Source organism: Rhinichthys klamathensis, unplaced genomic scaffold, assembly GCF_029890125.1.
Source record: "Rhinichthys klamathensis goyatoka isolate OS25496 unplaced genomic scaffold, OSU_Roscu_1.1 h1tg000021l_1, whole genome shotgun sequence".
NCBI classification, from domain to species: Eukaryota; Metazoa; Chordata; class Actinopteri; order Cypriniformes; family Leuciscidae; genus Rhinichthys; species Rhinichthys klamathensis.
This window is the reverse complement of record NW_026606572.1, coordinates 4,210,135-4,282,223: the sequence shown is the minus strand read 5'-3', so window position 1 is coordinate 4,282,223 and position 72,089 is coordinate 4,210,135. Positions and strand designations below refer to the sequence as shown.

The window sequence follows — 72,089 nt, the reverse complement described above, 5'->3', positions numbered from 1 at the left end:
TAAACGCACAACCATTTCTAGGGTTTACAAAGAATGGTGTGAAAGGGAAAAACATCCAGTATGCGGCAGTCCTGTGGGCGAAAATGCCTTGTTGATGCTAGAGGTCAGAGGAGAATGGGCCGACTGATTCAAGCTGATAGAAGAGCAACTTTGACTGAAATAACCACTCCTTACAACCGAGGTATGCAGCAAAGCATTTGTGAAGCCACAACACGCACAACCTTGAGGCGGATGGGCTACAACAGCAGAAGACCCCACCGGGTACCACTCATCTCCACTACAAATAGGAAAAAGAGGCTACAATTTGCAAGAGCTCACCAAAATTGGACAGTTGAAAACTGGAAAAATGTTCCCTGGTCTGATGAGTCTCGATTTCTGTTGAGACATTCAGATGGTAGAGTCAGAATTTGGCGTAAACAGAATGAGAACATGGAACCATTATGCCTTGTTACCACTGTGCAGGCTGGTGGTGGTAGTGTAATGGTGTGGGGGATGTTTTCTTGGCACACTTTAGGCCCCTTAGTGCCAATTGGGCATCGTTTTAAATGCCACGGCCTACCTGAGCATTGTTTCTGACCATGTCCATCCCTTTATGGGCACCATGTGCCCATCCTCTGATGGCTACTTCCAGCAGGATAATGTACCATGTCACAAAGCTCGAATCATTTCAAATTGGTTTCTTGAACATGACAATGAGTTCACTGTACTAAAATGGACCCCACAGTCACCAGATCTTAACCCAATAGAGCATCTTTGGGATGTGGTGGAACGGGAGCTTTGTGCCCTGGATGTGCATCCCACAAATCTCCATCAACTGCAAGATGCTATCCTATCAATATGGGCCAACATTTCTAAAGAATGCTTTCAGCACCTTGTTGAATCAATGCCACGTAGAATTAAGGCAGTTCTGAAGGCGAAAGGGGGTCAAACACAGTATTAGTTTGGTATGTGTATGGTGTGCACAGTATGGTGTTCCTAATAATCCTTTAGGTGAGTGTATGATTAAGCATCTTTTAGTTCTTATCAGAAAATGATTTGGTGTACTTGTACATTGTTTCTATCAAATAAACCCAAACTAAAAATAATAATTATAAAAATAAAATATAAACTAAACCAGTTGCATAATATTACATTGAAATTATACCAGTTTATACTTCTTACGATATTTAACTTAACTACAGAGCCTTATTGTGCCATTGTGGACAAAACTAGCTTAGCAATTCAGGCTAATATTTAGCTAAATGATTTGCATGATTTTATACATTGCTAAATCACCAATATGGATCATCAATATTTTTTAGACCTGGACAAATTTGCTTTGATGTAACAGCCAAATGGATGCCTTCCACTCTTCCCATGTGTTTCTCCTTTTCACTGTCTGGCAGAAATTATGGGTGGTTCCAAAATATATGGTCACATGACAATAAAAGTGTACGGTTGTCAAGATAAAGGGGGTGGGTCAGCTTACCCACTGGCTCATCTTACCCCACTCTCCCCTACACAGTATGCAGATTATTTGTGTGCATAGAACAGTTGGATGACCATTTGGTAAAATACTGTATTCCATGCAATGCACTTGATTGGTCCTTCCATTTCCATTGAGAGGAATTAACAAGAAGCTATATCAATCTATTTTTAATAATGTTTTACTGTCTCATTATTTGGTTAAATTTCCAGAAGTTAAGAGAGACATTTCCTCAAAAGAGGAATACAAATGTGAAGTTCATTACTCAACACCATTTACTGAATTGAACATGCAACATAGTAAAGTCATGCAACAACTACGCATCAAACTTTACTACTGTTCAAAATGTTTAACTTTGCAACTACATATGGTCCTCTAAAACACCAAGCAGTATGCTAGAAATTCTGAACATGGCTGTTGACATCAACCAGGGCAGTAGAGAGCACCATACAGCTTGCACACATATCAACTTGTGTTGAGGAAGATGGAAGGTAGAAACTGGCACAATACCAGCAATTGTGTGACAAAGACACTTGACGCCACAATAGCTGTCATTCTTTATGCCATCCTGCCTGAATCACTCCCTCGTCAGAGAAGATCCTCGGTGCTGTGAAGTGTCATTTACAGATTTCTTGCATGCTGGGAGGGTGTGTGCTTTGTACAGCCACTGCTGAGTATTTTTAGTATCCACCTTTGTAGTTGCCGTGGAAGCTGTGCTAATAAACTGCTCGTCTCTGAGGCCCGTCAACTTTTCTGCTCAGAAGTGAGGCGAGAGCGGCTTCGTTGATGCTAGATTAGCACCCATAGGAATATCAGACTCTGATATCAAGTCAGGCAGAGACGACTGTGTCCAGATCAATAATTTTCTAAAGGGTAAAGTGATTACTGTGCAGTTATTGAATTTCAGCTGCAACTGCAACACAGAAGTCCATTTACGCACCGACTGTAAAACTGGGTTAGAAATGACAATATTCCGATATGACTTCACCTCAGATGTGGACCCATCCATTTAACTAATTAGTTTGGCTCTGTGCTTTTCGCTTTAGCCACCATCGTAGTTATTTCCATAAATCGTAATACGGCAACCGACATATGTGGCATCAAAGCGGTTTCCCTTTGAACTCTGTTTCTCAGGGTTTCATCAAAGGTTCAGCTGACCTTCCGTAAGCGGCTCTATTAGGACTCTATCAGAGTTGTTTCACAGGCTGTCACGACCCATTATGTCAGACTTGCATGATAGCATTAGGGTGACATCATGACAGACATGTTCAAATAAATTTGAATACGACAGACTGTGACACGAGTTAAACAATTTTCAAATGTTCCCTTGTGCTACAAATTAACGACTTAATTAATCTGGGAGCAGGCTACGGTTCAGAACGCCACAGCCTGATGTCCATATGGCACACCGAGAGGAAAGCTTCAGTTCTTGTCTGCCGCATAGTATAAAACAAATTCTGGAATCCGAATGTGGTAGAAAATGAGTTATAGTTTTGCTCTTGGAAGCTATTATTGGATAATGCTGTTCGACTAATATATAGAACACCTCTGTATAAAGTAGCTACAGGGTTTCTTTAGTTGCTCTTACACTAAGATCTTTATAGCCCAACACCTCGAGAGACTTTCTGCAAATATGTCTGAGATTAAGCGGGGTAGAATCTTCCAGCTGGTCAGATTCTCTGACATTGTCTGTTCTCCTGTCAGCTGGGTGAAGTTTGAGTAGTTTTCCCCGAGCAGCGGTCGGCTCATTGCTCCATATGTACTCTTGAGCTCAAAGCTTTAAATCTGTTGGAGCTGTGTGGTTGTTGCCAAAAAGTTCCCTTGTTTAACAAAGCTCTCTGTGTGTTATCCTTGTAGATTCACTTCTCTCTCTTTGCCAACATGAGCTACTGTAGAGAAACAACATGGCATAGCCACTGTTCAATTCGAAAGGGAGAAAATACCCCATGGTTATTCATTTTTAGCTCCGAGTCTATATATTTAGATGTTAGCATGGTTGGACACACTCAAATATTACAGCAGTATATGCATGTTACTAGGGTTGTACTTGAAGCCTGCACACAGTAGTGGTGTTTCATTCATGAATGAATAAGTGTTTTAGAAACAAATAAAGATAAGTTATCAAATTGTGAATACAAATCAAAGGAAAAAAAATATTAGATCTGCTTTGTTTTAATTTGCAGGATGCTTAAACACTCTTCCTGGTGTCTTTTGAAATGTGTACACATACATTTTTATAAATATTAAAGTCAGCAAGAAATGGAAATCTGTTGTCTAAATGCATGATATAGATCTCACTGTGAATGATTTGCCCATATAGTTTAATTTTCTTTTTCCCAAAATTTGATCTTCCAGACTTCTCTCTGCTGATGTATGCTGGACTTCTCCAATAATTTAGTCCTAACTCTGTCTCGGTCATGTAACATGTAAGGGTGGCGCTGCCAATAAAGCACCTAAAAGCTGTCACAAAGAACTGGCAAAAGTGATGATTATGAATATGTCAAATATAGCAAGGAGATATTTTAATTGTTTATTAATAAACAAGTGTTTTCTGTGTCAGTGTCGGCTGCAAAGATGAAGTTGACGATGCTGACTCGTGAGTAGTGAACGCGCCAGAGAGAAATGCACATTTTATACGAATTAGGCTACATAAGCAGAGAGCAGTCTGTTTTCTTTCATTTTGAATTGTTCTGTTTAAAAATAGACATGTCTGTGAGGCAAGTAGGCTACCTACCTTATACGCTAATGTTCGGTTCATTTATGAGACAGCTCCAGTTCACGCGCCGGCGCCTCCGTGTCGTGATTATCTATTGTCTGCTATAGCCTATTTACTTCTTATTTATTAAATCCAGGCAATTGGTTAATGAAACATTGATTACAATTAAGATACAATTAATACGAAACGAAATTCACTTTAAAGAAAGGCTTTGTGCTTTCTGTTTGAGGTCTCTGTGAAGGTTTTAAAGCAGTCTTTTAGTGCCGCTTTCAGAGCGGTCACAATCCGTAACGGAGAAACGTCATGTCCGTAACATTGTTTTTTCCTCATAAATGCAAACACGAAAAATAAAATAAAATGAATATTTTATGTTCTGTGGAAAGCCAACCCTTCTTCATCCGGTGGGTAGTATTACTTTTGGTTTGGGCAGTGTAATTCAAAGAAGTACTAAAAAATCATTTTTGTGTCACGCATGTTTATTACCCTCATATTAAATATAAAACGCATGTGTAGACAGATATTTTTCTAATATATCATAGATATATAAACAGACGTTTCAATATATTGGTATTAAATGCATTTTCTGAGAATTTATATTTTAAGTTTTGACTGCAAATGTCACGTCCATAATGCTGGAATTGCCCAATTTTAAAGGGATAGTTCACCCAAAATGAAAATTCTGTCAGTAATTACTTACCCTCATGTTGTTCCAACCCCGTAAGACTTTCGTTCATCTTCGGAACACAAATTAAGATATTTTTGATTAAATCCGAGAGCTGGATCACTCCTCAATAGGCTTCTAAGGGATTGAAACTTGCCGGCCCAGAAAAGTTATTAACGACATCGTTAAAATAGTCCAAGTGACTACAGTGGCTCAACCTTAAGTTTATCAAGCGACGAGAATACCTTTTGTGCGCAAAAAAACAAACAAAAATAACGACTTTATTCAACAATTCATTTCCTTCTCTGTGGGCCTTGAGCTAGTTCACGTAGTGTAACTGCGCAGCACTTCTGGGTTGTACGTCACACACGCATCACACACATGACCAGCGTCGGCCAATAGTGAGCCTACGTGTGACGAACAACACAGAAGCGGTGCGCAGTTACACTACGTGAACTAACTCAAGGCCCTTTAAATAATTTATCCTCAACTAGTTTTGTGGTGTAGGTCTACGTATTTTATAATGTTAACTTCAAATAATAGTACTAATAGTAATTTAAAGATGTGGTAGCATTGGATCTAGACGGGAAGGATAACTCTGAGTGAGAGTTGGAAGGGGTGTGTCCCGATTCTGCCTTCTCACACCGCGACACAGGTTTGTGGATCTGAGTGTCGCGATTTCGGTTACAGATCGCATATCGTTACAGCCCTGGTAGCTACCTGATACAACTATGAAATAGCAAGGTGACCAGTAAAACTACAACAGATGACTAGCCCTGGCTAATTAAAAAATATATAATTTAGCCTACTTTAAGATGCTTCTTCAGGTTGGAGGTGGAGTCTTTTGGACGCTGAAAGGAGGTTGGTTGCTGGCAAGCAGAGGTTGCACTGCACAGTTATATTTCGTTCTCCCTTCTCTTTCTTTAATGTGAAATGCTGTTTGAATTTCCAAGATAGAAACGCATTTTTGCCCTGGCTCTGTTGTTCCGGCTCCATCTCTACCTCCGCTGCTCCTCTTCCGACTCCATTGTGACTGATCAGGCAACCCGCACATTTTTTTGTTTTCATATTGGGGCTTCTGGGAAATGCATGGAGAAGTATCGTCATGTAATCCATTGATTTCAACAATGTAACTGTATTCTAAATACCAACTATTTAAATTGTAACTGTAACGGAATACAGTTACTCATCATTTGTATTTCTGAATACATAACGCCGGTACATGTGTTCCTTTACTCCCCAAGACTGACTATAAATGTAGTAGAGTTACACTTCTGGTTTAAAGTCACCAGGTAATCACAATTGACAATTATTTTTTTTTAATGAAATATTGCAGTATATAAATCATTTATCCATGTGCATCATAATTAAAAACAAAAATGTATGTGCCCTCGTAATCTTTACTCAAAGTCGCTTCCCTCCCTACTTGAAGTGACATCTCTTCTTTTCTCTGATGACATGTTTACTGGCGAGAGGGCGGGATCAACCTGTCACTCACATGACATCACAGCAATAGCAAACCACAACCATCCAATCATTTCCCGTTAGACAAAATCAAGTCCCCTCCTACTGCTTTTTTTCCAGAAGCCGTTTCACTTGGATATACGTCACAATAGGGAAGAAAAGCCTTTTGCATTTTTCGCTTCAAGACGACTTTAAGCCCCGTCCACAATCAGTTCTAATGGAATACAGAATACGATCCTCTCAGCAGAAATCCTGCTCTTCTAACAACATCACTTCTGTTGAAAGTTTGCTGTCATGCCGGGAAAAACTTTTCTACTACCTCTGAACCACGCAGGGGAAGATGACAGCAGATCTGTTTAATTGCCATGTTCACAATTCCTGGAACTGCTGTGCTAACACATAAGAGAAATTAAAGTTGTTGCATGCTTGGCTGCATATTTAGAAGAATAATGGGGTTTTGTAATTTTCTGGTTTATGAAATGTCATGCATGTTGGGTGGGAGGCAGCGCCGAGGCGATCGCACAGGTAACAATCAGTCAAAGCTAATTTTGTGTTTGTGCACTCGGCTCATTGTTCAGATCTGAATCCCATTATTATAAAGAACAAAGCCTGTCCTTTCCAACAACTGCGCTTTATCATCAGACCATGAAACAGCGCTGTAGTTACAAGATTTGGCTGTGTAGCTATGTCTTTGTTGAGGAGTAACTGAGAGAAATTACTTTGGATTGTGTCTTTATGTATAGTGGATGTTAAGAAATAAGACTGCACCTTTTACTGCTGGTTCTTGATAATCCTGCTTTCCAAGATATAGTCATCATAAGTCTGCTGATTGCAGAATATATTAACATTGTTTTCTGAGAAGAATCGAACCACCCACACGCAAGTTATTTCTAAAGCCTGTACTGGTTGCACAATGTCTTGAACTGCAGAGGTTGGTAGGCAGCTCAACGAGTATTGACAGAAAGACAGATGGAAACAGGGGCCCAATCTGCCTTATGTGCATGGCCTGAACTGAATACCACTGTATGCTGCATGACCACACCAATAGCACCAGCGAAGTGCAGCTTTTCACTTGGAACAAATCTCCCTGACAGCTGACAGGTCAAACTAAGAGACTTCCGAGGAAAACTTTCTTCCTCCTCTTCCTTATGGTTGCGGTTATTATTCAGTGATATTTCTCTCCACAGAAACGGCTGTTACTGCAAGGAAAGCAGGTCATTCTATGTTGTTTCCATTAGTTTACTAATAATCGTCTCCTTGTGGTTGCAGTTATGGGCTGGTTAAGGGGAATAGATGCTTCTTTATCGGAAATGCATTTGATGTTTTCTCTCAGCGAAATGGTCCACACCACACTCATTACAAACCTAATGATTCAGTGGTCAATAAATGCATTTAGATAAATAATGAATGATGATTTGTTTAAGCAGTTTATAGGCCATCTCAAAATCATCCATCTTTTGTAAAAATGAAAAGTTTTCTGTTTTGTTTAGGTGTTGCTGAATTTAATCAAAGCTGAATGATTTTCTTTCACTGTTCTTTTATAGCATTAGTATGTTTAAATAAGTATGTATAAAAAACATTTCAATAAAAGCATAGGGCTGGGCTTTGTGTGATAGCAGAAATGTTAACCAGTAGGCTATATTTTCTGCTATAGTGTTTACACAGCAGAATATACATAGTAAGATTTAAAAAAAAATCAGCTACTCAGCATAAAGCAGCAACTCTCAGTTTATCGTCTTTTTTACAGTGCCTTCAAGCTTGGCCCATTCAGACATATCCATACTATATAGGATAAGATATTATAAGAAATGTCCATTGTGCATGTAGTTATTACATGTAGTAAAATCTACTTATTATTTTGTATACTCACACAAAATAATAAATAGATTTTGATATACTATATACTATATACAGTATATACATATATAGATATATACACTCACCTAAAGGATTATTAGGAACACCTGTTCAATTTCTCATTAATGCAATTATCTAATTAACCAATCACATGGCAGTTGCTTCAATGCATTTAGGGGTGTGGTCCTGGTCAAGACAATCTCCTGAACTCCAAACTGAATGTCAGAATGGGAAAGAAAGGTGATTTAAGCAATTTTGAGCGTGGCATGGTTGTTGGTGCCAGACGGGCCGGTCTGAGTATTTCACAATCTGCTCAGTTACTGGGATTTTCACGCACAACCATTTCTAGGGCTTACAAAGAATGGTGTGAAAAGGGAAAAACATCCAGTATGCGGCAGTCCTGTGGGCGAAAATGCCTTGTTGATGCTAGAGGTCAGAGGAGAATGGGCCGACTGATTCAAGCTGATAGAAGAGCAACTTTGACTGAAATAACCACTCCTTACAACCGAGGTATGCAGCAAAGCATTTGTGAAGCCACAACACGCACAACCTTGAGGCGGATGGGCTACAACAGCAGAAGACCCCACCGGGTACCACTCATCTCCACTACAAATAGGAAAAAGAGGCTACAATTTGCAAGAGCTCACCAAAATTGGACAGTTGAAGACTGGAAAAATGTTGCCTGGTCTGATGTTGCCTGGTCGATTTCTGTTGAGACATTCAGATGGTAGAGTCAGAATTTGCGTAAACAGAATGAGAACATGGAACCATCATGCCTTGTTACCACTGTGCAGGCTGGTGGTGGTGGTGTAATGGTGTGGGGGATGTTTTCTTGGCACACTTTAGGCCCCTTAGTGCCAATTGGGCATCGTTTAAATGCCACGGCCTACCTGAGCATTGTTTCTGACCATGTCCATCCCTTTATGGCCACCATGTACCCATCCTCTGATGCAGTGGCGATTTCTTTAAGACTGCAAGGGAAGCTCAGCTTCCCCTATAATATCAAAAAATTAATGGTCAAATGTGTACTATTGTGTTAATATTTTATTGACTAAAAATGGGTTAGAACACATTCATCTCGAAGACGAATTCGTTCAGAATCAGCTACATATAGCAGGTCGGCTGACTCGATGTCCTTCTCATACATTCCCGTATAGCGTCACAGTGCATTTCCCCGTTGAAGCCGAGCGTCCATTGACTTCAATGGGGCTGCTTTGAATTTTTTTTTTCAGTGCTTCGAAACTAGACGGTCATTGGATAAATGCTGCGATTATCTCCCGCCCACGGACGCTCGGCGTCTCTGGGGTGAATAGAGAAGTGGGCTTGCCTGGAGTCCGGGCGTCTGCATGATTGGAGGACTGCATCTTCTTTTGATTGACAGCGATTGTGTGCAATAAAAATTCGCTGACGCGGAAGCTATTCGAGCTCAGTCGCATCGTGGATTTTGCAACTTAGTACGTTACTCGAAAGACAAACTGCTATAACCTATTTCTTGGTATTTGCTTGGTGAAATTGCTAGCCAATTTTCATCATACATTTCACAGTTTAACCTAATTCCCACATTTCCTCCGTCGATGTCAGGTGCCTTGTTATATGTGCGGCCGTGGTGTTTGAATCACGGCACATCTGTCTAGTTTGGTTTCGGTTTTGTGTCGGGATTCGGACATTCATGCTCCGCGTGTTTGTTTTCTGTTGTGAGCGCACGGGATGAGATTATGCTCGTTCTCGTGAATAACGTTCTGTCTTGTCGTGTTCGCTCTGTTCACATGTGTTGTGTTTTGTGTAGCACGCGGTTCGTGTTTACATTGGTCACATGCTTTCATGTCATGTTTTGTCTTGTGCTGTGGAGCACACAGCTTGTTTTTTACACTGTGTGCTTTCATGTTGTCATGTTCTGTGTGAACATGTGGCTTATGTAATGAGTGTTCTCATTGTTCTTCATGTCTCATTTTGTGTGAGCACATTGCTTTTGATTGGTTTTACTGGCCATGTGCTTGTGTTTTTGTCATGTTTGGTGTGAGCACATGGCTGTCATGTGTTTCCTTGTGCCATGTGCTCTCCTGTCGATTGTGTCGACTCCCATCTTGTTTCCTGATTATTGGTTAATTTGCCCCACCTGTCCTCCCTCGTTACCTGCCTTGTTTGGCTGCGTTTACACTTGGCATTAACATGCGACCTGTATCTGGATGTTGTCCACATACACATTGAAAAGACAAGTGTAAACGCACATCTGATCGGAATGTTATCCGATCAGTGGTGGCGCCAGGGGGGGTCTTGGGGGGTCTCAAGACCCTCCCAAAAAACGCTTTGACCCCCCATTTGACCCCCCACTCCCTTCCTGATTAAAAATATATATAAAGATTTAAAAATGTTTCTCTTCAAACTACGCAGAACAATAGTAATTAATAATTTATTCGACATATAAAAAAATATAAACATAGAATCACTGCAACGCCCCATGAACGTCGCTGCGGCCTGCGTCATTGCGTTCAAGGTGCTCCCGCGAGCCCGCAAGAGCTGCTACGCTACAGCGGGCACGGATGGTGGGAATCCTGGCAGCTGAGTGGATTTAACGGGGGATTTAAGCCATGGCCCAGCCGAGAAACCAAGACAGCCTCAACTAAAATCATACCCGCGCCGTTCTTTTGGATCGCAGGGGGAGCTAGCATCCAGGGGTTTTAGTTGCTCGTGATTCAAACAGCGGCTTTTTGTTTTGCCTGTCGTAATTTTTTTCACAGTGTGCATGGATCTGGTGGTCACTCATTATATCCAGTCTCCTCAAAAAGTGTCAATTTTAACATGCTATATAAAATTATCTGTGGGGTACCGGCTACGTAGCCTATTTTGAGCTAAAACTTCATATACACACTCTGGGGACACCAAAGACTTATTTTACATCGTATGAAAAGGGCATTATACCAACCCCTTTAAACTTGAGTAGGCTATCAATAAGTAGCCTATTTCAATCCTGATTCAAGTCAATTCTGTAATTACAGCTACAACTTCAGCAGGCACAAGACACAATTTACGAAATGGCTGAGACATCAATTAGACAGAGAGACGCTTGAAAAAAGGAATGAGAGATGATCTGTTTTATGACACAGATTAAACACTGTTAGGTAGTAGGTACATTACCGTTCAAAAGTTTGGGGTATGTAATATCTTTTTATGTTTTTGAAAGTCTCTCATGGATCACCAAGGATGCATTTATTTGATAAAAAACTGTAATATTATAAAATATTATAACGGAATTTAAAATAATTATATTTTAATATATTTAAAAAATGTAATTTATTCCTGTGATGGCAAATGGCAGAGAAGAAGACAGGAGGAGACTGGACAGAAGTAGGGCAATCAAAAGGTAGTGAGAGCATAACAATAATAGATACTAGTATTTTGTAAATATGTTTTCTGTCATGGGTGTGGCTATGGCAATTAAAATTCAAGCATATTGTTTGCAAAATGCAATTGATTAATTAATTAAAAACAAAGTAGTTGATAGGCTGTGTTGTTTTTGTTGTTAAGTAGCAGTAATATGAAGTTAGCCGTGTCCACTGTATTTTTTGTTGGTTTTCATGAGACCCCCCTTGAAACGACCAGGACCCCCCATTGCCCCCCCAATCAAACTTGTCTGGAGCCGCCACTGTATCCGATCAGCTTGTCCTGGTTTGGAGGTAGTCGAGGACGCATTGTGATCGGATCTCAGTGTAATGTAAACGCAATCCAGCCATCGTGTCTGCATTCACAGGTGAACGTAATTTAAATCCCCGCCCAGTCTCCCCGCGTGACTGTCAGAAAGTAATGGCCAGACGCAACACGAAATTAAACTTATTTGAACAATAAACGTCAATCTTTTAAACAGTTTATTTATGTGTCATTTTTCATTTTAATTGTGCAACATTATATGAACGAGGCGATCGCCTGTACACTCACAGTCAGTCATGAGATCTTAATGAAGAGCTGCACTTGCCAGAGGAATAATCGGACTTTTTTAATGTTTTAAATTTTGAATGTTTTTATTGTTTTAGCATGTTTATCAATCTCCCATTTCTGTCAATATAGTAATTGCACGCAACCTTAAACCCAGATGATCGATGATGTGACTTGTTTAACATGATCAACCCAGTTATTTTTGTAAGATCAATTCTGGAAGTATTCCTTCTTTCAAAAAATATAATTTGATCTAATTAATGGAGATTGCATGTGAAAGTAAAGTGAGTGAGTGAAAGCAATTGGGATGTTGTTTAATTTGTATCATCTTTACTATTAATCTGGTGTCGTGCCACAGACCTGATTTAAATATTATGCGGGAAACAGAAATCCGATCGGTTATCCAGATACAGAGGCTGCTTAATGTGAACAAATGTAAACGCCCCATGTCCTGATTGGCTAATGATCCGATCTGCTTGATCGGATCACGGTGATCGCATGTTAATGCCAAGTGTAAACACAGCCTTTGCTACCTATTTATTCTCCTTGTGTTTACAGTCCTATGCTGGTTTGTAGTTTTTGTTTGTATTTTGTTTTATTTTTTAATTAAAATAAAGCCCATCAACTCTGCACCCGAGTCCTCGCTCCTTTTACCATCCCCACACCTGACAGTTGAGTTTAAAAAAAATGAGCTTCCCTTCTTTAAAAGACCAGCAGCCGCCACTGCTCTGATGGCTACTTCCAGCAGGATAATGCACCATGTCACAAAGCTCGAATCATTTCAAATTGGTTTCTTGAAGATGACAATGAGTTCACTGTACTAAAATGGCCCCCACAGTCACCAGATCTCAACCCAATAGAGCATCTTTGGGATGTGGTGGAACGGGAGCTTCGTGCCCTGGATGTGCATCCCACAAATCTCCATCAACTGCAAGATGCTATCCTATCATTATAGGCCAACATTTCTAAAGAATGCTTTCAGCACCTAGTTGAATCAATGCCATGTAGAATTAAGGCAGTTCTGAAGGCGAAAGGGGGCCAAACACAGTATTAGTATGGTGTTCCTAATAATCCTTTAGGTGAGTGTATATATACTGTATTTATACAACAGTTCTTTCTGGTTCTCGAATCTGACTGGCTGAGAGCCTTTTCCAGCAGTGCTATATTCACCCAGTTACAGCACTCTAACCGTTTCACCGTTTGTATCACTCCGCTTGTGGCGACTGTCATGGCGGTCGAAGCAAATCCACCATATTTTTAAGTTTCGAAATGTAGTTTTAAGAGTTTTTTGGTGAGAATGTAGTTATGTAGACCTCAAATATGTGACTAATATATAATCATAGTGTCTATTTTTTTTTTTTTTACAATTCTTTCACAGATGCGAGCTCCAGGCCGTCAGCGGCCGTTCAGCGCTCATGTACCCGCAGAGAACAGCATCATCTCGACCAGTCGGTAAATTCTGTCTTTGCAAGTGAGTCAGAACAAGGAAGTTGTTTTAGCACTGTTATGGGAAAGACAGAGACGGACATATCGCTTTCCTCAGAGGACATTCAAACTGATTTTTTGGATATAATATTATGGACATCGATCTGAAGAATGAGCCCTATATCAGATGCAGGTAATACAGTCGTTTATTCGACCCTTCTCTCATAATATCATAATACTCTACTCTACATAATACAACAAGCTTCAATGAAGCGACTCAATGTTCCTTCGTTAGTTCTAAAGTGACGTTTTAGAGTTAGTAACGGAGGCTTGGACTCAACTGTTAAACTGTTAACTTGAGGTTTGAATCCATGGCAGAAGGAAGTAGTTCTGCACAAAAGATGTATTATTATTATTATTGTTTTTTTTTTTTTTGTGTGTGGTTGCATTTCTAGCACAATTTCTAAATTACTGTTTCAAAGTTATCTAGGCTGCTCTAGGACATCTAGACTCCCTCTGTATTTAAGAATTATTTTCAAGAGCAGGTTCAAACACTTATGAAATGAATAACAGCATTTGTTCTCTCATTTGAAATCAGCCCCTGATGGTTCATTTTAATTGGCAGTTGGTCACAGTGCTTTCCAAGATATCTGTCTTCCACTCCATTCAATTATGCTGCAGTCTCAAACATGCCAAGACGTCTTCCTGTCGCTGGAGTTTTCATTAATATAATCCACAAATGACATATTTCCCATCGTTTTTTTAAATTATTATTATTGTAAAGTTACCAGTTACAATGTCTCTTACCATATTGAAAGACACATTTGTACATGTGTGCACCCACTCGTCTTGCCCCTTACATCTGCCTCTCCTACTGTATGCAATTTAGAATTGATTCAGAAACTGCGTTGCTTAGTTACAACGCTTTATTGCTCTTCTAAAATTGGGGGGTGGGAAGGAAACTCTCTCTCTCTCTCTCTCTCTCTCTCTCTCTCTCTCTCTCTCCTCTCTCTCTCTCTCTCTCTCTCTCTCTCTCTCTCTCTCTCTCTCTCTCTCTCTCTCTCTCTCTCTCTCTCTCTCTCTCTGGCATGTTTTCTCGCCGCCACATGCTCTGTAGGAGCTTGTATGGTTCTTTTTCTTTCTTTTTCTGTTTAGTGCTGCAGTCAGTGTAGTTCTTAAATAGGCATGCAATACATCCAGAGAACTCTGACACCGGATTCCCAATACTCAAACGGCACACTGTTTTGAAGCTTGTTTTTTCCACTCTTCATTAAAATAAAATGAGTTAAAAATTGCTGTTTGATCTTTTTTCAGTTAGCATCTATAATGTAATTTTCTTCATAAAGAAGTCATGAGTCTTCAGTTACATCATATCAGCATGCAAATTATGATTATAGCAATGGCATTATGGATTTCCACAGTTCCTCATTGGGAAATACCCAACTTGTGTAAACTTCACCACCTGGACCTTTTGATTTCCAGGTATCTGTATTCTTAGAACATATAAATCTTTTTATAGCAGCTCTCACACACATTAACCTGGTAAAAGATGGATGATAGTGGATGTAACACATACCGAAGCGTCTCTCTCAGCGCCTCAGCCTTCCTTTACCTGCTCCTGACTGCTGCCTCAGCTCCTTCCTGAGAAAGAACACACTCGCGAGAGAGAGAGAGAGAGAGAGAGAGAGAGAGAGAGAGAGAGAGAGAGAGAGAGAGAGGACTAATGAGGGAGAGAGAGGGGGTGTGTGAGAGGAAAAAGATGCTGAATCCTGGTTGGCTGGAGAGTAGAGGCTGACTCAGTGGATCTGGAAAAGCAGCATGTGACAGATGCAATTCTCATCCCAGTCCTCACCATCAGACCAGAGGCTTGTTCGCCATTGGCCCCGCTCATTGGACCGGCAACGCACGGTGCGCTATAACACCATGCTTTCCTTTGCCAGACCCAGCGGAGCTCTCTCACTAGCGCGTATCACTTGCGCATCGAGCAGGAGACTCAACCCAGACACACTTCAGCCCAGTGCAGAGAGCCGAGACTGAGGAAGAGGAAAGAACGAGTTAGCAGCTCTCCTTTACTCTCGTTGCCGCTGTACAGAAGAGGAGAGAGCGGGATAACGCATTTGCTGGAGGCTACTATAAGAAGCAGAGGCACACCAGGTAAATCCCCCAAAGTGACTGTAACAGACCGAGCTGAAATGACTGATGTTTGAGGATCCGAGAGGATGAGGGAATCTGCTCGCTCCGTTCCTGACTGAGGGAAAGTGAGCTTGTGCCTATCATCTGAAACAGAGAAACAAAAGAAAAGGCTTGTTGGGTGGACTTATTTCTCTCTCTCTTTGGCTGGACTCTGTGCATGGCAGCTTCGGGTCCCCCATGGCGTGTTACTACATTGTCATCAGCTCCACACACCTCAGCAATGGACACTTTCGAAACATCAAGGGAGTTTTCCGAGGTCCCCTCAGCAAGAATGGCAACAAAAACTTGGTAACTACTACGTCTCCCGTACGAATGTGTGTTTGATCATGTGCTTAGGAATTGTTTGCATCTCTTTTGAAGCCAGTAATCTTGCCTCTAGAAACTTTTCTGTACTGTGGTAACACTTTACATATTATACATTTGACTCTAATTAATTAGTATTGTAATAATACTGTTATTATTATAGTAAAAATCTGTACAAGTACACTATAAAAAGGGGAAGCCTGCAAGTGTTACCTTAACAAGCTATTTCTACCTGATTTAACCCATAAACATTTGCTTTGTTGGTATGAATTAATTAATTTAGGTTGATTCAGTGATGTTAAATAAGGTTTTTGACTTGAGATGTTACCATTTTTTCAGAGGGATCAAATTGAAATTATAATGATAGATTATAAGCATTCCAAAAGTAATTAAACTGTAACAGGACCGTAAAATGAAGTTGCTCAAGGAATGAACCTTCTGGAAAAGTGTTGCGAAATGACTTTATTTTCAGTACTTCCTGTTTTACGAGGAAAGTTGCAGATGGAGAAAGGAAATGCTGCTCTAGCCTGTGCCCATAACTAAATTCCTGACAGATGGATAGGGATCAAATTAATCTCTACTCACAGTCATGGCCTGGGATTTAGTCTAACCGTACTTTTCTGGCCTTGCCCTCGAAATAATCCTCCTGTTTGTGCTCCCACAAAACTGCCTCTATTTCCGCACAAACTCTCTGCTATAAACCCGCCGTATCTAGGACAGCACAAAGGGGAATTTTAAAATAAAATCAGTGTTAGTAAAATATTATTTTTCATAATTACTCTAAGAGCAGTCTGAATATTGTTTTTCAGTTTGCTGAAAAACAACAAGCGGGATTATAAACACAAAGTAATACGATGCATGATGCAGCCGTAGAGTGTTATTTAATTAATGCGCTTGGCTCCTGAAAGGAAGTATATTTCAAAGCTTTTAAATGTGGAAATGAAATTTCATACTCTCTTTCACTGCTTCCATCTCAAGCCTTCCCGTGTCATCTCTGTCAGTTGGGGGGAACAGAGATTTCTTGACAGCAGCCTCCTCCTTTCAAAAGAATCAAAAATGATTGGAGATGAAATATTGAAGCTCTTGGCTCTGGATCAAGCGCCAATCCTGCTCATCTGCCTCCCGCCTCCAGCTGAAAGGCTAATGCTGAGGGAACGTTTGGGTGGCGTAACTGTGAATGCAGCAACAGATTGTTTCTCAAGCACGGACGAGAATGTTTCGGTGGCCGTTGTCGGCTTGATCTCAATGCAATTATCAGATTTGACACATCTCCCATTCTGTTGCGGAGAGAACCTGGTCTCAGTGAATTCAAAATTACGGCGGAGCATTGTGTACATCACTGACACCGCTCTGTAACACAGTAAATTCCGTTCATTACTCCCTCTGCTGCATAGAGCAGCTGTAAATCTCATATACTTGTGCACACACACTCTCAGATGTATGGGTATGAAAGGCAGACTAAGAAAGCTGTGCTTATCCCAGCGCTGGTGCAGTGCCATCTGGCTCTCTTTCCTGGTGCAGTGATATTTTAGTCCAGAAGAAAAGCTTTGTGCTGTAGAACATTTGTTCAGCATGGCTCAGACGCAGAGGAAAGGAGAGGAGGAAGGATAAGAACGATATAACTGCGAGTGTAAGTGTTCCCATAGTCACTCTTATGGTACTGTGGACTTTTGCGTTATGAAATCCATCTCTGTAATTAGTTGTATTGCTCTCCCGGATTTCTCAGCGCATCGCAGGGCTGGGTTCAAACAATAATTTTGAGAGAAAAAACAAAACAAAACAAGTTGTGCGTATCTCTATTGAATGACTTTGACTCTTACAATGTTCTACTTTAGTGGAAAAGAGATTAGAAAATGGCATGAAACCCAACATTTTTGAAACTTAAAATTATAAATTATGTTTATTTTTGGAAGAGAAGCAAAGTACTTTCTATTATATGTCTATAATTTCTTAAATTACTATATTTTATTTTGCTTTGTTTTGCTTTGCTTTTTGTTTTGTTTAGTCCAGATGCGACAAGGCAGTAAAAACATCTTCCTGATGTATTAAACTGAATGAGTACCTGTTTGGAGCTGTGCCATGTCAGTGGACTCTTATAAAGTCAGACACAAGCGCCTGAGTGGAATTTTGCCCCTTGCTTTAGCTTCCATGAATATGCATATCAACGGGGTTATTTCAACGCTCGTATTGATTTCCTCACAGTCGCTGCTAAGTCAGCCCATCTCCCCGCTGAGCTATGATGTGAGCATCCATTTCCACTCAGTGATGCTGCTTTTAGACACCACTGTGCTCTGGGAAAGGATCCTTATGCTGAATATCTATACGGTATGTATTGTCACAGTGCCTCTATTGGCAGATGCATGGCAGAATGAACAGGTGTTATAATCAGCTCTTGTGCTGATTGCGCTGGGGATCTGGGCGATTGTGTAGATTGGATGTTGCTAACGTGATATGCATGGAATTTAAATTCCTTTGTCTCTCTCATATTCCTTTTTGTCACATGTATTATGCTTTTTGTAGTGTACCATGATCCTGTGGCTTGTTATCTTCATGCCACCATCCAAAGCACAAAAGTATGTGAAGCCCTAATCACCACTGCATGTGTCCAAGAGCTGAGGCAGCAGCAGACTAGCTTAATCGCAGAGAGCGCCAGAGAAAGAGACTAAAACCGAGGGAGGAGAGGAAATGAAAAAGGGCAAAATGTTATTATGTTCCTCTTACCCTTTGTCTTTCCCTGCTGGGAAAGCTGGCCCGACAATTTGCATTGTGGGAGGACAATGTGTATGTGTGTGCGGACGCACTCTGAGTTCCTTCCTAATTGAGAATTACAGCAGAAACCCAGCTCTAGCCATGACCAGGCCCCGCGCACGAGCTCTGCTGCGGGGTAATTAATGTAGTAGCGCGGGCGATTAGCCTCTGCAACCTTTCGCCACGTTTTACCGCTCGGCCCCATCCAGGTGTGAGGGAGAAACGAGCGTTTAGATATCGCACCATGCAGCATGCATTATTTACAGACGGGGAGAACCCAAGGCTTGTCATCACTGCCGAATGCAGACAGATGCAGTTAACTTTACGCACGCCCGAGACAAATGTGTGGCACGCTCGCACTCGGCTGATTAAAATTCACTCCATTCATGGCCTTCTGTTACTCATAAACGCCAGGTTCATTTAAATACCCTGAACGTGGCGTTTTGCCTTCTAGTGCTGCATCAATTTCATTTCACAGTGCTGTTAACTTTATAACAATGAAATCATTCTCTCTGAACCCCGCAGACACAGTGTTTGTTTCTTTGTGTGTGTTTTGGAGGTATTCACTGTGACAAATCAAATCTCTTGCCCTGGTTGTGTTGTTCTCCTCCTCTCTGCACAAAAGAGGCACGGTGCAGATTCCAGGGGCCCTTATAAAAGTGCTAATCCCATGTTTTTTACTGGCGGTGAACCCATTTTCACACTGATTCACAGAAAATACCCCATTGAATAAACTGTGTACTTAGAAGGCACAAAGGCACAGCGGGGTTTGACTGTAGGCTTGCTGCTGAGGTATAATAGCACAATTACACAGTAGCGTGGCAGCTTTACCCTTTCTCCTTTCTGTGTTCGGCTCACCTGATGTTCGGAGATGAAACGTTTGTGGCGATTCAACGCCGTCATTGTTGTCATCTTACCCTCATAAATATTTAAGTTGCTGGCCACAAGGTCTATAATTTGCCCGCTGTTTCAATGCAGAATAAGCGGCTAACTCTGTGAGACCGATCTCCTTCTCCGAAGCGCTCGTCTCAATATAATCGCTTGAACTTTGCCAGGCAGTTTTCTACGTGTCGGAAGGGTTTTGCACTCGTAAGCAGTGGAGTAAAAATACCCTGCCAGCCCTGAGCTCTGGCCTTGTACAACTGAAGGGCACCATATAGTGAGGCTTCCTTACAGAGTTTCTGCCTCCTGAGGGATGTTTTCTGCCATATCATTGTCTGTTACACATCCACTCTGACCCTGAAAGCATACGAGTCTTAAAGGAATTGTTCACCCAGAAATTAAAACTTTGCCATTATTTACTCGTATGTTCATCCAAACCTGCATGCTGTTATTTATTTTTCCCTGTGGAATGCAAAAGAAAAAAATTGAGAAATATTTATGCAGCTGTTTTCCATTCAAAGACATTTCATAGTTACCGCAAGCTTCAGAAAGTAGAAGAAAAAAAAAACTTAACTTTTTCTTTTCTTTTTTGTATGCATTTGGGATACAGTATCAACATTGACAGTAAATACATTTATGATGTTATAAAGGTGTAAGAATGATTTCTGTTTCAAATACATTCAGTTCAAATACATCTCTATTCATCAAATAACTTTTTTTTGTGCAAACTATCCTTTTATCACTCTTTATGCTTTTGTGTTCATGCTAAATAATACAGATGCAGAGTGAAATAATAATAAATAAACGCAGTAGGTATGGGAAGGTACAGGTGCAGCTCTGGAAAGGAGCCCTGTGGTTGTGCCAGTAATTGAACGAGTCCCCATCATTGCTCATAGCCACTCACCGCAATATGAGTGCTGAGAGCCTTTTAATGTTCCCCATTCCTTTGAGTGATATTATAATGCAGAGCATCCCAGCTGCCTCGTCTCACTTGATTTGATGCTTGATAGAAGTGAAGCGCTCCTTTTCCTCCTTTAAAAAAAAAAAAAAGTGCTGCACACCGAGCAAGCTTACTGAGTAACACAGCGGCAGACCCTGATCTTATTGAGCTTCACCGCTGCCCACCTTAAACTTTACCGGAGCTGATCGCGGAGAAACGACTGCCATTGGGCCGTGTTTGAGATTGAGCACAGATGGGGATACAGAGAAAGAGGTGCAGAGAGGGACCGTGAGGAGTCCTCCAGGTGACCACAGTATTTCTGATGAGCTCTGAGTTAAGTGTGTATGTGTTCACTGAATCTCCTACCTCTCTCTATCTCTCCTTTTATCTGTCTCGTATTCACATACTTCAGCAAGCAATGATATTATTAGAGTTCTGAATACTAGGCCCTTTGTCTTTGACTCAAGTCAATTAACTTCTGCTCTGCTCTCATCCTGCTCTTTCATTCTCTCTCTTTCTCACTCTGCCTTGTAACATTCTCTTTTTTCACTTTCTTTCTAAATCCAACCTGATCTCATTACTATTCATTACTATTCGTGTGGTTCTGCCACACATACATTTTTTTACATTTGGAGAGAAGACAAAACGTATGCTATTCATTTATGGACAGCATCTATAATTCATGGAATTTATAGCTTGATTTTATTGTATTTATAACAAATTAGATATTTACACGGACAATACTAAATACAAGTAATATACTAAAATCCTATTTAACACTTAATTTTACACTTATTTTCATACTTACCTAATTTGACATTATATTTAATTCAGTGAGATTTCTGATCTGTGTAAAGTCTGAGATACTGTGCACACAAATCAATGGATGTTAGACTGTAACATGAATGCTGTTTCAATATTTTCTGGAAACCATGATACATTTTATTTTATTTTATTCAAAAATGATTTTATTTTTTTCAAAAGAGCAGCATTTATTTGAATTTTTTTTTTTACTCTCACATCAGGAGAACGTCTAAAGTGAACTATCGAAATGGTGTATTACCCACTTTGAATGGCAGTGTCACAGTGTGTGTAAACATTATGCATAAATGGAAGACAACACAATAATAAATAAGCACATACCAGACATTAGACTCTACAGCAGATAATGCTGCAGATGATTGAGAAAACTCAATGATTTAGTGCCATAAACTGCACAAAATGTGGCAAATCCAGTGACTAGTTGGTATCGAGTATGGGGCATCTGAGATGGACACAAAATCTGAGTTAGTCCGGTCCATGCTGCTGAATCATAAATGTCCCGGAGATGCCAGAGCGATGGTAGTTAATTTACTGTAAAATGTAGCAGTGGCACATTTATAGCACATTTCATTGTCAGCAAGTATGGTGTGCTTTTGTTGTATATTTGAGTGAGTAAAACTTTTACCTTAAACTTGGGTTGAATTTTTTTATAGTGCGGTTTCTGTTAAAGTGTAGTATGCATCATTGCAAAAGGGTGCTATATTAGGAGTATAACAAAATTAGCATCCTAATAAAAAAAATACTGAGACTGAAAACTGAATACATAATGAAATTTGAATAAACTAAAAGTATAACACTGATCTTCGTGCCTTGAAAGTACGCCGGTGTTTCTAAGAGTGGCTTTCCTGTCTCACAATGTTCTATTTTCTTCTACTCCAGAGAGAGAGAGAGAGAGAGAGAGAGAGAGAGGCTTAAAGTCTCTATTTGTGGTTGTTAATTATTCAAGTGTCGTCACCTTCGTCTCTGGGCAAAATGGAGTCAGACTGGGGCGGCAGAGCCTGTGCTGTCTCCTGCCAGCCACTTCTTAATCTGCAATCATTTAGATCCAGGAGGCGGAGTCAGGGTCAGACACTAGCACTTGAGCTTGATAGCAGACTGATTTATGTTTAAGTGTACAAAATAACTGTAGGAAATAGATCCATCATAACCTTATCACCATGAACATTCACTACAAAATGCTGATTTTATTTTTCTGGCTACAATTTCAAAACGCGTGTGTGTGTGTGTGTGTGTGTTTCTCGGCCTTGTTTTCAAGTGTACATGTATGTGCACGTCAATGTGTTTGTGTTCCAAACGCATTTAAAACCTCTCACCAGGGTTTGCTAGACTGAGCTCTGCACGTGATCAGTTTCTAATGATCAGAACGTGAGCTAATTGATGGAGGTCTGCGTGTGTTTAAAGATCATGAAACGGTAGAGAAAAGAAAAAAAGAAAAACTCACGTTACCAAACATTTCAGCCTTGGCCTGTCCGATTTGGCCAGTGTTGTTTTGAATAGAATGCAGATAGTGTTAGTGTTCAAAGAGGTATTGAAATCACTTTTGAAATGACATCATAATTTTTCAGTATTCAGTGTCACATGATCCTTCATTCTAATATGCTGATTTGCTGCTCAAGAAACATTTATTTCATCAATGTTGAAAACATTTGTGAATATTTTATGGAAACTGTGATTTCAGAAAGTTCAAAAGTAAAAAAAATAATATTTAAAAAAAGGTAGGTAAAAATGTTGTTTTGAGTTTAATGCATCCTATACGGAATAAAAGTATTAATGAAACAAATAAAAAGATCTAACTGACCCCAAGCTTTTGGACGAATACGTGCCTTATTAAGTTATAATATTCAATAAAATTTGAAGTCCGCTGGTTAGATCATTTCTGATCTCTTCCCCATAATTACGTCTTCTCAGTCAGTGAGGGCTATGATCTGGACTTCATAGAAGAGAAAACCACCAGCCTTTCATGTGGTAGCCATGGCGATTATTGACATTTAAACCCCTGTTTCAAAGCTTTAATAAACACCTAAGCAGATAACAAAGCGATCCTCGTTGAGGTTCGGTTCAGAAAACCGGTTGACTTGTGACCCTGGGATTCAAACGTCGTCAGTGCTTGTCATGCGTTTATAGCCTGTGTTTTTTTCACTTCATATATTGCACGTGCCCACGATCACAGCAATTTCACGCCTTCTGCCCCTGAGCTCTGGTGTGAGACTGCTTGTCTTGCTGTGTGCTTGGTGAAATGAAAGTTTTACAAACAAATGTGCTGTGCTGCTACAAGGTTTCAGCCATAAACTCCATAGCATTTGAAATCTGGTTGAAAAGTTCAGCTGGTATGTACAGGCCCTTTTTTATCATATCACACAGGTTGAGAGACAGTTTGAAAGATAAAGTTTTAATATGTGCATATTTCACACCGCAGAGGCACACGTTGCATCAGACACAGTTGAAAGGTCTCTGATTTGGGACACTTAAATTCTGCAGGATCTCTCTCAGCCTCTGAGGCTGACCAAAGGATGGTGTGTGTGTGTGCACGCTATCCCATAATCCCCCTCTCCCTCTTGATGGCATTCTATTCCCAAAGCAACCTTTGAATGACCCATGTAATCTCTCCTTTCTAATGACATCACCAATCTCAATCTAAACTTTCTTTTCAAGCATTTTTTTTGTAGACAATGCTGCCAGCACCGGTCCAATAATCAATATCACACATACAAGCGGGGCTTTAAATCTAAAGATAGATGTATCTAAGAGCCAAAAAATAAGATAGAAGAGCTGTATTTGTGAGTGTGATGATCACTGTGCCAGAAGAGACCGATGACAAAAACAAACCCTTGCATGTTTCAGCTCTGACCATTAATTCAGCATCTTGAGTTGACATACGTTATTCACCTAATGCAAGAAGCGCATCTGACTGACAAACAGATGCCTTAAAAGTGCCCCTTTTGACACATTAGAGCGAGAGGCTTCTTTATTTTGCATAACACCCTCAATTAGTTCTTTCTTTAGCTTTACACAAAGGGTTCTGAAGATCACATAGAGCTTCAAATGCTCTAAACCTGCCGGTGATTTGTAAGGCTAGTTCCTCTGTACCTTCATTAGAATTCTCCCATAGAAAAGGCATTGATTTTTTTGGTCTGGCAGCCTAGCAGATCCTCAGAATTTATCTTCCTCTGGCCTCTCATTTAATCTCTGCTTGAAACAACAGCAGCGGTAATGGCAGTGGAAGGATCCCGGGGAATGTGCATGGTCAGCGTGAAGAGAGATAGAGTTGGTGCGGGCTGTGTAAATTAAAGCAGCAGAGCTCAAAGAGACAGTTTTATGGAGCCTGTCCCTGTGCATGTGTGTGTGTGTGTGTGTGTGTGTATGTGTATCTATGTTTCGATTTCTGCTTGCTGGGTTTCTGGTTGTGTGGTGTTGCGGTTGAGAGCATAAATGTCATTTCAAACACTTATGCTCTTTATTAGAATGTTTCCACCTGTGTGAAAACATTATCTCCTTTATAACTTCCCATTTCCTCTTCTATTCTGGATGAATGGCGAATTTGACCCTGTTTCTATACCTAGCCTCTTTCACCTTAATACATATTCAGTACTGATTTAAAATGCATTTTTAGGTCCTGCAACTCTCAATATCCAGCTCATGAATTGACTGCTTCATCACGGTGCTGGGTTTGCAATAGCAGACCACCTTCAGATTGCTTTTCATTCATCAGAGAATCCTGATAAAAAAAAATGCATCGCGATTTCCACAAAAACATTAAGAAGCACAACTGTTTTCAACATCGATTATAATAATAATGATGTTATAGCTCATCATTTACTCAACCTTGTTTTGTTCCAAAATCAAATGACTTTAAATATATATATATATATATATATATATATATATTGAAGATTGTTTCAGCTGCTTTTTTACCGTATTATGAAAGTCAAAGAGGTCCAAAAATGTCAAGCTCAAAAAAAGGACATGAAGGTAACGTAAGATTAGGTCTGATAGAACAAAATGTGCAAAAATTATACCTTTAGGGGTACAGCAGCTTGTCACTGCAAAGGACAAATTGTACCATATCTGTCTTTAAATTGTGTATTTTAGTACCTTAGATTAGTAATGTGAACCCTTAAAGGGATAGGTTTTTTTGGACACCCAAATTTGTTTAATTATGTCATTGATTTCCCACCCTATATACATATCGTTCCAAACCCATAAAACTTTCGTTCATTTTCAGAACACAAATGAAGATCTGTTTGATGAAATCTGAGAGATTTCTGTCCCTCCATTGACAGCCTACGCAACTACCACTTTGACGCTTCAAAAAGTTAATAAAGAGATCGTAAAATTAATCTGTGTCAATTGAGCGGTTTAGTCTAAAATTTCTGAAGAGAAACAATCTCTTTATATGATGAACAGATTGAATTTAGGATTTTATTCACAAGTTGTAGTTGCGTAGCTGTCAACCGAGGGACAGAAAGCTCTCAGATGTCATCAAAAATATCTTCATTTGTGTTTAGAAGGTGAATGAAAGTCTTACGGGTTTGGAGCAACATGTGGGTGAGTAATTAATGACAGAATTGTCATTTTTGGGTGAACTATCATCCCTTTAGGGCTATTAGCCTTTTAGGGGTAAAAGTGTCCCACTACCTCAGTGACAAGCTGTTGTGCCACTAAATTTACCATTTTTGTCTTAAGGTGTATGATAAATAGATTGAATTTCGGTCTTTATTCACTCTCAAATTAAATGAAAACATTGATCAATGCATGAATACACAGACTACATTACATTAGACATAATCAATGTTTTGATTTGATTTGAGAGGCTTACATTTCAAACTGTTCATGAAACAAAAGGAGCATACTGCTGTGAGCATTCAGAAGGCTTGGAATATAAGTCATATGGATAAAATTCACTGTGCCCTTTTTGGGTCTTGAAATGGTCAAATCCCACTAACTTTCATTGTGTGTACAATAACAGTTGTTCAAAATATCTTCTTTTGTTGTTTCACAGAAGACAAAGTCATGCAGGTTTGGAACAACATGAGAGTAAGAAAATGATGACATAATTTTTATTTTTAGGTGAACTATCCCTTTAATACATATTCAAAACTGATTTAAAATGCATTCTTGATTTTTGCAACGCTCAGTATCCCGCTCATGAATTGAGTGTTTTACCGCAGTGCTGGGTTTGAAAGTGCAGTCCACCTTGAGATATTATGGGATACATTTAATACATTGTTTTAGTTTCCTTGCTGCAGTGTTTATCTGTGTAGTGGCTCTGCTCAAAAGCTCTGTTTGCTTGTAGAGTGGTGGACTAAAATTACATGGAGGGGAGGGGGTAGGCTAGGACCCAGGGGAGGGGTCGGGTTCGGCTCAGGGCCTGGGCAGGTGCCAGGAGTTGGCTTATGTTCTCGCAGTATCAGCAGAGAGCTCAGACTCGCAGAAGGTAAAAGCATTTCTGCGACCCCTAAGACTTTCTTCCAGTTATCCCACACCCGCTTCATTAAAAGAAGACTGTTGGGATGCAGGAGAACGTACGTTCCCAGCAGTATGATGGCTGTCATTGTCTACATAATGAGTTGCTTTGCAGGGCATCTTTGTGTGTTTTATAAAGTCTTTGCTGGAGGCTGTATCTTTGTTGGACTACCCACGCAGCTAGCCTCCCTCTCCACCCACTCCCCTCCTCTCATCTGTCAGAGTAGTGCCCACATATCAGGCCACTTTCTTCTTTAATGAAATTCATTAGCCAGAACATCTTAAAAGCTGGAAGACTAATTAAGCTTCTTTTTGAAATGCGTGACAGAGGGAACATGTATTGGGATTCTACATCGCTGCCAGAGGCATGATTCCCTGCACTATGGTAGTCAACAACGGACCCTAGCGAGACGAAAGGGTCGTTTTTGCAAACAAAAGGCAACAAAACGTTGCTTTATCTATATTATTAGGCAAACAATTATTGACTTGGGAGCTTTGAAGGGATTTTCACCTCTTCATTGCGGTCCAGAGGCATTGTGTCGGCCATTGTGCTTGCACAATGCTTTTGTAAATATTGGCGCGTTCGCCTGAACACTCTGCTCCCGTGGTCTTGCTTTAAATGGCACAATGACTTCAGCTGTCACCACAAAGTGGGGCGATGTTCGCCCTCATATTGCTTGCTCATATCCAGCCTCGATTGTTTGCCTTAAAATAACCTGAGCACAAGTTGCTGCAGTTTAATGGAGACGTGCAATCTTTCAGTATCTTGCTGTGTGGTGTGTACAAGCTCTTCGATTGCACAAATTTATCTCAGGTTCAGGGGCACTTAAGGGCCCTATTTGTGAGGTTCAGATAGCATCCCCTTGCCGCCGTAGAGATGTATCTGCAGTGTACATTTATAAGCCTGATATCTCTGTGTTTAATAATTAATGTGTGGTCAGTGTTTTTTCTAGCACTTACAGCCGTCCCCTGTAAAAGCAGATTTGATTTGCCATTCTGGATTGCCCCAATCAGGGGCTCGGAGAGCCGATCACGCACCGACTCTGACATATGCTATGTGGAGCTAATGTTAGAACTGTTCTGGCGCCTGTCCAGGTAGTGCTTGGTTATTGTATTGGGCTGAGTGCGCTCGTCGCTAATGCAATTCATCTTTGAAGAGCAGTAGTAATAAACAGAGGCATTGAGGCTATGAACTGACTTAAAACCCACGCACATAAAAATAGAGCTGGGGTAATAAAGGGGACTGTTGAACAGGTTGTGGTATTATGACAATGCGTGCACCTGAATTGAAATGTGAAGTGAAATTTTAGTTTGAATTGAATTAAATCTTTAATGCTTCACCATAATCCTGGCAACTATAATTTCTTTATTCATTTTTTTTTTTTTTGTATCTGATACTCCAGGAATTGTTGTGTTAATGTGCTTTTGATTAAATTAATTAATTGTTTTTACATTTAGTCTGCTTTTTTTTTTCTTTTTTTTCTTTTACATTAAAGGACATTTTTTTGTTAAAGGAATATTCTGGGTTTGAATCAAGATATAATTTACTGCACTTGTAGCATAATGCTGATTACCACAAAAATTCATTTCAACTTGTACCTTCTTTTTTTAATAAAACAAACATTTGGTTTACAGTGAGGCACTTACTCTTTTACTGTTACATGTTGCTCACTCTTTGATTAGTATAGCCACAAGTAATGTAAACAAATATACCTGTTAACACATTTCTCAGTCATTAACAAATAGTTTCTGTGTGGTTATATTTAAATCTTCAACTTGTTGCCATGACAACATAACATCTAAAACCCTGTAACGACCATTTTAATGATTTAACAGAAGAATTAATGTAAGTGCTTCATTAAATTATAAGCTTCTGCATTTAAATCCATTCACTTCCCTTGTGCCTTTAAAAGAAAGAAAAAACACAAGGCATGAGTTAAATTAATTATATTTTCTGCACATCAACCTTATGCCACAAATCTTGTTGAGCTGAGCTCAACTTGTTTTATACCTGAAATATTCCTTTAAGACCACTTGTTTATATGTATAATTTTCCATCTACGTCTATATCTGTGACTACATATACCGTAGGTAATGTGTCATTTCAAGATTTATATTTAGTTAGAAATTAAATGCAAACTGTCATTCAGTAGATACTTTTATCATAGCAATGTACTTTATAACAGCGACACTCCTCCTGGCGCAACCTGGGGTTAGGTAGACACACACACACACACACACACTCACATGCACGCTTGCACACACACATTCTTTTTCTATCATGTTCGGTACTTCATAGAAACCTGCCTGCATTTTTAGATTTTCATTAAGACATTATTTAGTACGTTTTTTGAGCCATTTTCCTCATGGGGACCGTTGGCTGCCCCATAATATTAGTGATTTCAGGTTTTACTATTCTTGTGGGGACATTTTGTCCCCACAGTGTAGACAAAACCTGATCTAGAAGAATCTAAATTACCATCAAAATTCATGTTCATTGACAAAACAGGTTACAATTAATATGCATCTAATCATCAATCCGTGGGTTGTATAGTTTAGGGAGAGGAAGGTAGCTACATTATAGGGTTAAGGTGTTGAATACAGGATCACGTTTCATATTATTGACTTATCTGTCCTATACCTGTGGTAAATCATCTGTTTGCCATCAAATGGCTTCTCTGTCAATCTTTCTACTGTTTTTTCATGATATGATCACATCTGCGCACATCAGCAGTTCAGAGGCAATTCTCTCACGCTGCTGATCCCAGATAGATATCCGCTGGAGCAGAGGCCTCAAACGTGATGTCTTTCTCCTCTCAGATGTCATAGGCTAATCAAAGCCCTCATTTCCATTTGGCCTATCAGATCTGTTTCCGAGGCCAGGGATGCAGCACGTGAACCCGAGTCAGCCTCCGCCACGCCCGCTGCTAATTAATGCAGAACGTGTTTGTACCTGACAGCGTGATCTATTATTGATCAAAGAGCTTATTACTGTTGATTTTGGGTCTTGTGACATTTGCAACCGCAGTTATTTTTCTCTGCAGAAATTGGTGGCATTTGTGCTCTCATTTAAAAGGGAAAGACACTTGGCTGATGACTGATTAAGAGGGCTACTCAATAACAACCGCCTGATTCTCTGAAGGTAGAGTCTTGAATCCTAAGTGGAGAACAGTGCAAAACCATTAAACCAATGGAGTCTTCTGGCTAGTTCACCAATTTATGATTATTCTGTCATTATTTGCTCACCCTTATGTCGTTGAAAAAGTGTATGAAGAATATATTGGCCATGTGGTCCCTTAAAGATTCAATGTAACAGAAGTAGTGACAGATTCTTTTCTTCCATATTGTGACGTACATTGATAATGAAAATAATGTGGGGAAGGGCTTGGATCAATATATTGGTTGTTGATTGGATGGAGGCAGCTCAAACCCAATCTCACGGGAAAAGGTAACTATTTTACAAGTGGTGATTTTGTATGAATTCCTACAAAGTGATATGTACAAAAACATACAATTTATGAAATGATAATGACAAAACATGAGGGTCCATCCCTCAATATAACATAAATGGGTCATAATTTTCAACAGTTCTCCAAAATGTAAAAAACATACTGATTACCATGAGATTGTGTTGGAAGATTTGAATGCAAGCTTGTAGTCGATTGTAAGAAAGGGGCAGGTTTAAGTAAACTAAGAGATTGAAGTCAAGGAGTCACTATTCATAGAGAATCTTGACATACCTGAGTTCACCTTGAAAAATGTATTTCATGAAAAAAGTATTTTGAGTCAGATCTTTTCAATGAATTGACTGATCCAATTCACAAAACTGGTCTGAATGGTTTGTTAACTCAATGATCAATTTGCCGACTCAATGATCCGGTCATAGCAGTGAACAACAACTGAAGTGGAAGATTGTCTCAAAATAATGACTTTAATTTCAGCCTTCGCATTGCACACATATGGACATCCTTCATGCTACTTTTATGGTGCTTTACTGTCTTTTTTTTTTTTTACAGTCCTCATTCATTGCTACTGTATAGTCCCCAGAATCCCCATTCATTGTTACTGCATGAAAAAGAGCAACCAGTATGTTATACAGAATTTTTTCTTTTGCGTTCCACTGTAGAAAGAAAACCATATGGTTTGGAACAATATGAGAGTGAGTAAATGATGACAATTTTTTTTTCTCTGAACTAATTCTTTAACTATTCGGTTGCCCGATTCAATATTTGTATACAGGTGTCTCCTATCACTCTTTTTGAGGTTATGTTCAGGCAGACACCCACAGGGAGACAGAAATGCCCTTTCTTGGCGGGCGTCTTGTTTGCTGCCAACCCCTCGATCAGACATGTAGTGAAATAAAATTGCAGAGTGCAATATCTGCAGCTGTTGTTCAGCTAGTGTCAGCGAAAGGTCTGATATGGAAGAGAAATGGGTTTCCCAAGATCCAGCGTGGAGTCTGCAACCTATCAATTCACTCCTTTCATTTCACATCCACTGTCCTGTATCTAAATAATGTGTATTATATACTTCCTCATACGTGAAGGGGAAAAGCAATCCTCCTCCAGTTGATAGATTCTCCTGGGCACAATACTAGTACCTTTTCTTCTGTCTGGTGGTACAGAGCGAAAAACTCACAATTTACTGATTAAACTGGACTCGTAGGAGCTAGATGCCTGTTCAGGCACCTTGGGAATTTAAGATCCACAGAATAAGTGTGAATAATTTGCTGACAGAAAGAAAAAGTGACAGGGTTCTGTTCAAAAGACAAATGGCTGTGAAAGAGGAAGAAGGCTAAAATGAGTATTGATTTCTTTTGTGATGGGAATTCATTTTGCCACAACTAGCACCAGATTGGCATATTGTCTCCTTGCAGACTGGCTTTCCATTAAAAATCACCTTGTTTGACCTTTGCTCCATTGTTCACCCACACTGGTGGTTGCCTTTCTGTCAGGTCTTACAAATCCAATGGAGGTCAAGATTGACTTTCTTGCTACATCAAGGTACATTCATTAATTTACTTATTCATTTCGCATTACTTTATAAATGAGGAATGTTGTACATGTTGTACATGTTGAAATGTGACCCTCTGTCGGCTCAACAGAGGGATGACAGATTTCTATAGGCTCAACCGCACTGGGTGGTACGGAGCAGCTCCAGAAGGCAGGAGACACCCTTAGCGTGTGGCCCAGTCGTGGTGCTTTATCATCTCATTTCAGCTGTGTCCCAGTATGCCTCACTGTGTGCATGAAGCAGGCTGTAGGCATATGAGCAGTTTGCAAAGCTCAATGTTCACAAATTAATTGGACTAAAAGAATCTACAAACAGTATATGATACGCCCAATGTGATCTGACTAATTTTGCGGAATGAATGAATTATGAAATTCAATTTTTTTTTATGCATTACGTACATAGGAAGACGGAATGTTTGCATACATCAACACAATTTTAATTATGTGGAGGGCATACATACACAGTTTGTTTACAAAAGTTTTGTAAATTCTGAAATAATTCCCAAGGATTTTTTTTGTACATTGCATTTCATTATTCAGCATGTCACAAAATGCGTTGTCCATGAAATGTTCATTCTGTGAATGAAATATGTTTTTTGATTATGTATTTTGTGATTCAGACAACCTCTTTTTTAACAAAATGCATATGCCCTCCACAGAACTAGCATTTCATACATGCTGATTCACACAATGGATTGTTAAAAAAGAATTGTGGACGAATTGCATATCTCATTCAAAGATTGAGCATTTGATGGACGAAATGCATTTTGTGACATGCTTGGTGCATTTCGTGCAGTTTTGAGTTTAGTGCTGACTTTACAACTCCAGTGATGAAATCAAACTGGCTTTTGTCTTTCTGTGTACAAAATGCATAACAACTGAGTAACATGAAATACTGGGAAATTTGCGAAATTATCCCACTTACCGATATTATGCGGCCAATGGCTATTAGTCACAGAACTAAAGAATTGAACCCAAAATATTAATTTGACATATTTTATTACCTCAAGATGACTCGGAGTACCCACTTCCAAGTTAGTTGTAGTGGTTGATCTTGTGCAATAACAGACCGCTGAAGGCAGTGATTTAAAGATCAGAATTGAGTTTTGCAGGGAGCTGTATAAAACATGTATTAATGATGCTTGCTTCTGCACTAAGCATGGACAAGTTTGTGAAAGGACTGCTAGTGCCAGGTAAACATAAAGTAGGCAATGATTCTACTTCAAACGTCACAACTACCAAAACAATAGCCTTTTCTCAATATGAGTTCTTGTCTGTGTTCTTGTGGACTTGTGAAACGTCATCAGTCGCTGCCCAAGTACTGTTCCAATTGAAAAGTTCACATCTAGCCAAGTACAGTTCAAAATCCCTGGATGTGTTTTTGCTCCATCTGTTTTTATCAACAGCTATCGCAATTCGATTTCCCCAAAACCATACAGCATTACTTGTACGTCTGTATATGTAAAAAAATAAATAAAAATGAACCAGAATCTGCCAGGTTCAAAATTTTAGCTAAATGCATTTTTCCTTGAATGTTTCTTAGAATGAAGTTATTTAAAATAAAATAAAAAATACATTTAAACGCATTTTATGATGCAATCTGAACAGTGCCATTGCTGTACAGAGTAAAACTGCCAATTAATAGAGTGCTGGCCCCTTAACTCTTTTTTTTTTTTTTTTTTACTTCTTCTTGTCAGATTCTCACTCTCTCTTCAAATGTCGCACATTCTTGTCGAGCAAGCTGTGGCGAGTTCACAGTACAGTGAATTAGAGTGCCTCTATCTCACAGAAAGGGCTTTAGGGAACATCCCACGCCACCGCACACACTGGCAGTCCTGGACAGATTAGATACGGTAACCCTAGCAAAACTCGCTTTTATCCAATTATCTCTGTTGTTTTGCTGCTATCTGGGCCAACAACAGCCACACTCTCCTCTCCCTTTCAATCAGCTATCTCTTTATCTGCGGCTCAGATTCTGTTACACCCATACATTGCTGGATCTTTGTAGTGTGTCTCTGTAGAGGCAGGGCAGAGTGACTATGACCATATTAAATATGCTAGAGCTGAAGTATTCACTCTGATCCTCTGTGCCACATCACAAGACAGAAATACACTCCCTCTCTCTGCTATGGCAACCTCGCATTCAGAGTTCTTTTGATTGCTATCCTTTTTAGAATGACGGCGCTTGTAATGCGGTCCCTGCTGACTTGCAACGGAGCAGAGTAGGTTAGTTACAGAGGCATTAGTATATTTTTAGTGCTCAGTCCTCCAGCATTTAATCTTCCCTCACTCTTGTGAATGTGCTTCATGCTGTTCGAGGCTCATAATGGAGTATTTTCCCTTTTTTTGCTGCATTGGAATATCTGTTGCATGACCGTGTGTGGGTTGCTTCACGGGCCGTTTGCATATGTGTGTGCATTTCTCTGTGTTCGGGTGTGGCTAGTCATTGTTTATGCCTCCACGTCTCGTACTCTAGAGGGTCTGTTACAGAGACCCTTAATTGGGGGGTGTGGATGGGAGAGAATGTGGTTACAGATGAGCAGAGTTTGAGTGCAGAGGGATTGAGAGAGAGGAATGTAGACGCTCAGGGATGGAGGGAAGAAGTCATTATCAGTCAGTGTGGAAACAAGCTAAGAGGAACAACTAAATTACGCTAACCCACCCGCACAAGCTAAGGATAATCTTATAAGAATATTACACAAGTAATCAGGGAGATTCGTAAACAATTATTTTTTAAATGCATTGAAAAAGAATTCACAAAAGTAAAGGTGTGCTTAGTGATTATTTTTGTTTATGTTGTGTTGGATTTTCTAGTTAGCCTGTTTGCCTCTAACTGCACAATCTGAAAGCAAAAAACATCTTTCTCTATTGAAAATCATTCAAAGTAGCCATGTGTTCTGACTATACATATAGTCATTGATGAAGGCAATCAATTACATTATTCATATCACAAGCATCTTTTTAAAAATAAAAAAGCACTATTCAATTCATTGTCTGTTAACCTGTTTAATGAGAAAATAATCTTTGTGCACCTTGAAATAGCCTATTTAAATTGGATCAATTTTAATTGTAATGTAGCAGATATGAACACCTGTGATCACACATCAGTTTCTATTAATTATCAAGTTATTCTCTCTTTTATTAAGTTGCTTGGAAACCATAAATGGCCCACAGTAGACTAATAAATTACAGAGGTACTTGCAGAAGAATTTAGATTGTTGTCGTTGTTGTTATAAACACATTTATTTACTGAACAATTATTTATCATATTGCTGTTGCGATCCTTCACATTGTGCCTAAGCAACTCTTAACATTTGTACTGCAAATTACTATAATGCAATGCCTCTTGAGACTTATTGCTTTTATTTACATTAATATAGAAGATCCTCATTACAGCAGTGATACAGGAGCACAATCACAGCCCTGGGATGAACACATTGCTCCACCATCTATTGAAGTCACCTGACATCATTATACCTTGACGAGATGTTTGCTCACCTTCAATCTTTAACCCTTAAATGCAAACCTCGGAAATTGAGACATCATTCACTACCCTCCTCCTCATTCATTTTTTTAAAGTTAGACATCAACCTTCTCAGTATTCCTCAATCAATTCATTATAAACAATATAACAAGAAAAGCTAATAAAATTATAAAAGAACCTGTTTTCCCTTTCATTTTTTTTTAAAAAAAAATTGTAAAGGATCGCTAATGACCCGAGGTGTGCAATAGTGTAAGTATATTTTTTTTCTGCAGAACGACAATTGAATATTTGATGACTGATCCCTGAATAAGTGCAATTCACCTTTATTCCACAAGTTAACAATGTCTGATACACAATGATGACAATAGAATAGGAAGTATCATCAGCAAAACTTGAAATGGCTCAGCGATATACTGCAGAGCAATTACTGAACACAATCAAATATTAGTGTCACTAGCCGCGTTTCCAGTACCCTTCAAATTGCACAAATTGAAATTGCGAATTGAAAATACGCACAATGGAAACACGTCAATTTCGCGAAAACTCCTGTTTATCGCAAAAAAGTTTTTTACGCTCGCATGAGGTGGTTTTTCAGGCAATTCAAAAAAGGAATATTTCGCAAAACTGCAATGGAAACCGTTTTTGCACATTTACTGTCACCTGACTTAGAAGGCGCGGTGTGTTTGGACAGAATATGAGACAGAGTTCTTTATTAAATTCATAAAAGAAAAAAGAATTACAGGAATACTGGATTCTAAACCTCAAAGAAATGCCACAATCAAGACATGAGGGAGAAACACAGAGAGACACCTCATATGTGCCGTTCACAGTATAAGGGTCTTTCCTTGCCATTAATGCTTGGATAACTCCACGTCTCCCTCCATTAATAATAATAATGTCTAGTGCGGTGGCTCTGATATATACACTCACCGGCCACTTTATTAGGTACACCTGTCCAACTGCTCGTTAACACTTAATTTCTAAGCAGCCAATCACATGGCGGCAACTCAGTGCATTTAGGCATGTAGACATGGTCAAGACAATCTCCTGCAGTTCAAACCGAGCATCAGTATGGGGAAGAAAGTTGATTTGAGTGACTTTGAACGTGGCATGATTGTTGGTGCCAGAAGGGCTGGTCTGAGTATTTCAGAAACTGCTAATCTACTGGGATTTTCACGTACAACCATCTCTAGGGTTTACAGAGAATGGTCCGAAAAAGAAAAAACATCCAGTGAGCGGCAGTTCTGTGGGCGGAAATGCCTTGTTGATGCCAGAGGTCAGAGGAGAATGGCCAGACTGGTTCGAGCTGATAGAAGGGCAACAGTGACTGAAATAACCACTCGTTACAACCGAGGTATGCAGCAAAGCATTTGTGAAGCCACAACACGCACAACCTTGAGGCGGATGGGCTACAACAGCAGAAGACTCCACCGGGTACCACTCATCTCCACTACAAATAGGAAAAAGAGGCTACAATTTGCAAGAGCTCACCAAAATTGAACAGTTGAAGACTGGAAAAATGTTACCTGGTCTGATGAGTCTAGATTTCTGTTGAGACATTCAGATGTTAGAGTCAGAATTTGGCGTAAACAGAATGAGAACATGGAACCATCATGCCTTGTTACCACTGTGCAGGCTGGTGGTGGTGGTGTAATGGTGTGGGGGATGTTTTCCTGGCACACTTTAGGCCCCTTAGTGCCAATTGGGCATCGTTTAAATGCCACGGCCTACCTGAGCATTGTTTCTGACCCTGTCCATCCCTTTATGGCCACCATGTACCCATCCTCTGATGGCTACTTCCACCATGTCACAAAGCTCTAATCATTTCAAATTGGTTTCTTGAACATGACAATGAGTTCACTGTACTAAAATGGCCTCCACAGTCACCAGATCTCAACCCAATAGAGCATCTTTGGGATGTGGTGGAACGGGAGATTCGCATCATGGATGTGCAGCCGACAAATCTGCGGCAACTGTGTGATGCCATCATGTCAATATGGACCAAACTCCCTGAGGAATGCTTCCAGCACCTTGTTGAATCTATGCCACGAAGAATTGAGGCAGTTCTGAAGGCAAAAGGGGGTCCAACCCGTTACTAGCATGGGGTACCTAATAAAGTGGCCGGTGAGTGTATAAACCTACCAACGTCCGTTGCCAGGATTTTTGGACTGACTTATCGCGAGAGGAAAAAATGACGTTTTAGTCGCATAACATCGGTTAATGGAAACGCCGTCATTTCGCAATAGTTTTTTATCGATATTTAGAAAAAATTGCAAAAGTTTTGCGCAAATCTTTAATGGAAACGTGCCTAGTGTCAGTTGATGGTGGATCTGGTGAAGAAGCTGTCCGCGTTCAAAATATTGATTTTGAAGATGATGGTTTTGAGAATATGTTTGAGATCGCAAATATGAGCCAGATGCTGAATGTACTGGGAAATGAGCTCTGACGAGGACAGTGATGATGGTATAAAACATCTGCTCACACTAAACCCTTGCAAGCTCCAAAAGGTAACAAAATATGCTTTATCTTATTCCTTTTTAATTGTTATTAAAATATCAGAAGAGTTTTATATTATCGCGACAGGTAGAGATCCATCCGTGTTCGATATAGATACGGGTCGCTAAAGACCGGAATAAGTAATAGTGATTGGATAAACATTCATGCATTTCATGTACGGCATGGAAAGATTCAAGATTACATCCAAACGACTTTACAATGTAATGATCCATTGGGTAGGGTGGGGGTTACAAGCATACTTGTTGTGACATCACAAAATTGCGACGTATTATTGATATTAATTAGGCTTATGAATATTAATTACATTATGAACTATTATGATAAATATTTTTAATATTTGTAGTAGAGTATTTGCTCATTAAGTGAAACTATATTACATTGCTTTTTGCAAGTTTCATGACACATTCAAAGTGAAATGTCCAGAGAGTTGTGCTAAAAGCACGTCCAATTTTATCCAAAACATATGAACGTGAATCTGTCCATGTTTTATTACGTTGGTTGTTTTATGTTTCACAGCAGCTTGGAAGTGAAATGTCTGGTTTAGTGGTGCTAAAAGGTTAATGCTTTATCGTGTTTAAAAATAAAGTACCTCACACAATAAACCTTACCCAAATCTAACCGATAGTGTTTACAAAAGCAAATTATAAATAAATACACTTTTTATAAGTCCTTGAGATCTGTTCTTGTGACTTGTGTTTCACAGGACAAGTTTACTATGTCAGAAAAGTCAAACATGTGGAGTTGGTTATCTTATTCAAATGACAAAATCTATTAGTTTACAAATCATGCACTTTGGTAAATGTATTTTGAGGTCATAATATTATATTGTGTATATATAGTGTAAAGGGAATGGCGTAAAAATAAGTCTTGTTCAATTGATAATCTGCCCCTGTAATCATAATATGTGCGAAAAGGAATAAAAGTTGTTGGAGTTTTACTGCCGCTAGTGTTCATTTCAGCAACAAACCACAAAAAAAAAAAAAAAAACTCTGGAGTTTTCAAAACAAGGGTACAGGCACGTTTTTTCCAATGAGCCTAGATTGGATAAAAACAGTTGTATGTCTGCATGTCAAATTATGGATGGGAAACAATTGTGGGAATGCATTTGTTTCCTAAATTGGTTTTGTCATTTCATACATGTAGAGCCATTGACAAGTAATAAAAAGGGAACTGTGTGAGAACATATTGTCGCTATTCCCTTCTGTTTGCTTTTCTGATAACGACTGCAACCACTCAGCGAAACATTAAAAACATTTCCAGTGCCACTCAATGTAAAACATGCGAATGAATTGAAATGAAAACTCCCGCTCGAAAAATGGAGATGCTTCCTCTGTATTAGATTTATCAGTCATTGAAAAAAGTGGTGAGGGCATGTCTCCAACTCAGCAGACGCATCTTTTCAACATAAAAAATAACACACTGACTTATGAATTGTGACATGGTGGAGATTAACTGTGTTGTGTTGTGATTGTGATGCCCGATGGCTTTTTTGGCATCCTGCTGATTGACAGTTTGAATTTTAACATCTTACCACTGCTTTATTATTCAATGTGGCCTTAGCAAAATGGTAAGTAGAGGGGGGTAATGATATAATATTGTTCTAGGCCCAGACCTGACACATAATTAGATAAGCTATAAAATCACACACACACACACACACACACACACACACACACACACACACACACACACACACACACACACACACACACACACACACACACACACACACACACACACACACACACACAAAATCTGACAGAGAGAAGGAGAGGATGGTCATAAAAAAACCTATTACAAGCCAGATTCAAATGGCTTGGAGCTTCTTGTAAAAACCCAATCATGATATAGCCTTAGCTCACACAAGAGCAGCGCTCACTAATGTAAGCATCAGAGGGGATAAGAAAAAAAATCCATAAAGCAAAATGAGATCAGATTAAGAGAGAATGTTGCTGTTCTAGCCCCTATAGCGCAGGACTCAGGGGAGTAGATGGGGAATTCCTGTGCGCTTAGATCTCAAAACCACTTCTATAACTCGCGGTATAACAACAACTCCCCCACAAAACGAAATCTTTGTTCGCGTTGTTGCTGTCAACATGTGTCCACATTTTTGATAGCATTTCTGAACAAAGCCATCCATCGCTGTGTGTAACTCAATGAATAGTTTCTAAAACTGCAATGACTGACCTTTAGGATCTGGCTTGTGGATGTGTTTTCTTTGTTTGGGTTTGCAGTAATGCCATTGGTTCAGTTTTAAACTCGAGATTGCAGACTCAATTTCAAAGTGGCTGCAAAAAAAATAAAATAAATACTTTGATCACTTTGGCGGCGTGCATAGAAAATGGAACTATAAACTAGATTCATTCTCTAGCTCTAGCATCTTTCCCATGCAGAACCTTATTAATATTTAACCATTTACCAAGAAAGAATTTGTATTTAGAGGGTGGTTTGAAAGAAAACACTCTCTGACTGAGACAGAAGGCACAGCTTACAACCAACGCTCTGATTTTTTTCCTCATGTTTTTGAGATGGCTAGTGAGAATTTCACATTGAATTGATTTTGATTCTAAATCTGAACATGCTGCTTCACAGTTGCTGTCAGATCAGTCAAGGGCCTCGATTCTAGTAACGTTTTAGCAACAGATGAATAATTAGTTGCTCACACACTGTACCTTTTCACTCCGTCAGACTGCACTCATCATGTGAATAAATTCATTGTCATGATGCCCAGCGTGAAGTGGAACGAACGTCTCTCTCCAGTATCCAACGCCAATTTTTCCACATGCGCTGATATAAAAACACATTTTCATTGAAAATGTCCCGCCCCCAGCTAAATGTCATTGGTTGAGCTAATGTTGCTGTCAGAGTGGTGCAAATTGTGTCACCTTCATAATCTTCCAAACCTGAATGATTTTTTCCCCCTCTCGTCTCAATGTTTTTTGTTGTTGTTTTTTTCTATATACAATTCATTGTTGTTTTGGACCCCATTGACTTTCATTGAATAGACAAAAAGTAAATCATGTGGGTTTGAAACTACATGAGGGTGAGTAAATGATGACATAATTGTCATTTGTTTGGTCGAAAATACACTTCAACTTTGAGAATGAATAAAAAATACTTGATTGTTTTCATATGTTCAGTTTAAAACTAACTGGTCTAGACAAATCTTTCTCAGAAGTAATATTATAGATCATCAGGTACAAACACTGCACAGTCTTTGATGATATGTTTGAAAATTCACAAGCCATGTTTCTTATATCAACATCAGATACAGTTTTTTCCTCACTGCTGGTGAACTTAGTTTAACATTAACAGCAGGAAACATCTGCTACAGAGATAAATCACAAGAATCGATGGCTTTTTATCTTTCTTCTACTTCAGAAGTACAAACACGTTCCTGTACAGGTATGACAAGAAGCAATGTCTATTGCTGTAAAACGAACTTGGCATTAGACTGAATAATAGAGAGTCTATAAAAACGTGTCAGATTTGATAGAACCATAAGAACTATTATAACAGCTCTTGAGTGTCAGTATACTTGCCATTGTGCTTTTATTTTTGTCACAATATTTCTATGCATACTCCATATTCTCTTAAACCATGGTAGTGTTTCCAATAAATCCACTCATAATTCTTACAGCTTCTCACAGCCATATGAAATTGAGTTTCATTCCTTTAAACCCTCTAAAACAGTTCATCGCCAGCACTCCCATCTTAACCCGTTTCTGAGGTCAGTAAAGGTCATATTAAAAGGAGATTTTGAGAGCTTTCACCTTTTATTTCCCCTTGGAACAGCAGAGATGCCTGTATCAGTTCCTGTGATTGTAGCAGTCAAAACAGAGCTGACATTTCAAAATGAACCGAGGACTGAAACCGATGCAGTCAAAAGGGGCCAACACTTTTATGTGCAAAGCCATAGCCTTTTAGACATTTCACAGTCAGTTGTGTGCCTTAACTCTGTTTGGGCTTAAAGGCTGCTATTGCACTGTCACCTAACCTCAACACATATACACTTGCTCTTTTATCTTATGCCTTAAAGAGATGGTTCACCCAAAAATTCTGTCATTATTTACTCTCATTCATGATCTTCCAAGCCTGTATGACTTTCTTTATTCTGCAAAATACAAAACAAGATGTTTTGAAGAACCTTTTTAACTATGTTGCACGATGAATCAAATTAAAACCAAAATTGCAATATGGCTCGGTGCGATTATCAAATCGTAAAGGCTTTAATGAGATAAATATGTGCACTGCATGTTTCAGAGTGAAGCGCAGCACTGTGTGCAACTCATGATATTTTCAGTGTCTGAACATTGGGAAATTAAGACAGCTATAAATATGTCGTAATTTTATAGTCGTACTGTAAAATTAAATTGCTTTTTAAAAAAAATATTACTTTTTAAATATATCTTTTTTTTTACAGTGAAATGTTTACATTAGTAATATTTACAAAAGCTCTAGTTACAATGGTAATATTTGGTATTTTGTTTAATATTTTTATTAATAATAATAATAATTTTACTATTATTATTATTATTATTATTATTATTTTTATTTTATTTTATAGTAATATTTATATATCACAATGATGATTTGTCCAAATTGTGCAGCCCTACAAACATTTTAAATAGCAATCACACATTTTTTTCAGATACATTTATTGTCTATAGAATGAAGGTCAATGGGGTCCAAAACAACATCATTGGACCTCATTGATTTTCATTGGACATTTTTTCAAATATTTTACGTTCCATTGAAGAAGGAAAGTCATGAAATGAGGGTGAAATGAAATGAGAGTGATTAAATGATGACAGAATTTTAATTAACATTATTTCTTACAAATTCATTTAAATAATTGGCTTCTGCTGGCATAGATTGTGAAGTATCAGACACGATTGCATTGATACCAATGGCGCACAGATCTAAGCACTCATCACGCTAAAGGCAAAAGATCTGATTTTATTGCTAATATGTCAGAGTAATGTCTTTTTTTCATGGGTTGCAGTTGTGGTTGCTCAGATGGACGGATTGAGTCAGTGTTGTCAGTAGCAGCATGTGATATCAGTGATGTACAGATGTACCCCATGTCCTCAGAGACCTTCGGCCCAGATGCTTCATCTTCCTCCCCTGGCCGCCTGCACGCAGCTGCCTGATCGTGGACTCTCCCAGCGAACGTAGCCCCCGCTGCTGCTAATAACCCACGACAGGATCCCAAACAACAGACTGCGCGCAGCTAGCGCCCGAGCCGCAATGTTTATAGCTCCTGACACCTGATTCCCGTTGTCCTTGGGACTTATCAGTCGACGCTTATTCGCTCTGTTGTTGTTCGTGTACCACTGAGACCTCTGTATCAAAAAAAAAAAAAAAAATCAGATTCCTCCATGATTAAAAGTCTGCATCCTTAATCAAATTTTTCCTTCCAGCAGTTCTATTTCATTAACTTGATAACAGCATGCTGAACGAGGGGAGCCTGGGTGCTTTGTGTGCAAACTAGGCTGTGAGCGCTCATAATCATCATTCAGTCCTGGAGTGAACATCTCTGAACATCTGGAGAGATTCTGTTGTTGCTGAGGACCAGCGTGTCATGGAAAAAGTTGTTCACGCACATTAGTTCTGCTTGTGATGTGGTTTACACATTAGAATTTGAACTCATTTCCAGTGATGGCTTCTCAAAGGTAGATAATTTGTCAGCGGGGCTCAAGATCAATAAATTATGGAGTGTACTTTTAGATTGTTTATTAGAGCATACTGGGCAGATTTTGTTTTCTTTGTGTACTTGTAAATATGCAACAATTTAAAAAAGAAAAGAAAAAGATTTAATTCTTCACTGCAAAACAGTTTTTTTTTCTCATAAAAAAATGAGAAAAAAATGTGAATCAAATACAGTTTGTGTTGCAAAATTATAAGTATATGCATATGTAACAAGTATTCCATCTGAAATTGGTTGTTTGTCGTGTTTAAATGCATTATACTTTCTAAAGGTTTATAATAATGTATTTTAACTGGTTACAATTATCCATGAGATCCTACAATGCATTATACGGTGCATTACAAGGCATAATTAATGCATTAAACATACTTTTATAATGCATTATACATAAAGGCTTTACGTAAGTGTTACCCAATGCATTTTTACTTCACAGCAACATTTATCTTTTTTAAAAAGATGAGTAGATATTTTTAGAAAATAAGACTTTTATTTACTTACAGCTGCATGTGCTACATTTTGATTGCATACATACTGTACATACATTGACTAAGTCCAATTGTAGGATTTCAGGTTAGTTTCACAGGAACACATACTGTATTGTATGGGACAAAGGGAGCTGGACAAACTTTAGTGTTTTGATTTCTTTCCAAAATGTCAAAAACCTTTTCCAAAAGAAGTATTTTTAGCAATTATCTAAGCTCATCTGTGTTCCAGTGGTAAATCTTGCGAGCATTATGTTGGCATAGCTGAGGGTTGGGATGCTGAGCTCAAGCAGACTTCAGATGAGACAAGAAACAGAAGACACATTATCACATCTCTGATCACATCCACACACGGTTCAAAAATACCACTCCAAACTCTCTCTTTGCTGCTTTACGTGAACGCAGGTCTTGTGTAGAAAGACGGGGTTCTTTTTCTGTTTCCATGGTTGCTTGTCTTAAGCCTGGTTTTGATAAAGCAAACGCTTCCCCGAGAGATGGAGATAGCGAGGATTAAAAGAATGAATAGAGGAGCACGGAATTTCTCTCTGAATCCAAACTGCGGATGACAGTGGGTACTGTAACCATTGTTCCAGTCTATGACACTCATTTTTATTAACTACCAAGAATTATTCCATCTTCTACAATTTCCATCACACTGTGAGAAGAGAAAGGCACCCACTTGTTTAATTGCCTTTCACTCGCAAATAAAGGCTAGCTTGCAATCAGTTATAGAAAAAGAAGAATACATAGCCTTTTGACAATATGAAGGGGTTCTCCATAAAGCGTGTTCGTTCTCATGTTGCCCGTGAAAGCTGCCGAGAGGAAAATGAGGCTTCCAGCATGGCTAATTGATTCATTTGACAATCAGAATAATTCACGTCTGGTTGATTTTCTTTCAAAGGTTAGCGCGGCCCTTCGTCGAGATTTGATTGTGGTTCATCTACATTACCCTGCATGAGAAATGGAAAAGAGGAGCACATGCTGTTACAAACGTGGATTTTGGCTAGCTGTAATGTAATGCTGATTCACTTTATTAATTATCTTTGCTCATTTTCCTAGCTTCTATGGCCTACATACTGTATTCTCATTATTTGGTCGAGATAATAGTTTTTATTGCCATTGGAATTACTGTTTCAGTAATTTTGCGCCCTAATGATACTCTTGACGTGTAATTTACTTTTTATAGAACCTTGGTTTTTATGCATAAGGACGTAATTATGCATATTTTACTGTTTTTAAGATATAAGATGTGTAACAGCGACACTGCAAAATATAGTGTTACCAAAATAAATATTTCCTTTGAAAATTATTATAATAATTTAAATTGTATTATTCAATAATATGATCATGCTATTAGGTATAACACTATAATATAATAATTATTATAAAACATTATTAAAACATAATAATATATTGTTTAATGTTTTCTAATTTGATTTTTTTTTCAACAACTTTATTAAGTTATTACACAACTACATGGTCTACTAATATGTATTTATTTATTTATTTATGTATTTATTTATGTGTGCTTTCTGAACACAAATGTAGAATATATTAACCTTATACATTTTAGCCTCTCTTTATTTCTGTGTTCTCCCGTCTGCTACAGAGATGAAATCTCAGTCTTCATGGGGCCTACAAAGGTTATGAGTTACCATATAATGCCATCACAGCTAAATCACAGCTGTCAAGTCTATGTCACGGTAATTGTTTGCAGAGGCTATCTGGGATGCATTCATTACTGGACCACTGATCATTCATCACTGAATATATCAAACTGTTTTATGGGTAATCCATGTGATGTGACAGCTTGTAATGCAACGCCAATGGCATAATCCATTCCATATCCCTTCTCAAACCAAATCTTTTTGAATGTCCACTTTTACAGGAAATGTTTATGAATTAATCAAACAGATTTTCCTGCGCAGATTGCAAAGAGGAGTTAGAATATCAGGACATTGGTTTATGGAAATGTAGTTCGTGAATTATTTTGTCAGAATCCTTGTATTATGAAATGAGTGAATTCCCTCAAAGCATTGCTAAATGTATGGCGGTACAAGCTGGATCTGGATCAGACATTTACTTATGTAATCCTGCACTTTTGAATGACCTATTATATATTTCATAATAATAATGTCATTAAAACTTGTCATAAAAAACTAAAACAAAAATTAGCGATGCAGGTTTTTGTTAAATATTCTGTACTGTTTTTAATAGCACATATGCTTGCACTTCAGTTCATCTTAATGCACGAAAGAGAAAATCTTCTTTGCTAGTAAAATTTAAATTATAAATATAATTTACATTACAAACAAGTGTCACAACGCAACACGGTTCGTTATCAACAAACCCGTCGAATTCGTCACCAGTCCTTGTTCCGGGACTTCATAATTTAGAAATTAAACACTGTCTGTGTGTATGCATGCAAACTCTCTTCAGATATTAAATGATGCCGAGATAATGATGACAACAGAAATATCAGCTCCCATTGATCTCGGTCCACTGATCTTGAAGTTGTTTTGTGTATTCCTCATCGGTCCTGCACTCTTCTGTACCTAGAGCCCTGTTATTATAATCCTGCATACAGATCCCTGTAAGAGAGCTCTGGGGGAAGAGAGTAGAAGTAGGTCATTAGAATTATTTTACATTTTTCCCCCCTCATTTTTGTTCTTTTCGGTCTCTGCTCCAGTTCTTGGGGGGTGGGAGGGGCAGAAATTGGGCCTCAGGATATTCAAATGGTAATCACATATCATGTCATCAAAGCCAAGACACTCTTTTTGTGCTTTGAAGTTTATTTGTGCCTGTTGTTTTTGTGTGTTGTCGGTACATTCGATTTGACCAGCACTTCAAAATCTTATCTGGAGAAAGATGTCTGTTAGCATTCCTCTTCATCTCAACGGCACTTGCTTGGTCAGCACAGGACACTACCATTCAAAAGTTTGGGGTCAGTTCGATTTTTCAGCCTCTTATGCTCAAAGAGGTCAGTAGTAATATTGTTAAATATTATTAAAATTAAAAGAAAACTCTTTTCTATTTCAATATATGTTAAAAAGTAATTCATTTCTCTGATGGAAAATCTGCATTTTCAGTCACACAATCCTTCAGAAATCATTCTAATATGCGGATTTGCTGCTCAAGAAACATTTCTTATTATTATCAAAGTTGACAGCAGTTGTGCTGCTTATTATGTATATGCGAAACCCGTGATCAATTTTGTATGATTCTTGGATGAATTGAAAGTTCAAAAGAACAGCATTTACATTAAATATAAATCTTTTTTTAACAATGTAAATGTAAATAATGTAGATGTAAATGAATTTGTATTAGTTTAATGGGTCCTTGGTGATTTGAAAATAAATACCATGATTGGCAGATGGCACTACAATAATATACACAGTCTCAAACCCTTTTCTATCCTGAAAGCAACAGACAGGAAAAAACAGTCATTTCCATTTCCGAAATCCATTTCACGCGTTTAAAAGCCCTTCATGGTAAACATCTGCTATGCTGAAATGAAATATTTATCATTTAAATGTTGCTACCAAAAAATAAGTAAGAAAACATGGATACTTTTGAATGGCCATCAATGGAGAAAGATGCTTTCTGCTGTCAGACATTATTACTTGTACGTTTAAAGGAGAACTCCGGCGCAAAATGAACCTTTGGTCTAATTACACATTGTTACCTAGTCAACCGTTATCTGAGATTTGTTTTCATGATTATCGAATGTAAATAGTTTTATCTCTAAAAACAGTTTAGCCTATAAAGCTAGTATAACGCTAGTATATTGGGCATAGATCAATGACAAATAAAAATCGCTTGTTAATACCACTAACAAGGCTCAAAATAGCCCCACACTAACACGGTAGCATAATGAGGGTCCCTACCTTCAAACCGAAGCATTGAGAACTTTGTCAGTGTCCAGACAGTTTAATAAGAAGATATTTTAAACATACAGTCAACTTCGCGTATACAGGCAGGAGCCATCTTTGAAATACAGCCTTTACCAGTTGATCTACGAACGCCGATCCAAGTGCGCTGGTGAGATGTGAACGAGCTATAATTTGTGATAAGGTGAGCGCGAACAGCAGGCTTGGATCGGCGTTCGTAGATTGACTGGTAGAGACTGTATTTCAAAGATGGCTCCTGCCTGTATACGCGAAGTTGACTGTATGTATTAAATATCTTCTTATTAAACTGTCTGGACACTGACAAAGTTCTCAATGCTTCGGTTTGAAGGTAGGGACCCTCATTATGCTACCGTGTTAGTGTGGGGCTATTTTGAGCCTTGTTAGCGGTATTAACAAGCGATTTTTATTTGTCATTGATCTATGCCCAATATACTAGCGTTATACTAGCTTTATAGGCTAAACTGTTTTTAGAGATAAAACTATTTACATTCGATAATCATGAAAACAAATCTCAGATAACGGTTGACTAGGTAACAATGTGTAATTAGACCAAAGGTTCATTTTGCGCCGGAGTTCTCCTTTAAATTGTAGCCGGTGAAGTCACTCAATCCTACAACCCAGGAACGTTCAGTCTGAATAGATTGATTCACATGTTTTCATTCTGCATAGCTTGGTTCTCATTTTCTGATTTAACAGGACAAGAAGCTTGTTTGTAGAGTTAACAGACTGAAAGCATTTTCTGAGGACCCTTCAGACCTTTGTGCTTTCCCCTTGGCCTTTATGTGATATGTGTGGCGTATGTGTCTCCTGGCCCGTTTCTCTGTGTCATGCTGTGATTAAATGGTTGTTTCAGTGGCTGGGTCATGAGGCCTTTCGACATTATTAAGACAGAAGTGGCTGGCAGGGGCCGGCTGGCGCGATTGGAAGGATTAATTACAGCTTGTCTCATTTCGGCAGAGTCTCTCTTATTATTATCGATTGAGGTGGTGGAGATGAGACTTCGAAGACGCTGCTCATTTGAAGCAGAACCCTGATGCATAGGCAGCGCTAGCAGCTATCAAACCGAGGCTACTCATTCATTACAGAGCGACTGTGGAGCCCAAACTTAGATTAAACCCCGTCACGTTGTGCTTTAGTGTGGCTCACATGCACATTATGCTACACTAAACAACGTAGTGGGATTTTAGGGATAAAAGTTAGAGCTTGGCTTCATCGATTGGCCGTCACAGAGTGAGAATTGCAGCAGACACAAAGCTCACAGCATCACATAGCTCTGATGATGGAACAGCTTATTGAAGTTATGTTATAGCTTACATGTGGTTCAAATACACCCCATTCACCTGGAGTGAAATCTTCACCTGATGTGATTGAAAACTAGAGGTCAAGGTCTGGACGGCTATGTTAGCTTCTGCTGCTAAATGCTGTTACTACACCATCTGGTTCGCAAAAATGCTGTCCATTGATGGCCATCTAAATACAGGTAGTGTATAGTGTATGTTTGAAAGGAACATACACTACCATTCAAAAGTTTGGGGTCAGTAAGATTTTTTTTCATTAAAGAAACTAACTCTTTCCCTGCAATTGACGATTTAACTCATAATTTATGAGAAAACGCATCTCTGCCAATGACGAGTTTTTACGGATTTTCGTGTTATCACTGTTTAAAGGTAGGGGGCACTATCTCCTGAATGAGTACAGAATCTCCTGATCAAAACACAGGCAAAGAAGAAGCAGAAATGAGCGATCTCATATGTAAGCAGATGCATATGAAAAATAATGCGATCATCAACAATAAACAGCATATAATTCAAAATTGCCTAATTTTACTAAAAGAAATGTCGACCTAGGAAGTGCTATATGACTGTGCACACATTAGGGGTGTTGATGGACTCGATCTACTCCATCTATGTTTTGATCATCGTACTGAATCAGATCCAGACACAGATTTTCTCAGCTTTTTGCTCAAAATGTTGCTTTTTTTATGAAACTTACCCATATTCAAGTGTTGATAAAAAAAAGAATATTTTTTGTTTGTTTGTTTGTTTAAAAGCAGAGGATGTGTTCCTTCTTTTGAAATATTGCATGTTCAGATATTCACACAACAAAATATTCTGTATTTTTAAATGACCAAAAACACTGGTGCTGGCTGGCCACTTAAAAAAAGAAGAAAAAAAAAAAAGCTTAAACCCCTTCAGACCCTGCGCCTATTTTTTTTTTTTGCCAATAAAAATAATTGTTTTTATAATATGAGTGATGCCTGGTCACTGATTAGTCCCTGATCACCCAATCACAATGAAGATATGACCCCTAACTTAATCTGATTGAGCTTCAAGCATCACATATTATTAATATGATTTTATTTATGTCTTCAAAGTGACCAACGGTCAATAATTTTTTCATTGGTTTTAGTGAGAAATATTCACAGTGGATGTGAGATGAATGATTACACAGCAACACACACACACTCACTCCCTCCACACAATCACATATTCAACAAAACAAACAGCAAGTGCACATTCACAAACACCCAAAGATACAAATACACACATACTTAGATTCACCCACTGCAACCAACAAAAATAATCAAACAAGTTTTTTGAAACTTCATATAATCTCACCCTTTTTTACATTCTTATTGCTTTGCTCACCCTCACAGTATGTGTTCTTTATCAAAATCTTCAACACTAGTTCACAAACTCTAGTTCATGGTTAAAATATGAGGATTTGTATGTTCCTGCAGACGTGGTGTCCATTGTAGTGTACGGACATGAAAAAAAAAGAAGTTTTTAGATTCATTTCTACATTGAAGAAGAGTAAATATCAAATAGGTGAAATTATTTTTGCTCATTTTTCAACTTTAGTTAAATACAGTTACCATGAAATAACAATGAACAAGGAAAGGAAGTTCCCATAGCAAAACTGGCCAACTGACTGGATGAAATAATGTAAATTATCATGTAGAGTTTTTCCAGATATTATAAACCTCCAATAGTGATTGAGAAAATGGGTAGAGTTTGATTGTGAGATCTCGACAGTAAATGTGTGAGATACAAACCTAAACCACTTAAAACGAAATGAGGCACCGGTAATGGCCTTATTTACAAGCTTGAAGCTTGCAAGCTTCAGAAGCACTCAGACCTGTAAGTCCTGCACTTCACACTCGCAGCACACCATCATGCCAATGAGGGAATTAACAAATTAGTCATCTTTCATCGTCACCGTCGTCTGTGGGTTACTTTTAATCGTGTTTGTTCCAGCTCACATTCTATTGCTGTTTTTACAAGCATGCCACTGAATGAAAATGTGCTACAAACTCACTATGCGCATGATTTTGTGACTTATTCGCTTGCCACAATGTGATTGTGCAAGAACTACTCATGTTGATTTTGAGTAGTGCTGCATATGCCATTTCCTTTTTGTTCTACAGCCAAACATTTGGTTTTATTTTCAGACTTGGAAAATCATTTTCGGTCCATATTGCATTTCAGCTTCAGTGTGGAGCAATAATAATGACAATACCGGCATATAATTATTTATGAATATGTATGCTTAAGATGAATATTCATGCATTAGATGAATATGCATGCATGAGTTGACTTTGATTTCCTAGGCACACCGTAGATCAATAATGAGCACACAAAGGATCAATACAAACCGCATTTTACCTGTTAAGGGATGAAAGTTTGAATCGTTTCTCTATTTTTGACAGGTTGCTTTAGCACTGTGTTCTTTCCTCAGATGCAACTTCCACAGCACCTGACTACAGCTGCATTTTTTTTTTGACATTTGGGAAAGGCTTATCAAGCTCAGCTTCATCAAGCAGAAAAACGTCCCTCTAATTGCTGCATGCTCCCTGTGATTTATCCAAGCTCCCGTGTCGTGTCTCTGAAAAGCCAAAGAAAAACATACGCTGTTCCCTTCATAACCTCAGTTGATTGCAGATGATAATTATCACATCTCTCCCTCCCTCACAATAGGAGGGCAACCTTAGGAAAATTAGCAGCTGTCAAACGGAGGCACATCTCCTCTGACTGCTTGTCAGCATAGTCCCACACCCTTTCTCTTCCTTTTTTTGTCTCGTTCTTACATTTTACCTTGTCAATGAGTACTGTGCAACTTTCCTGTAGGAATTGCAGCTGCAAGTCAAGGGCATTTGATCATAGTCTTTACAAGAGAATTCTTCTTTTTACTCCCTGCCCCAAATCCACAGGCACAAAGCGGATGGAAACCAGCTTTTAACTGAGCCCTGCTTGTGTGTGTGTGTGTGTGTGTGTGTCTGTGTGTCTGTGTGTGCATGTGTGATCTCCCTCTCCTCTCTTGTCTTAATTCAACTACATCCTTTCCCAGTGCCGGCCGGGGGGCTAGCGCTTATAGAGGCCGAATTGTAATGCAGATCACTTTGGTACAAAACCTCGCATGAGACGGATCCAGATCCCTGATGTATAAACCGAGAGTATAAGGCTGAATTTCTCATCTAGCACCTAAATCGGCCTTGTCCCAGTCAACGTAACGTTTACTCTTGTCTTCAGGGATTCTTCTCTCTCCAGGCTTTGTGTCTACAGTCTACACAGCCTCCAATTACAACCCACTCTCTACAACTACTAGAAGAAAAAAAAAAAAAGAAAGATGCTTTGAAATTGTTGCAAAACCCAGCAAATAAATGATTTTTAAAAGTGGTGTAGGGAAAAGGAAATAATTGTGGACTGTTGGATATGAATTATTGTTTTATTGTGCTCAATGACTACAATGTGCACACAGTGTGATGTAAAATAAAGAGCTTTAATTTAGCAGGAACAAATCATAACATAACGTTTCTTCTTGCACTGCAATAGATCATTTTCTTGTTCTTATTTGTATTGATGTCCAGCAAAAATATCAAAACACTATTAAAACAACAATTAAGTACATTTTTCATAATAAAGCCATGAAGAAACATACATACAAAAGTGAGCATAGCACTCTATGTTTGTTTATGCATTCACAGCATACTGAACTTGCATCTACATGAATATGAATGATATTCAGTGCGATATGCACTGCTATAGTGTGTGATACTGTAAAATCCCCTCAGCAATGTTTATTCAGATGTAACGGTAATGCCTGGCTCATATATGACGTGCTTCACATGACAAAACATAGCTGAAGCTGTTTTGAAACCCTGTGCTAAATGAATCTGATGTACCCTCTTCATAGCCTCTTCACCCTTACAGAATTAATGCTTTCAGGTTAGTCAAGTTAAAATATACACAGTTCAAGAGTGAATCTCTTGTGATTTACTTAAGCCTGGGGGAAAAGTGACTTACCTCACCATCAATTTAAAATGCAATGCAATTCAATGGTACATCTGACTTTCAAGGCATAAATGTAAAAAATATTCACTAAAATTCACCAAAACATATATTGATTCAATTCAATTTAAATAGCTTTATTTGGCATGACTGTAATAGTACTATAGTATTATTATTAATATATTATTATTATTATTATTATATATTAAATCTGACCATTATGTACGTATAACAAACATAGTGGTATTCACATTTCACGTAGATTTCCAGTGAACATTCTACTGCAGTTCCATTGTCCTAGAAGCAGTGCAATATTGTTGTTGTGGTTGGTCGAAAATTGTGTTATCACAAATCTTATCAAATGAGTTGCTCCCTAGACACCCACAACACTTTTTCTTAATCCTCATACAATTACGTGTCGTAATCAGGTGGTCGTCGGAAGAGGACATTACAGCAAGCGAGAGCTGGAGACAAATGCAGGAGCTCCCATCATGCCCTCTAGAGGAGACTCTTCAGTCAATAATGGAGATAGATTCTGTGTGTGTCAGCAATTTAGAAACAACAGCCAACAGGAATCCCACCAGAAGGGATACAATTAATCACAACAGGCGAGATGTAAGCGTCTGCTCGTGGAGATCTCGCTCTCCCGCAGTATTCAGTGTAAAATACCACTGCATCATTATTAAGGCTGGAGCCTGTTGGGTTTATTACGCTGCTTCAAAGTCAGAGTGCAGTTACTGAAAATGGCTTCACCTTGCATTGCCGTGAAGTGTGGCTTGAACCTTGCATCGTCTCGTCTATAAACTGTAGAAGCAGTAGTGAGTGGTGTGCTATTAGAAGAGTGTGTATTGAGAACAGTACAGTCAATGTTCCATCACAACCAATGTGCTCGAGGAAGAGTAAAATCACTCCTCTAAAAAACTACTTGAGTGGGTGGAAACAAGCGGATCATGTCAAAATATATTTACGCTACGGTTCTGCCAGCCAGCAGAGTAAGGGTTGTGTTTTTTTTTGCTGTTTGCTGTAGCTTGAAGCGGAACCAGTGTACACAATGTATATTTTAATTATAATTCTAATTTTAAAAGATGAGAAAATGTGATACTTAATCAAGAACTGAATCAGGCTCTTTGAAGACCGACACTATTAGATGAACAATGTAAAAGTAACTGTGTAAAAAGGCCACTAGAATTTTAAAAAAGTTCCCCCCACTTACAATGTAAGTCAATGTTTCCTCCACCCAAGAGCAATAATTTAGTTTTAAAATTAGACTGTTAAGATAATTAGACTGACTCTATTACAGTACTTTGTTGCTGTACTTTTGATATTATATTTATATTGTGTATATAAATGATAATTATATTAATAAATGAATAGTATTAATTATAAAACATAATTAATAATAACTAATTTGAAATATTATTATAGTAGAATAGTATTATTAAGTATATTTGAATAGTGTATTATATTTAAATGACCTCTAGTACGATTGACTGTCATCCGTGTATCAGTGTAGCCTAGTTCATACTTCATCAGTGGTTCTGAATACTGAGTAGGTTTGCTATGTATATTAATGGGCAACATGTTGATGTGCTCATGACATCATTATTATGATCGGCTCTGATCTATGTGATTTTTCTCAAAGTGTTGCCATCACTGCTGGTTATTATAAAAGCCCGTAGAGTCTTCACTAGAACTGTCTGGAAATATGCATGAGATTTACAACAGATTTGCCCGTGAGCCATGTGCAAAGTTAATATTTTCTATTTCCTCATAAATTATGCGAGAATCTGTAAAAATGAAATGATCCCTGATGAAATTGCATTTTTGATTTTCTTGACTAGATATTGTTCCAAGGCTTCAGGAAATGTGCATTAATTAATCAACAGGTTGTTTTTAATTAATTTAATTCGAGACAGGGTTTATTTTACTGTTTAATTCATGAATCACATAATGTGATTTTGTGAAGGACCATCTTCATTTTCTCTACTTGCATCCAAAAACACTTTCTCAACCCTTTGCTCAGAAATTGCCCTTCTTCTGTGCCACATAAAAGACATCACTCATAACCCAGGTGTGATAAAAAGAGCAATCACAGTCTCTCTGATCACCACTCATGTACCCTCATGTCAATCATATTTTGTCTTTATGTTTCAATACATTTCTGCGGTGAGGTGGCTCTGTGGTTCCCACCCTTGTGGTTGACCTTGTTAGGCAGTCCCATAAATGCATAAAGAGCCACTTGATCTTCAACGGTTCATGTTCTCGTGCTTTATGTTCAGTACAAAAGAAGCCATGTTAAGTAGCGCTTCAGATTTTGGAGATGCATTGTGATGCTTCAGAAGTGTGCTATTTATACGAACACCCCCTGTGTGTCAACGCATCGCAGGATTTGTTTTAAGTCAGGCGGTAATCCACTGTATGTAAATACCCTTGTCTTTTGATGTTTTAATAGAATGCCAGTTTGAAGTCTGCTGCTACAAATATTAAACAAAAGACAGATGTTTAGTTTGCAAAATGTTTCTAAATGTGGCCTGCATTAATTATTCCTGCCTTAGGTTCTTGAGACAATGTTAAAGAGAGAACCTCTTGTCCATAAGGAGGACATTTTTTAGTACACATCCATTGCACCTTAAAATCTACTGAGCTGAGGTTGGAGTTTCACTTAGTGCTTATAGGGCATCAGAGGTGGCAAATGTACCACAAAAAGTTGTGTTTACACTGATTTTATAATGCACATAGTCTGCAATCACTTACACAGGAATCACAATAGCAGACAACAGTGTTTAATGTGCTGGAAAGTTTTGATTGATTGTTGATTTGTGTGCATGGCCTACAGAAAATAACAAAGTATAGACTGGTGCTGTGAGACATGAGTGCCAGTAAGCAATATAATGCAAGTTATAATGTTATAATGCAAGCACCTGGTGGTTTAATAAAGTACTCTATTAGTTTAGTCACAAAAATAATTAATTTCTCCATTGTTTGATTATGCTGTTTGCAATGCTTCATGGGATTGCAGTTCTTTCGCTCACTAAAACGGTTAAGTACACAGTCTTGTACCTTTGTCTTTTTGTCAAAAACTTTTTTGTAGAGTTGTGATTCACCTAGTAGCTGATTAACTTGGTTCATGGCTTATAACTTTTTAACAAAGACTATCTTAAAATACATGTGGGAAAAATGAATGAAAAAGAGGGCAGACACTGTTGTGCTCTATTCTAGATATGGTTCTGGCCCCTCCTTCAATGCTAGTGTATGGGATTTTTTTAACTCACGCAATAACTTCAGAAATCTGCATGATTTCAAGTATCAATTATGTCCCTATAAACAGTGGGAGATGCATTATGTGAGGTAATTTAATAGTGTTCTAAGTGCTAACTATGAGAATCAGTAATAGTGATGTTTGCCTTAGAAAGTACCACTAAAAATCATTAACTTAAACAATACAATTTTGATTTGTTTTTTTTTATAATATGTTTTTTGTTGCTGTTGTTGTTGCTATGGTCACATGCCCTTGAGAACAACCTCATTCTATTTTGAAATATTGAAAGGAACAGAGAGGTATAGGGGGATTTCTCAGCTTGACACAAAGTTGTTGTTAAGTGGCTGCTTCCCCCCATGCAGTGATTAGATCTATCTGCTGTGTAAATGAGTTCACAGCTTCACACCACATCACTCGCTTTTGGTGTTTTTTCTTCTTCATTCCACATATGAGTTATGTTGTTTAATTTCGCTCCCAAATACTTTCAAGTACAAAAAATGTTGCTAAAGCCAACTTGGATTTTTTTTTTTGTGTGTGTGTGAAAAGTCCCTTGACTCCACTGTTATCTTGAGATCCAGGGGGTTGCTAATAAGTCTATAAAACAAGAACGTGCTTCTCAACAGTCCAGGTGCTCACAGGACTTTCCCAGAAGAAGTAACCATTTCCTGATATAGAGCAAGCGATTTTGTACTAACCTTTCAGGTCTATTGAGCTAAAGAAAATAAGGGTCACTTTCCCTAGGACATCCAGCTAATCAAGCGATTCAGTTTTCATTACCTGCAAGCTAGCCACTTATTAAGTACAATTACACGGCAATTGTTTCATGCTGTCTCTCAGTGGGAGTGAGTGTGAGGGATATTATTATTTTTGCATATCACAGACGTGTGTTTAGCGGTAGCGTATTCTCACCTAAGATGAGTGAGAGACAGACTATTTTCACAAGGCATCAGATCATTTGAATGGGCCGGGATTCCCTGTTTCTCAGTCTAATGGGTTTGATGCAGTTGTGAAAAGCTCACGATCATGTCAGCAATAACACCAGACATACGTTTGTCGGCTTTGACTGATGATGACAATCGTATATCATTTATTGGCCATCTCATTCTGGTTGACACATTTGATAGTTCACTTAATCATCCTTGGCTGATTTACTAGTCCTCCTATGCATGCTGTTGTTCACAGAAATGACAGGTTCACATTTGAGTCTACGATGAGTTTTATGGTAAACTGATTCCAATTAAAATGGAAGTGCTTTTCCTCTTCCCTGTGGTCATTTGGATTGGAGACCTTTTGGGAATAGACTTCTTTTTTTTATCTTGTTTTTAAATCTGCAAGTTTCCATATTTCTAGGGCGTTAAAGAAATTAAATTTGAAATACAATTTGCCCCTGGTAAAAGTATTCCCATCTAAAATTTGTTGTAAATCAATATTTAATAAAGAGTATTAAAGAAGAGGAAGAAAATGAGGATGGCATCATGGGAGCTGAGTTCAGTTTTATGAGCATCATTTTCAAAGAAGAGCACCACAAATATCCACCCTCTCAAATTATGAATATATATCAACATGACAGCAACATGTGTACTGTGTATATAAATCTGTCTACCAATATCACTGTGTATATTTGTGAGTTTATTTGACTATATCTGGCAAATAGAGTTTATTGAGGGACAAGAGTCTCTCTGTATTAATAGGACAAATTAACACTTACTGTATGTGTACAATAGAAAAATTATTGAAATTGAAAGGACATTTCAATTTCTGTCGTGTATTATGGTTTTCCCCATCAATTTCCTTTTTTAGCATATTAATGTGTTGTTGAGTCATAAGACTAAAAACACCTACTACATCTCAATTCAAGGACCTCATGAAGGACATTACATTGAGTGTCATTCTAAATTATGTGTTTTAAACAAGTTGGAAGCTATTATCCTGATGGATTATTATGTTTACTTTTGCTCCAGGATTATGCTGAGAAGGGGAAAACCTTGGCCAAAGCCCTGGAGGACCTCAAGGCCAACTTCTACTGTCAGCTGTGTGACAAACAGTATTACAAGCATCAAGAGTTTGACAACCACATCAACTCGTATGACCACGCTCACAAGCAGGTAATGGGCCTGTTGTCTGCCCCTTGAGACTTCCACTGATGCAATGCATAGCAATAATAGAGTGTTTTAGAATATGACAACAGATGGATTTTTTAGCACACATGTAAAGCACAAGACAAATGACTTCCCCTTCGACTCAGAGTCAGTGGAGTGGAGGTGGTCTTATGGAGTTTTAATTTAGGAGGCCATAGATCAAAAGCAGGCAGGACAATTGGAAGTCCTAGTGCTTTGTTGTTGTTTCTTCGTGTTGTTTAACCCCTTTTCTCAGGACAACGTTAAACCTCTTTCCCAGCATGCTGCATAAACAAGTTAGTGTGCTAGATTTGTTGACCTGTTCTTAAGGACTGCAAATTGTTTAAGCCATAAAGGCAACATGCGTGAAGTTTTCCTGAGAATAGCTTAATAGTCTCATCCATTTCCAGATCCACTGCATTTGAATATTATACGCGTTTCAATATTATAAGTTAACAAAAGTGCTAGTTTGCAAACAAATCATAGAAAGCAACAAAAACATTGTATTTGCAGCACTGTTGTGCTTCATTCAGAAGTTAATTGACAAAAAAAAAACTTTCAACAAGTTTGAAGTTTAAAGGAGCATTTCACCCGTGGGAACATTAATCTTTATTGAAAGTGGGTCATATATGTAGTCGAAATGTAAAATAAATTTCGAATTTGGTGCCTTCTTGACCGAGGAAAGACAGAAAGTAACTTTAGTGCGCATTTGTATGAAAGACAACAACTCCCACAATGCAACACATTGCACAGCTCCGCAAGCCACTCCCACTAACAGCGAGGTATCCGCCTATCAGAGAAATCACTCTTCCGTCTACAAGGCTAGCTACCACCAGAGCTCGAAATTCATATCACACAAAATTTCTAGTTAGTTGGCGAACTCATTAGTGAATTACTCCTCATTTGTATTTCTTTCGAAATGGTGAATTATTGCATGATACCAGGATGTTCAGTCAGAACATATGCGGTACGAAACTAGGATGGTTCCCAACACAAACGTCCATGTCCTCGTCTGATTCAGCGATTTCATCCAGGAGAAATTGGCATCGTTGAAATTCTTTGCAGCAGACGGACTCTATCTCTGTGTCCGTAGGCGCACAGCGAGAGCACAGGCACGACCAGTCCGCCCCAGCTCGAGCCAGTCCGGGCTTCTCTTCCGCGACAGGCAGGTCTTCTGCCTCCTGTTCCTCCATCAGCCTCAGCTGCTCTTCGCTATATTGTGGCTCGTAAAAGTAGCCACGAACATCTGATTCGAGCATCAGACTTTCTAAATCCTCTTCTTCCATATCATATTAAGTACATTTCACCATTGTCGTAACTTTACATCTGGCTTCACAGCGCCTGTTATCTTAGCTTCCAAACAAGATGGAGGATCTTGTTTTTAGTTTCTGCAAGTGAAGTCCCACCCACTGATCTGTAATAGGTCTGTAGCGTGAGTGGGTCCCACCCCCTGGGAAAATGAGGAACGAGTGTTTGTAGTCTCAACCCCTCTACCAAGATATGGGACTTCCTGCTTAGAATGACGCAAAATGACGATTTTTACATCATTATAAGCAGGAACTGCAACACTGAAATCCTTATTTCTCCCATCTCAGGGAAAAATGAGGGAATAATGCACGACCATTCAAAAATATGACTGGGTTTCTAACGATACAAAGCTTAATGCAAATGGATGAAGTGTCACTTTAATGATGATGGATGGATGGATGGATGGATGGATGGATGGATAGATAGATAGCTAGCAGGGTGGAAGTTCACTCCATTTCCCACAATGCATTGCGTTGTTGAATTTGTTTAAATTGTAATTGAATTCTTCAATCCTGAGAAATTCTGCAGCAAACAAACATATCATAACTTCAATGCAGTTTCACACTCAGTGTATGTTGATTTAAGAACCGCCAGCATCCAAAAATAGCAGTATAACCTTTAATAGCAAGTTAAAGCTTTAATTCCACCACTTGTCCTGCTGTTTGATATCGGCCCTGACCCCTGTGCTCTGACTCACTCAGAAACTAAATGCATGGAGTCTCTGGGGCCTGCTGTGCTGTCAATAACAGAGCTCACTGAACTATTGACTGAACACCATCTACAAACCCTCCACCCATGACCTTGCTATTGAACACTGCAAAAGAAGTGAAATTAATGGATTATAAAGGAAAAAACCACTCCCCCTCACTCTTTGATATGGGTGCTACACTTGCTAGATTGTGTCATTCAGATGTGTTCGTCGCATGGCCTCAAGTTCAAGTTCAAGTTCATTTTATTTATATAGCACATTTTATAACAGACACTGACTGACCAAAGTGCTTTACAGAACTACAAAATTAAAAGACAATAATACCATGCATAACAGCACAACACAGATAAGTACAGCAAAGCTAAGTACAGCAAAGCTAAGAACAGCCTTAAACGGGAGTAGCAAAAACATTGTCGGACTTAAAATATTAAATAAGAAAACAGAAATGGCAAAAACAGTATCTGACTCATCAATAATAACACAGAAATGGCAGTATCAAACTTAGATAAAAAGGAAAAACAGTATCATACTCAAAGGAGAAATAGTAAAACGAACCAACCTTATTTATAGGCCATGGAAAACAAGTGCTTTTTTAAAAGTGACTTAAAAGAGATCCTCCTATCCTCTGCCTCCTATCTGCAGAGTTCAAACTGTTCTACAGCACAAGCACATGCTACCATTTGTACCTCCTCAATGAATGAGGTTGATGGATGAATAGCACAATTTCCCAGCAACCCTCTGAGGCTGGCAGAGCATGTCTGCTGAGAATATAATGGAGTATGGGAGACTCACGGACCCACAGGAATCCTAGAGCTACAGATAAGCCTGGTGTTCCTGTCAGTGTGTGAATCATCACTGCCAAGCCTTCACTGTCTGCCTTTGACTGGTCTCAATGTTGCTTTTAATTAAGAATACATGTCCGGTCAAAAAATTACTGTGTTAAAATTTTCATTCATTCTCAAGTGACCTGTCAGTCATGTCTGCCCCCATTGTACATGAAAGGATTTCACAGGGTATTTGCAGTACAGCTCTCTCACATCAGTCGTGCATCCTACTATAAATGATGCAACCACATCCAGTCATGTGAAATACAGGCTACATGCATTAATGGCTCATTCCAGAGCTTCTCTCACCAAATATATTAACAATCAATAAAGAACAGCTGCTCGAAGGAATGAACCTGAGAGTCAAATAAATATAGCCCACGCCAACCTGTTTGCTATTTTCTGCAAGGATGGCTGACAGTGAACCAGCGCAGCGGATCAGGCCTGAGTTTGCCCATACTGTGCCAGCAGAGAGTGACAAGATAGGTGCTGAAAGATAGAGGGCAGGTGCACAAAGAGACCCTATCCTGATGGGATCAAACTAGTTACCCTGATGTGCCCACTCCACACTGAGCAGCCCTTTAACATGACAAAATTATATCTGATGTGACCGCCTCGCATTCCCCTGACTATGAGCCCCAGCCACGGTAAATGCAATCACTGAAGCCTTCTCAAATAGGAGAGGTTACAGCGCCACTGAACTGTGTATAACTGTGCAACCTGAGTGGAATGCGTAATGTTGGGCCAGATGACTCTTCTTGGCTGCCTGGAGAAATCATCGTTGTTTTTACTCTCAGCTATCGCTAGCACGGAATCTAACTTGCCCAAGTACAACACATAGTCCGTCCTGCAATAAAAATGCTTTTCAAAAGGGCTTGTCATCTGTCTTAAAGCTAAGCATCAACTATTAGTGGATAATTGAAAGAAAGCTTTCAGGATTAATTGGATGTGATAACTGTTCTAGAGCTGGTTGTTGCTTGGAGACATCTAGTGCTTTCAAAAGGAGTGTAGTCTTTAAACACCCATAAATATCATATCCTTGTGAATTATTAATGAAAGTTAATTTAGATTATCTAACAGACCAAAGGGAGTGTACACTGCATGTACAGACGTAATCCTAATCGATACATCTCACTGCCTGAGATGCATACACGGCCTTAGCATCAGACCCTCGTGGCAGCTTCCATCAATCTTGCATTCAAAGCACAAAGCCTTTCAGACCAGGAAACAAATGCAAATTAGCATCACTGAGTTTTATCTAAAATAAATAGGACAATTTCATGGAGTTTAGCAACCTCATCCTCAGCTTCTTTTTATTTGCACAGAAAATGGATTTGATGAAACATAACATTGGTGTGCAAACACCTTAATTACCTTCCTTCTCTCTTGAAGAGATTTTTAATCTTTTTTGTTGTGTATCCCTCAATGTGTGATACACAGCGATACCCCAGTCTTCATAATGAAAGGTTGTTAAAGCATGGAAAAAAGATTCATGGTCTCAAAGAGGATTATTATTTAAATAGCTTTTGTTGCTTTGGCATAGTTGACATACTAAGATAGGTGAATGAATGAGAGATTCTTTGTCCCCCCTCAGAGGCTGAAAGAACTGAAGCAGAGGGAGTTTGCCCGCAACGTGGCCTCCAAATCGAGGAAGGATGAGAGGAAACAGGAGAGAGCTCTCAGACGCCTACATGAGCTTGCTGAACAACGCAGAGAGGTGCAATGGTGGGGGACGTTTTGTTAAATTGTTATTTCCATATTTATATACAATGTGCCAGTGTATACATATATAGAATGGGGTCTAAAAGTCAAGAAAATCTGCTCTTTTTCATTGATAATGTTCACTTCTTTGTATAACATGTCAGATGTTCTTGCTTCCATTGAAGCACATGAAGCACAATATGTAATTTGATTCTGAAGTCATTTTGGATACCACGGCACAATCATCTTGTTTCCCTGTGGAGTCCAATCATCATTATCACCCCCTTTTTTTGGTTAGTTAAAAGTGTAAATGAACCTGGCACATGCATTTCATGATTTTGTCTGTCTTTTCTTCCTCTTTTCTGATGCAGTGCCCCAGGAAGTGGTCCTATGTTTAAGTCTACCACGGTGGCAGTGGAGGGTTCTTTCAGGGAGTCCTGCTGTGATGATGCCCAAGAAGAAAACCACAGCTGTGCGGCTCAAGATTCAGGGGGTCAGATCCATTCCAGCAGTTGTGGCTTAGCTAGTAAGCAGTCACTGTGGCCGTACAATGGCAGGGCCAAAAAGCAAACTTTCAGACGCAAAATTGCATTCTCTTTTTCCTTTCCAAAGAAAGCGTCTGTTAAGCTTGAGTCATCAGCGGCGGTTTTCTGTGAGAGCATAGAGGAGGGATCGATGGAGCGGAGCCGCAGACAAAGACTCACAGCACCCCCTGTCGAGCTTGACCTCCCCAGCTCCCCCATGGAGGAAAAAGTACTAAATTGTGAGGAGGCAATTTACAGCACTGGCACACAGCAGGGCAAGCACTTCCAAGAAAGTGACAGCACCGGAAGTCAGGGGTCATCAGATATCCCTGTGGCGAGGGAGAGCCCCTCGTCAACGGCCTCAGATTTGTGTGCTTTGCTCGTTTACTCAGAGGATGTGCCCAGTCCTGCCGTCTCCCTCATAAACACTTCCCCCTTCCGTTTAAACAGTGCTGATATTGTTCTTGACTCTGAGGACTCTGTTGAGAGCCTGAAAAGCAGCATTGCTGAAAGTAAACCTGAGACCTCTGAGGATGTGACAGTAGAGGAGAACAGCATTAGAGAGGAGGGGCACTCAACCATCATTGAGCCTCCGGAAAAGACTTTCTCAGATGTGTCACCTAAGAATGATTCTGCTCAAAAACAAGAACAAGTGGAGGATGCAACTGCAAAGACAACTTCCCCTTTCACAAAACCCAGCCAGCCTTTTTTCTCTGTCCTAAGCAGAGATGGTAACACCATCTTCCAGTGGCCCTCCGAGATGGTGTCCTTCACAAGGACAGAGCCATCCCTGTCTTTCAGTTGTAACCCCCTCCATTTTGATTTCAAGAGGTCACGGATTAGAAGGTCTGCTGACACTCAGGAGATGACTGAGCTCAAAACTGATGAGGAATTATCTGTCTGCTCAGGTTTCAAATCCTGCCACTCTGACAAGCACATTGAGGAATCCACAGCCAGCCACAGAAACAGTCCCAGCGAAGGACCTGAAGGCAAGGTCAGAAAGTGTTATCAGTTTTCAAGTGACACAGAGAGTTGTGTCAGGCTGAAAACACATGACAGGTGTAGACATTCCAAAGATTGGATTCATGCAAGTAAGAGGGCTGAAAAGAAATTGCGGACCAGGGATCGACGTCATTACAGGAGCCACTGCAAAAGGAAGCGAAGGAGGCGGAAGAGGAGGAGAGACATATACCGGGAAACAGAGAGCAATATGGTGAAATCTAAGAAATTCCACAGACGACCTGAGTGTGTGGAAGGACTTGATAGCCAATTTAGAGGCACCACTTCACAGCAAGTGCATCCATTAGAGAAGTCAAAGCAATCAGCTCAAAATCAGACTGAGGACAGCAGCACAGCTCCCGTAGTTGAGGAAGGGGTGGGAGGCATGAGGCAGGAGGCAACAGCCGATGTAAACGGCTCAGCGGGCTGCATCATTCTCTCTGATGAGTTCTGTGCTGATGGTGAAAAGGTGCTTAGGAACAGCAGGGAAAAGCCTGACAATCCAACTGCAGGGGAGCTGACGACCATAGGACAGTGTTCTCGTAGCCAGGACGCATCTCACTCTCAGAGATCCAGTGCAGCCGAAGGGTGCCGAGAGGAGACACCTTCATCACCAGAGACTAACAGAGATGGACCATGTGAAGGACAAATTTCGAAAAAACGACGAACAGATTCTATAAGTGATGTAGATGAGTCTTACGACTCCTGTCAGTCGCCGACAGAGATTTCTGATGGGTGCTCAGAACTTACCTGTTGTATGCATGGGATTATGAGGAAAAGAAAGAGGCGGTCACATGTCCAAGATCAAACTCCATGCCTTGCAAAAGAATGTACCGCTGTTAAAAACAGTGTTCTGGAAGAAAAGGACAAAGCTGTGGAGGAGTCAAGCCTGAAATGCCTTGTTTTAAAAGGCGTGTGTGACAGCTCGAATGGGTCAGACCAAATCTCATGCAGTATTGATGATGTAGAGAGCAGTGTGGTTGGTCCTCAGACATTTACTTCCATTAGCAGTGCCCTGGGTCATACTGTGGTGGAGAGCAGTGACTGGCAACAGAGCGCCTCCTCTCAGATCAATGCTTCATGCACCAAGGGCAGTCTAACTCTACTAGAGACAGATTCAAAGCTCTCGGAAGAGCCAACAATGGAGAATAGTAACATCGTTAGTAGCGAGTCCAAGGCAGCACAAACGCACTCAAAGGACTGTAACAAGTATTCAGCAGCTGCTCAGGCCTGCCTGCTCGATGTGAGAGAGTTAGCCCTGCAGAGGACTGAAAAAGCTACTCACGACAAATCATGTCAGCACAGCATTCAAACCCCGCCGCAGAGATTTCACCTAGGCATTCAGGCTGAGGAGAAGTTGAGGGAGTGCTTCCACACCACCAGCAGCCTGTTCCAACCCTCTGCATCTTTTCAGGCCCCCTCAGAAAGCATGGAGAGACACTGTCTCCTGCAGATCCAGAGTCATGGACAGGTGCTACACCAGCAGATGTTCCCCACCAAGCTCAAATCTGTCCTATCCAGGCCTCATATGCCCATGTCATCTGCTGTCCTTCATCCAGTTCACCTGCCATCCTCCTTGCCTTCTGGCTCCATCACAATACGTCACACCATACTACAGCACCACACCGCTTTCCTGCCCCCACAACCTCCTATTTACCCCCAGGTAGTGCCTGTTTCTCGACTCCCCCTGGGGCCAGAGATCTGTCGGCCCACTGCACCTCCCTTCGTGACCCCTCAGCAGGTATCGGTAGTGGCACCCCCTAGTATTCACCCAATGACTGTGACGTTTCATGCCCTGCCACGACCTGCCATGTTTCCGCCCATGTTGCCCCCTCATCACACTGTCATTCCCCTTCAGCCTCTCTTCTAGCTGTGTGTAACAAAATGTTTTTTTTTATACTGCAGAAGTGAGAGAAACATCTGCAGCACTGCTCCCTTAGTAAGAATTTTGAGATCCTTGGGTAACATACAAAAGAGTTGTCTTTGCAGTTTGGGAAGGATGCTGTTTCTGTGCCATGTTGTCAGTAGAGATTCTTGCAGACACTTTTATTAGGAAATAAAAAAAATATATAACTCACCTACCTGATTAAGTCCAATACCTATTTTATTACGATTTGTTGTTAAGAAGATTAACAGATTTTAATCATCTCAAAGACCATCGTTTTGTTGGATGAAGAGCAGCATGATCATTCGGAACACGATTTAGGTGCACATCTTTGTAAAAATAAATTATAAAATATTATAAATACATATATATCTACGCTTTAGTCTAGATAATAACAAAATACGGTTATAATAATAATATATACAATAACAATAGAATATATGATGGTTGCATATATGTAGTGATATGAATACAGGAAGTCCTAAAGGGTCAAAGTGTTATTATGTGCCGTTTACAGAGCTCCATAGTAAACCTGCAGAGAATTGATGTAACACAGACATTCTTCATATGTGACAGCATTTAAAATAAATCACACTGGCACTAGTGTATGATAATAATTACTACTTTATTAATTATTTAATGCTGCTGTACCTGTCAAAGGCTAGCGGAATGCAGCAAAATAGCGTTATGCACCATGTGCTATGACAGCATTGTGTTGAACACATACATAATGCTCATGTTTATGAGTAGTTTTTATGCAAATCAAAATGCCCATAGCATGTAATGGGGAAACTGAATGTCCCTGTTGAAAGCTGAACTGAATGGGAAAATTATATTTCTTATTTAGCTAATTATGATCAACCTCAGTGCAGTGAATAAACAAACAGAATTATGGTTAAGTTCAGACTCTTCTGAACTTAACCATAAGTTCATATGTGTTGATATGAATGTGTTATGTGTGGTTTAATATGTACTTCAAATTGTAGATCTTACATGCTGTTGCCTAAAATATTTGAAAAGAAGCACAAAAATTACCAAGTGCAAATCCATACATGGGTGTTTCCTGTATCCCTCATATTGTAACCTGCTTGGATTAGGAGAACATAGACTAGATCTATCTGTAGAACATGGAGTACCCTGCCCTGTAGCAGTTATTGAAGGATTTTTATTATTCCTATATATATTTTTATCCAGTGTGTAAATCTGAATGTTTACATATCCAAAAACGACCAATGGCCTGCCTTGTGGAGCTAAAGTTAACATTAACAGTTATTCAAAATAAGCATATACAACTAAGGCAATTCCCCTTCTCCATTCATTAATATTATTGGTTTGATTTACATATTGCATGTAAAAAATAAAAATATATATTACAAGCCTTGGTGATAAAATTCTGGTAATATGATTAATTCTAACAAATATTTAACTGAACTTTATTGAAATCCTGCTTCAGGGTAACTTCAAAACAGAAGTGTGGTTTTGTTAGCAAAGCATTCAATTTCTCCTGCTTGCATCAGATGAAAGAAGAGACTAAACTTAAGAGAAGGATTCATTTACTTATTTAAAATACTAACTTCTAAGACACTTGAATCCAAAAGCAAGTCAAGTTAGCTATAAGAACAGTTAAAATGCTGTGTCTTTGAATTCTCACAATCCTTTCATTTTCAAAGGAGATGTGTTGAACTGGAATTAATGACTTAGTTTTGTGGATTTTGCAAATAGCCATATGGAAAGTAGACTGTACTTAATTCTTGATAATTATGCTCAACCATATGTTTTTTTTTTTTATATTAGATATCTTTTTATTTAAAACAGAAAAATGAATCAAGGCTATACAGCTCCACAATAATATTGCACCACTGCTAGTGAACAGGACTCAAGGTTATTTAAAAATAATCAATAATGACAACATTAATAAATATTAACAGGTAATAGCTGTATGCAATGCCTAATGAGTAAATATTAATAATGAATCTGTTAATGTGAAGTAGCCGATTCTATTAAAAATGTCGCAGTGGAGGAATTTAAGCAGAGCTGCAGTCTATTTAGTTTTTTTTCTGGATATCCTAAAATAAAGTAATTTCATTACTTAATATTCAAATTTGCATTGAAATGAGGTGGTATATGAAAATAAAAAGTGGTGTAGAGAAAGAGAGAGACTGGTGTTTTTTTGTAACATCTGTTCAACAAAGCCCTAAATACCACCAGATTGCTCCTTCTTAATTCATGTTGATTCTTAAACCCTAAACACATAGGAAATTGTGTAAATGCACAATGTTAATGTTTTTTCCCCGCAGTCAAAATTGTATATGCTGTAAATCAGTACTATTTATAAATCATGTAATATGTAATGTACATGTACATATGTTTTATGTTTTTATTGTGCCAGGTACCCTGTATGTATGAATTATTTAGATAAGATAAAAACAACTATGTTTTTTACGCCACTTTGCCAACTGAATGATGCTAAAGTACTATGTAATAAAACTAAGAAACAAGCACTTGCTTTCATGTGTGTCCATTTAAAATGTGTTTTTGGGTTCACCACACACTCAGGTGAAAAAAGTCCACAGTATATGACTACAAACACACTGGAAATGCATGCTTTTTGAAGCCGGGGAAAATCCAGGATTTTTGTCACTGCTAGGAAAGAACTGTTGAATATTTCATTTTAAGGTCTTTCACAAGCGATGCAGAGGTTATTGAGTGAGACAGCCGTGGTCATTTTCTAGCATCTTTGAGGCAGTGTTAGACCATCGGAAGCTTGAGCTTCTAGTACGCGAGGCTTCAAATTCACACTCTAGTCGGCAGCTTCCTGCAGCAGCTCTCTGAGAGAGTGACATCATTATGCAGAATTATTCTGCCATCCTGTATGAGACTGATTAGCTCAGATGTTCCGCTGTTATTTCCCCTCCAGTCCTTGAATCACATCTCTCCAAGGCTCCACTGTTGTTAGACAGCATTACCTTCTTTCTGCTCAGCTACAATCGCAGGCTCTCTGAGCCATTTTGTGTGCCGACCTTTTTTTACTCAAAACAGCACTCTGTAGATTTCCTCATACTTTGTGACTCATAGGCCCAGTCACAGCACTCCCTTGTGCCATTTTGTTTCCCTGGAACGGATGCAAATGATTTCTGCACCCGCTACCTCTATCCCACAGAGCTAAAACATGGTCTTCCTGCTGTCTACACTACTGTTCAAGCACCTCTCCCTGAGCCTGGACGACCCGGATGATGGCTGTCGGGCTCGTGTACTTGTGAGAAATAAGCTAAACAATAATGTCCATACTTATTTCCTTTTTGCATACATTGACATGCAGCATTTACATAACGCCTTTGTTATATAAAAGCACCAAATTGCAACATTTTGCTATCTAAAACATTGTTTTTCCTCGGAGCGTATCTTGCCTGCAGACTTATGGACCATCTCTTTACAAACACCCACGTACGACACTGCCTCTCACAGCCAGGGATAAACAAATGCCTGGCTACCCTCAGACAAAGGGATTCTCTGCAATCTGAGCATTGTACCGGTCTAATCATGATTTCGTATTCATCAGAATCGGAGCATTATCGTAGTCATCTTGTTTGTATGTTGATGAGAGTCTCACGTTCAGAGGATGGATTCTATATTGGGGATGCAATTAAGAATCTAGGCATCTCATTTGTGTCGTCTCATTATCCTTTTTGTTTGTTGCCTTTCTTTTTATTTTCCTCGCAAGGTCAAGGAAATACACAAGAGAGTGATGCAGGAAACTGCAAAACACACAGACTCACGCAGGACTGTCAAGCTGTTAAATAAAGTTTAATTAACGCTTCCATTCTCTTAGAGCAGGTTTTTATTACTAAACGAAGATGAGCTCCTGGATAATTTTACCCTCATTATTATAGAATGGAACAATAGTCTGTGTGGCTCTGAATGGCAAGAGAAGCATCTGAATTAGGGACTAAACTATTAAATCTGGCTTCAGTTTTTATTAGACACCATCTGTGGTGTGTATTAAAGTCTGACCTCAAGTGAAGCTCTTTGTAGCTTTTCTTCATAGGGACTGCATGGGACTCTTTAAGTGCTTGTGTTACAGCGAATCCCACAGTAAGTCAAATAAATTGTCAAGAAAGTTATTGCTAACCTCAATAAGAGCCGATTCGACAGTAGCAAGCTTACAAATTTCACTGCCTGAAGTCTCTGCATGAAAAATGTATAGCGTATAAAGAAATATCAAATACTATAAACATCTAAACACATTCAAGGATCATGGTTCTAGGCTAATGAATATGAAAAGCCATGACAGGCCAATTATTTTACCAGGGCTAAAACATGTTCTTAGACAGAGCATGAACTGGATTGCCTATTACCCATTTACCCATGTAAAATCACTGACTTATGTTCAGTAAAGACTTACATTTATGATAAGTAATTATTGGAATAAACAATTCTTCCACCATATAGTTGATTGTAACAGTAGGTGGTTCCTAACTTTGCACAATAATATACAGCACTGAACATAGAACACAGAACGCAGAATATAGATTATATCGAATAAATGTATAGTGGGCTATATAAATATTAGATTTGGTAAGGTCTTTGCTAACTTGAGATATGTAAAAATGTTTTCTGAATCAGAATTTAGCTAACTTTTAGTTTTACTATATTAGTTATCTATCAGTTTTATAATTTGTCACGCAGCAAAAAATAAATAAATAAAGTGTACTGTATATCATATTGCCTGTGTCATTCTCATAAAAAATGAGCATATAGACCATAACAGTAAATGCTTTTGCAATTTATTTGAAGTGGATGTATAATTATTTGATGTGTGATCAGATCAGTAGGTTTTGAAGTGAATCTTTTGCAGCTTGTATGATTTGTTACAGAGATACACATATTCATGCTTTCTTTAGTTTGAATTGACTTTAACTAAGTTTCTTATTTAGTAGTTCAAACTGTTAGTAACTATGGCTGTGTCCGAATCCCTTTTCTATATGAACTTAATTTTATGTAGAACTTACATCTGAACTGTTTATGAAGTACATGGTTACACAGGTGTGGTATACTGTATATTCTACATCTGCTACAGTATGTTTTTTTTGTGAATTTTTTTTTTTAATTTAGTTTCATACTAACAGACAGAAAATAGAATAAACAAGGCATATACATGTACAAAAAATACATTATACACTACCTCATTCCCTCACTCGCTCAACCCAAAAACTACGTAAGCACACCCACCCACACACATATATACGCAAACAATACAAACAAAACTAACACAATTCTACATTTATCGAAACCCTCCCTACTGAGTGATCTACCATGTCTCCCTCCCCCTCTCGGCAAGAAATTCAGTAACTTGAAGAGCTTCCGACCAAGATCTTAAGGTATTTTCCTTAGCACCGTGAGACCGTGCCACAGAGAGCTCTAAAGTAAGAATATCTAACAGCAAGTTCCACCAATGATGTAGTGAAGGAGTATGTGGTGGTTTCCACCGTA

General features: G+C 39.0%; 1 protein-coding gene across 1 annotated transcript; it reads left to right on the top strand.

Annotated features, from left to right (window-relative positions):
* The first annotated feature begins 15,291 nt into the window (after positions 1-15,291).
* Positions 15,292-66,623, top strand: znf804a (zinc finger protein 804A). Its single transcript, XM_056241954.1, has 4 exons — positions 15,292-15,999; positions 58,494-58,637; positions 63,085-63,215; positions 63,563-66,623. The coding sequence occupies exons 1-4, from the start codon at positions 15,889-15,891 to the stop codon at positions 66,582-66,584; spliced, it is 3,408 nt and encodes a 1,135-aa protein (XP_056097929.1). The 5' UTR covers positions 15,292-15,888; the 3' UTR covers positions 66,585-66,623.
* The last annotated feature ends 5,466 nt before the right edge of the window (positions 66,624-72,089 follow it).

Excerpts from the sequence above, each read along its gene's own strand:
- znf804a (XM_056241954.1), top strand. The coding sequence starts at position 15,889 with ATGGCGTGTTACTACATTGTCATCAGCTCCACACACCTCAGCAATGGA. Across the intron at positions 16,000-58,493 it reads AGAATGGCAACAAAAACTTG|GATTATGCTGAGAAGGGGAA; the intron begins GTAACTACTACG and ends CTTTTGCTCCAG. Across the intron at positions 58,638-63,084 it reads ATGACCACGCTCACAAGCAG|AGGCTGAAAGAACTGAAGCA; the intron begins GTAATGGGCCTG and ends GTCCCCCCTCAG.